Source organism: Callithrix jacchus, chromosome 15, assembly GCF_049354715.1.
Source record: "Callithrix jacchus isolate 240 chromosome 15, calJac240_pri, whole genome shotgun sequence".
NCBI classification, from domain to species: Eukaryota; Metazoa; Chordata; class Mammalia; order Primates; family Cebidae; genus Callithrix; species Callithrix jacchus.
This window is the reverse complement of record NC_133516.1, coordinates 5,253,661-5,324,182: the sequence shown is the minus strand read 5'-3', so window position 1 is coordinate 5,324,182 and position 70,522 is coordinate 5,253,661. Positions and strand designations below refer to the sequence as shown.

General features: G+C 48.0%; 1 protein-coding gene, 2 long non-coding RNA genes and 1 pseudogene across 10 annotated transcripts; 3 read left to right on the top strand and 1 right to left on the bottom strand.

Moving 5' to 3' along the window:
- The first annotated feature begins 16,823 nt into the window (after positions 1-16,823).
- Positions 16,824-39,404, top strand: LOC100403691 (uncharacterized). Of its 7 annotated transcripts, none has more exons than XR_013526863.1 (5): positions 16,824-16,992; positions 21,666-21,751; positions 36,663-36,831; positions 36,953-37,057; positions 37,894-39,404. It is a non-coding gene; the product is annotated as an uncharacterized LOC100403691 (long non-coding RNA). The 7 variants fall into 7 exon arrangements; XR_013526859.1 differs by having other exon boundaries at positions 21,663-21,751; XR_013526858.1 differs by having other exon boundaries at positions 21,089-21,751.
- On the bottom strand, positions 33,296-33,993 carry LOC144579647 (uncharacterized; annotated as a pseudogene).
- Positions 39,405-41,360: 1,956 nt separating the features above from the next.
- Positions 41,361-48,457, top strand: LOC100385242 (putative inactive beta-glucuronidase protein GUSBP11). The gene is made up of 5 exons (XM_078350184.1): positions 41,361-41,469; positions 43,909-44,300; positions 45,019-45,205; positions 45,908-46,034; positions 46,686-48,457. Exons 1-5 carry the CDS (start codon positions 41,361-41,363, stop codon positions 46,708-46,710), a joined length of 840 nt encoding a protein of 279 aa, XP_078206310.1. The 3' UTR covers positions 46,711-48,457.
- A 454-nt stretch (positions 48,458-48,911) lies between these two features.
- On the top strand, positions 48,912-52,370 carry LOC128930931 (uncharacterized). Of its 2 annotated transcripts, XR_008479214.2 has the most exons (4): positions 48,912-49,189; positions 50,036-50,113; positions 51,712-51,918; positions 52,240-52,370. It is a non-coding gene; the product is annotated as an uncharacterized LOC128930931 (long non-coding RNA). The 2 variants fall into 2 exon arrangements; XR_013526857.1 differs by lacking the exon at positions 48,912-49,189 and having other exon boundaries at positions 49,245-50,113.
- The last annotated feature ends 18,152 nt before the right edge of the window (positions 52,371-70,522 follow it).

Here is a 70,522-nt window from a genome sequence, read left to right as displayed (position 1 = left end):
AATGGACTTGCCCTACCTTTATCCTGTGTGACCCCGGTCTTGTCCTGCCCTGTCCCGGTGGTGACTTGGCCTTGCCATGGTCTGGTCCTCCCATTGCCCTGCCTATCCCTTCCCTGGTTGTGCCCTGGACCTGTCCTGATCCTGACCCCTCCCTGTTCATGTCTTCGATCTGACCCTGGCTCAGCTATGGACCTTCCGATATCCTTCCTCAGCCCTTGCACTCGGAGCTGTCATTCAGCCCTGGTACTATCTGGTCCTTCCTTGGGACTTTCCCTGCCCCATGGTCTGGTTCTGGTACTTCCCTGCCTTGCCCTGAGCTGGCCCTGGACCTATGATATTCCTGGCCCTGGCCCTGGCCCTGGCCCTGACCCTGACCCTGGTCCTATCCTTATCCTGTCCCTGATCTACATGACCCTGCCCCTGCAAGCTCTGACCTTCCCCTTCCCCTGAAATTGTCCTGCGCTTCCCTGGCTCTGTCTTGGCTCTGGCCCTGCCTTCTTATCAGACTTGCCCTCACCCTGCTCTGGGATGACAACCCCAGGCCTACTCTGTCCATGGTATAGTCTGGCCCTGCACTGCCCTCCTCTGCCCTGACCCTGCCATGCCCAGAGCCCAGTGTTTTCCCTGGCCCTACTCCTAGTCCTCCCCTGCCATGGTCCTCCCCTGCATTTGGCCAGGCTGTGTGCTACCTTGGTCCTGCTTTGCTCTGGTCCTACCCTTAACCATACTTTGCCCTGGACCTGCCTTTGTCATTTCCTGGTTCTGCACTGGCTCTATCCATGCTCTAGACCTTTCCTGAACCTGGACTTGGACTGGCCCTGTCCTTGATGCAGCCATGCCCTGTCACTGAATCTACCTTATGGCTGACTTGGTCCTGGTCTATCTTGGTCCCGTCTTGTCCCTGGACCTTCCCTGGTTATGGTATGGCACTGATCCTGCCTTGTTCAAGCCATGGACCTGACCATGCCCTGGCGATGGCATGGCTTTGCCCTTCACTGGCCCTGTCTTAAACCTGTGCTCTCCTAGTCCTGTGTTAGCTTTGACCTTGCCCTGGCCCTACTCTGGTATGCTGTGGCCCTCCCTTCCCTTTGTCTTGCCCTGGCCCTGACTCTGGTTCTCACATAGCCCTGTCCTTACCTTAGCTCCTCCGTGGCCCTACCTTTTCCTTGGCCCTTCAGTGACCTTGCCCTTGTCCTGGCTCCTTTCTGGCCCTGTCTTGTTGTGGGCCCTGCCGGGTCCATGTTCTCAGCATGGCCTTCTGTGACCACACTCTGACATCCTCTTGCTGCATTCTTGCTCTACACTGGCCCTATCCTGCCTTTGCTCTGTACTACCCTATCCCTGCCCTGCCTTGTATTGGTCCTGAACCTGCCCTGGCCTAAGCCCTGGCCGTGCCATGTTCCTGGCTATTTCTGGTTCTGCCCTGTTTCTACTCAGCCCTGGCCCTCATCTTTGTCCTTTCATGTCCCTGGCTCTTACCCTGCCCCTGAATTTTTCCTGGCCATGACCCAACCCTCTTCCTACCCTGGGTCTTGCCCTGCCACAGTTCTGGTCCTATCCAAGCTCTGCTCCTGCCGTAGCACAGTCCTGACTGGGCAATGCCATTTTCCTTGCCCTGCACTGCCAATACGAGGGTGCTAACCCAGCTCTGGTTCTGTCATGGCCCTCATGTGGCCATGGTCCTGATCTTACCCATTCCTCCAGCCATCCTCCTGTCATTCTCTATCCTGGCCCTGTACTGGCCACACCATACCCTGGCCCAGTGTTTGCCCTTGCCCTGATCCTCATCCTTCCCCTACTATGGTCCTACCCTGCATTTGGCCAGGCTGTGCTACCTTAGTCCTACTCTGCCCTAGCCCTACCCTACCTTGGCCCTACCTTTGGTTTCTCCTGGTCCTGGTTCTGCTCTGGATCGGCTCTTGCCCTGTACCCTAACTGGTCCTGCCCTGATCTGGCCCTGTCCCTCACCCAACCTTGACCTGTCCCTAAACTGGCCCTGGCAACGTACACGCCCTGCAATTACTGTGCATTGACACTAGACCCACCCTATGTCTGCTTTAACCCTGGCCCCTCCTTGGCTCTGCATTTACCTGCCCTGCCCATAGCAATGTGCTGACGCTGCCCATGCCATTGAATTGACCCTGACCTGGCCCTGTCATTCTGTGGTTCTGTCCTGGCACTAGCCCTGCCTTAGTCCTGTGCTATTTTAGTCCTAACTTGTCCCTAACCTTGCCCTAGCCCTACCCTGGCTTGATGTGTCCCTCCCTACTCTGGTCTTCCTCAGTCCTGGCCCTGCCTTTGGCCTCCTCTGACTCAGGTTCTGAACTGGCCATTCTTGCCTTCAACCCTCCCTGGCTTGCTTTTTCTCTGGCACTTCTTTTGCCTTTTCCTTACCCTTGGCCTTCCCTGTCCCTGCCTCTACTCTGACCCCTATCTGCCCTGCCCTTTCCTTGTCCCTGTACTACACTGGCCCTAGCAGGCCCTACCCCTTACCTGGACCTGGGCCGGCCATGCCTTCACTGTGACCCTGCCTTTTGTCCTGACCTTGGTCCTGACATGACCCCAGGCTTGCCAGTGCTCATGATCCTTGTCCTGTTCTAGCTGTGACCTGTACTTGGACATGCCATGGGCCTGATTTGTCCCATCCTTGCCTTGGTCCTTCCCTGCTCTGTCTCCACCACATCCTTGCCTGTTCTGCTCTCTCCCAAGACTGACCTGGCCATGCCATGGTCCAGTAGTGTCATTGCCCTGGCCTATCCTACCATGGTTGTGCCCTGGACCTCATCCCTGCTGGACCTGTCCTCACCCTACCTTGACTTTTTCTCTACTCTGTATGGACTGGCTCTGGATCTGCCCTACCATGGTCCTTCCCTGTCCCTGCCATATCCCTGACCATAACCCTGCTCTTATCCAGGCCTGACCCTGACCCTTCCTGGTCCATGCCAAGGACCTGGTCCTGCTCTGTACTGGTATAGCCCTTGTCTTGACCCACCCTTCCCTGCTGTGCCCTGGCTGTGTCTTCACCCTGCCCTAGCTCTGCCCTTGACCTACTCTGGCTTAGACCCTGACCTGGCCCTACCTTGGCCCTTAACCTAGCTTTGACTAGGCCCCACACGGGACCTGGCCCTAGCCCAGACCTGGTCCTACACTTTGGCTTGCAATAACCCTGAATCTGCCATGGTCCTGTACTGGACTTGGAGGTATCCTGGCCCTGAATTGACCTGGACCAGCCTTGGCTTGTCCCTACTTTGGCCCTACCATCGTCCTTCCCTGTTCTGCCCTGTCTTGGCACTGAAATGACACTGCAACATCCAAGTCGTACCAATGCCCTGACCTACCCTGCCTTGCCTGTGCGTGGCCCTGGTCCCACACTTGATTTTCACTGTCCTTTCCTCAGCCCTGGCCCTACCTTAGCACTGTCCCTGCCTTCTCTATGAACCAGCTCTGGCCATGCCCTGCCATGACCCTACCTTGTCACAGTCCTGGCCCTTCCCCCACCCTGGTCCTGATCCTTAACCTACTCAGGACCTTCCTTAGACTTGCCCCTCTGTTACGGCCCCACCCTGGCAATAACCTACATCCTGGTCCTGGTCCTGCCCTGCTTGAGGTCTTACCCTGGTTCTTCCCTGGTCCTGATCCTGTCTGACCCTGAAATGTCTGGCATTACCCTGGCCTTGCACTGCTCTGGGCCTGACTCTGGCACTGTTACTGCCCTAGCTGCAGCCCAGTTGCTGGTGATGCTATGGTCCTGACCCTGTCCCCAGACCCTGGCCATGCCATGAACCAGCCCTATCCTTGCCCCTGTCCTGTCCCTACTCTGGCCATTCCCTGTCCTTTCCTTGGTCTTGGTACCATCCTGGTCCTGCCTCTGCCTTGGTCCTACCCTAGGTTTGACCCTACCCTGGCCATCACTCAAGAGTTGGCTGGGCCCTGTCATGGACCTGACCACAGCACAGACCCAGCACTTTGGGATGCTGATGCAGACGGATCACTTGAGGTCACAAATTCATGACCAGCCTGATCAATGCTGTGAAACTCTATCTTTACTGAAAATATAAAATGTAGCTGGGCGTGGTGGCAGGCACCTGTAATCCCAGCTACTCAGGAGGCTAGCACAAGAAAACTGCTTGAACCCAGGAGGCAGAGGTTGCAGTGAGCCCAGATTTTAACGGGCAAAATAGTTCCAGGTTTCTAAAGCTGAGTGTTCTGAGCAGTAAGCTTTGAATCCTGAAAAATTTACTTACCAGAACATTCTTCAGTGATGTCCAAGAAGTGAGGTGTGTCTGCTCTGCAGAGATGAGTCAAGAGTAGTCAAGAAGCAGGTGGCTTGTCAACTCTGCCACACCAGAAATGATGCTCAGCAGGGCTTAGCAACAGCAGTCTCCCCTCTGAACCCAAAAGGTAAAGTCTAGGAGGAAACGAGAGGGGAGTTAGCCATGTTACAGAGGAACTCCTGAGGTTGGGAGGCCCCACAGGAAGGAAAATGCCAGGGAGACAGAAGCTTCTGACCAGTGTTCTCAAGTGGATTGTAATTAAAAAGTAGCTTTGGCAGCCATCCCAGAGCAAGCTCATGAGAGATGGGGTGACACAGCTGCCTGGCAGTTCTGGAGTTAAGCCCAGCCCTGGAGAAGCTGAAGTCCAGGGTGCCACCTGCATCTGCATGGCTGGAATCAACTCCATCACTTATTCTCCTCTTCCCTCCAAACTGTCACTGTAAGATCCTGCTCTGCCACTTACTAGCTGTGTGACCTTAGGCAAGTTACTTAATGTTTCTGCACCTCTGTAAATGGCAGCTAATATTATTGTTTATTGTTATCAAAAATGGTTACATTTTTATAGGGTCACACATGGCCATTATCAGTTAGAACTGGGAAAGGCAAACATTTCTTCTGACGCATTAGATGATAAATATTTAGACACTGTAAGCCAACAAGCATTACATATATACATGTATATAGTTCATACATACACAGCTACAAGTACTCAGACACGGGCTCTTTCGCCAATGGCAATGACTTTCTGGCCAAGACTGGATTGATCAGTGGTCCTTCTCATGCGACATTTTCATGTGAAGTGTCAAAGGCTGCTACCTTCTCTGCCCTGTCATTACACAACACTGAGTGAGCCCACTCTGGTCCCACTCCTGAAACCTCAGGACTGGGATCAGGAAGTGAGAGGCCAGGGGCCTCTCTTGCCCTGAAGTTCTAGCTACAGCCCCAGCTCTGGGCTCACCCAGGGGTCGTGTTTGTGCACTCCCAGGCCAGTGTGGGTTACACTGTGCCCCCCCACTTAGAACACCCAGGGATGCCGAAATGAACCAAATGTGTCAGTGGCCAGAGAGAAAGGCAACAGCTAGTGTGGCCACTCGCTGGGGACTCCCCTGCATCCCTGGGCCAGTGTGGATAGAATGATAGAAAGATAAGAAACCTGAATAGACCAGTTATGGGTAATGCAATTTACATAGTAATGAAAAGTCTCCTGTCAAAGAAAAACACAAGAATCATGGTTTTACTGATGAATTCAATGAAACATTTTTAAAAGAGCTAATACCAATTTTATTCAAAATATTTCCCCAAAAATGAAGAGGAAGAAATATGTCAAAAACTTGTTTTATGACGCCAGCACTATTCTGGTACAAAAATCAGACCAAAACAAGACACAAAAAAGAAAAAGGCAAATAAACCTGATGAACACAGATACAAAAAATCCTCAACAAAATACATGAAAACTGCATTTGACAAGACAATAAAAGGATCATCTGCCATGATGAAGTACGATTCATCTGAGAAACAGGAGAATGATTGAATAAACACAGATACATAAATATGCTACATCACATTCAGCAAATCAAAAAAACCATATAATCATTTCAGTAGATGCTGAAAAACGTAAAATTCAACAGTCCTTCATAATAAAAATTCAAAAAGCTATTTCACTGCTGCTGCCACCAACAAAAGATACCTAGGGATAACCGGAAAGTTGGAAGATCCCACAACAAAAGCTATAAATCAGATGAAAGTATTAAAGCAGGCACATGTAAATGGAAATATATCCCATGTCCAAGCACTATGAAGAATGTATACATTACCCAGTGAGATCTACAGAATCAATGCAATCCACATGAAATTACAAAAGGTATTCTTCATAGAAATAGAAAAAAAAAGCATCCTAAAATTCACAGACATCCAAAATACTTCAGATAGACAAAAGAATCATGAATATAAAGAAAAAAGCTAGAAGCATCAAAATACGTGATTTCAAAATATATTACAAATCTATAGTAACAAATACAGCATAATACTGGCCAAAAAAGGTGCAAGTGAGAGACAGAGAGAGACAGACAGACATAGAAGAATGACAGACAGACATACACAAATGAAACAGAATAGAGAACTCAGAAATAAATTAATGCCTTTACAGGAAACTCATTTTTAACAAAGGCACCAAGAACACACCTTTGGAAAAGACAATCTCTTCAATAAACTACTAGGAAAACACAACACCCACATGTACAAGAATAAATCTAGAACGTTATCTTACCAAATACAAAAACCTACTCAAAATAAAGATTTAAATGTAGGACCTGAAACTATGAAACTACTAGAGAAGGAAACAGCTTAAGTGCTTCATGAAATTCGTTAGGACAAGGGATTTTCAAATAGACATCAAAAGCACAAGCAACAAAAGCAAAAAGAACCGAATGCAATTACATTCAAATTAGAAACTTCTGTGAAGTAGAGGAAGCAATCAGAAGAATGAGGAAACAATCCAGAATATGGAAGTATCTGCAAACTATGCCTCAGGAAAGCGGTTAATACACAAAACAAAGAACTCAAACTACTGAGTTTGAGTTCCTAATACCTACTGTCCTTCTAGTATTTGCTGTATGTGAAGCTGCAGTAGGCATAGCCCTACTAGTCACAATTTCCAACACATACGGCCTAAGCCGTGTGCAGAACTTAAACTACAGGTGCACACCACCATGCCTGGCTAATTGTTAAATGTATTGTAGAGGTGGGATCTCACTATGTTACGCAGGCTGGTCTCAACCTCCTGGGCTCAAGCAATCCTTCACCCTTAGCCTTCCAAAGAGCTGAGATTACAGATGTGAGCCATTTCACCATTTCACTAATCTTTAGACTAATTAAATTCATTTCCAAAAAAATACATGTTTATTGTAAAAACAAATTAGGCAATGTGGAAAGATGTAAAACAAAATCTTTTTCCTTCTTCTCTTCGTCTTATGCCCTGGGTGTGAACTCTGCTAATATTTGGTTTATCTTTCTCACATCCTCTATCTCTTATATAGCTGGGATAATATGTGAGGTTTCACCAATTATGGTGATAAAGTTTGGGGATGCAGATAAAGTTTGGGGATGCAGGTGCAGAAGCGGCAGTGACACACTTCCACCTGGAGGTCTGGGGAGCAGACACCTCTCCCTGAGACTGAGATATAAAGTATATCCCCAAGCCTAGGAGCCAGGCTAAGGAAAAAGAACAATTCTTAATTAACTAAGCTTAAATGTAAAATGCCTGAATTTACCAAGAAATGACCATGACTAATTTTCTGCCACTATGAGAATTGGAGATTCCAAAGAAAGGTAAAATTGTATAATGGAACAATAAGAAAAGTTATATTCTGTACACCCTAAAAAATAATTTAAAAATATAAAAAATATTATCCCCAAAATTTGGGATATCATACTACTACCAGCAACATAACTTTTAAAAAATAACAATCTGAATCAACACAGCCACCCATAGCTTATTTATTAGCCTCTTTGCACTATTACGCTTTTGCCAACCCAACAACCCACACAGCCTCTCACTGACTTTCCTTTCAGACCCATTAACATCCCCTCTTCTAATTTTAACAGCTGATTACTACCCCTTATAATTCTAGCTACTCAACATCACATAGCCACTGATTCTTTCCCACAAATAGCTCTATATTTCCACACTAATTCTTCTACAAATTTTTCTAATTATAGCATTCACAACCACAGACCTAATTATATTTTATATTCTATTTGAAGCTACATTAATCCCCATTCTAATCATCACTACCCGCTGAGGGTATCAGCCAGAATGTCTTAATGGAAGCTCATATTTCTTATTTCATATACTAGGGGATCCCTCCCCTTACTTATTACATTCCTATATATCCAAAACATCTCATCACTAAATATACTAAACAATAACAAATATAACCCAAGAATTATTATGTTCTTGAACTAATAACACCACATTGTTGTCATATATGATGGCTTCCATAGTCAAAATATGTCTATACAGACTTCACCCATGACTTCCCAAAGGCCATGTAGAAGCCCCTATTGCTGGCTCAATAGTACTTGTGGCAGTATTACTAAAATTAGGGGGCTATAGCAAAATACAAATCACCCCGAACCCTCTTTATCCCTGCATTGTCCCTGGACCTTCCCTGGCTACAGTACGGAGCTGACCCTGCTCTGTTTATGCCATAGACCTGACCCTGATCTGGCCCTGCCATACCGTGGTTCGAACCTGGCAATGTCCAGGCTCTACCCTTCCCAGGACCTGCCTTTGCCTTGTCCTAGTCCTGCCTCAGCCATGGCCTTTTCCCTGGCCCTCCCCACCCGTTGCCTTCACCTTTCCATGGCCCTGCCTTTTTCTTGGCCATTCTCTGCCCTTGCCCTTGTCATGGCCCCTTTCTGGCCCTGACTTGTTGTGGGTCCTCTCCTGTCCATTTCCCAACCCTGGTATTCCCTGTCCCTGCCCTGTCATCCCTGGGCACTGTCTTTGCTTTATACTGATTTTGCCTTCTCTTGGCTCTGCACTACCCTAGTTCTGCCCTGACCTGGCCCCCAGTTCATCCTGACCTTATCCTGTGCCAAGCCCTGGTACTGCCACGTTCCTGCCTTGGCCTTGATTCTGCACTGCTTTTGGCCCTAATCTTGGTCCTATCATGTCCCTGGCTGTGACCCTGTCCCTGGTTTTTCCCTGACCATGACCCACCCAGGTCCTGCCCTAGCACAGCCAACTGGGCACTGTACTCCCTAGTGCCCTGCCCTACAATTCCCATGCCAGGGTGCTGCTCTAACCCTAATACTGTTTGGGCCCTGACTTGCCCATGGTCCTCGCCCTGCCATAGCCCTGACTCTAACTTGGCCTGGTCCTGCCCTTTCATTCATTCATGCCTGTCATTCTTACTTTGCTTCTGGCCCTGCCCTGGCCACTACCTGCCCTAGCCTTTCCTTGTCTCTCTGCTATGCTGGCCCTGCCATTTCCTGGTTCTGCCTGGGCCCTGCCCTTCTCTGACCTTACCTTGGTCCTGTGCTATCCTAGTCTTGCCTCAACCCTGACATTGCCCTTAGCCTATCCTAGCCTGACATGGGCCTCCATACACTGGCCATATCCAGCCCTGGTCTTACACTACCCTGGCTGTAATTCTGACCTGGCCCTGCCCTTGTCTTAGCCCCTCCCTGACACTGCCTTGCTGTGGGCCCTGCTGTCCATGTACCAGCCCTGGGTATCTCTGTCGCTGCCCTGCCATACCCTGACACTGTCCTCACCCTACACTGTCTGCCTTGCTTTGCTTCTGTGCTACCTTAGCCCTGGCTTGTCTAGGCCCTGAGCTTGTCTAACCTTACCTTTTCTCAAGGTCTGACCCTGCCATGTCCCCGGCATTGCTCTGGTTTTTCCCCATGTCTTGACCTCTCCTGGCCCCATCGTGTCCCTAGCTATGACCCTGCCCTTGTTTATTCCCTAGCCATGACCCAGCCCCAGTTTACCCTCGTCCAGTCCTGACTAGGCATTGCTGTACCCACTTCCCTGGCCCTACCCTATCCTTGTCTTGGCCATGTGCTACCCTGTACCTTCCCTGGACTTGTGCTTGCCATGGTTTGATTCTGGCCCTGCTGCTCCTGCTGACTCTGGTCCTGTCATGGCACCCAGCCTGCCAGTGGTCACTGTCCTGGTCCTGTTCTGGCCCTGACCTGGACGTGGACATGTCCTGAGCCTGATTTGTCCCAGCCATTCCTGGACCTGTCTCTGCCCTAGTCTATCAGGTCCCTGCATATACTGCCCTTTCCTGGCACTGCCATGGCCCAGTCATGGCATTACCCAGTCTTACCCTACACTGGTTGTGCCCTGTTTCTGGCCTGCCCTAGCCCCTTCCTGGATTTGCCCTGACCCTGACTTGGCTTTTGCCCTGCCCTCTCTATGGTCAGGCTCTAGCCCTGTCTTGCCCTTCCCTGCAATGGTGCTACTCTGTCCTTATCCAGATCCTGAGCCTGCCCTGGTCTGGACCCTGGCCCTTCCCTTGCTCTTCCTTGCCCCACCATGTCCTGGTCTTGCCCTCACCCTACACTGACCCTTCATCGGCCCTCTCTGCATTGGCCTGACCCTGGCCCTGAGTGTGCCTTCTCCCTGGCCTTGCCTTGGCTCTACTCTGTCATCCTCTAACCTGGGCCTGTATTTGCCCCACCATACCCTGGCCCTGTTCCTAGGCCTGCCCCTGCTATGACCATGCCCTGCTTTTGGCAATACCCTGTGCTACCTTACTACTGCTCTGCCCAGGCCCTATCCTGCCCTGACCCAACTCTGACTGGGCACTGCACTACTCTGGCCCTGCCCTGCCCAACCCCATCCATGTCTAGGACCTGTTCTGGCCCTGTCTCTGGTCCTACCATGGCTCTGACCCTGCCACCAGTCCTGCCATAGCCCTGACCCTGACTTGTCCCTGTCCTACCCTGGCCTTTCTTTGGCCCTGTGCTACACTGGCCCAGCCCCAGCATGCACTGCCTCTTCCCTGGACCTGGGCTGGCCGTGCCTTCATCTGACCCTGATTTTTGTCCCAACCTTGGTCCTGACATGACCCCAGGCTGTCAGAGGTCATAGTCCTGGTCCTGTTCTGACCATGACCTAGACTTGGACATGTCATGTGCCTGATGGGTCCTGTCATTGCCATGGCCCATCCCTGCCCTGTCCCCACCATGGCCTTGCCTGCTCTGCTCTCTCCCAGGACTGACCTGGCCCTGCATTAGCCTAGTCATGTAATTTTCCTGGCCTACCCATCCCTGGTTATGTCCTGGCCCTGGTCCCTCCCTATACCTGCCCTAACCCTGCCTTGGCTTTTCTCTACCCTCTCTACGGACTTCCTCTGGACCTGCCCCACCATGGTTCTGCCCCGTCATTGCCATATCCCTGACCCTATCACTGCCCTTATCCTGACCTTGACCCTTCCCTGGTCTCTGGTCCTTCCAAGGACCTGTCATGACTCTGCCAAGGCCCTAGGCCTGGTTTGTACTAGTATAGCCCTTGTCTTAAACCGCCCTTCCCTGACATGTCCTGTCTCTGTCCTCAGCCCCCAGACCCTGCCATTGTCCCTTAACCTAGCCTTAACTAGGCCCTGCTCTGGACCTGACCATAGTCCTATACTTTGGCCTGGTATTACCCTGGACCTGCCCTGTCATGAACTGGACTTGGAGGTATCCAGGCACTGAAGTGACCTGGTTCAGCCTTGGATTGTCCCTGTCCCGGCTCTACCATCATCCTGCCCTGTTCTGCCCTGTCTTGGCACTGAAATGGCCCTGCAACAGCCAAGTTATGCCAATGCCCTGCCCTACACTTTCCTGGCTCTTCCCTGGTCCTGGTCCTGCCCTCGATATGCCTTGACCCTTCTCAGCCCTGGTACTAGCTGGCACTAGCCTGGCTCTACCTTGACATTGGTCCTGTCCTGTCTATGAACCAGCTCTGTCCCTGCTGCACCATGACCCTGCTCTGTCACAGCCCTGGCCCTGGCCCTTATCCTGCTCAGGTCCTTCCCTAGCCTTGCCCCTCTGTTATGGCCCTGACCTGACCGTAACCTAGACCCATCCCTGGCCTTTCCCTGCTTAAGGCATTACTTGGTTCTGTACTGGTCCTGATCCTGTCCTGACCCTGAAATGCCTGGAATTACCCTGGTCTTGCACTACTCTGGCCCTGACCCTGGCTGTCACTGTCCTAGACCGAGCCCTGTTGCCAGTGCTGCTATGGCCCTGATCATTTCCCTGGACTCTTGCCATGCCATGAAGCTGCACTGTCCTTACCCTTGTTCTGGCACTGCCCTGGCCATTCTCTGTCCTTTCCCTTGCCTTGGCATCACCCTGCCCTGGCTGTCACCCTAGACTTGGTTGGGTCCTGTCTTGGACCTGGCCATAGCACAGACCCAGCAATTTGGGAAGCTGAGGCAGGTGGATCACCTGAGCTCAGGAGTTCAAGACCAGCCTGACCAACATGGTGAAACTCTGTCTTTACAGAAAATGTAAAACTTAGCTGGGTGTGGTGGCAGGCACCTGTAATCCCAGCTACTCAGGAGGCTAGCACAAGAAAATTGCCTGAAGCCGGGAGGCAGAGGTTGCAGTGAGCTGAGATTGTGCCACTGCACTCCAGCCTTGGCAGTAAGAGTAAGACTCCATCTTTTACAAAAAAAAAAAGATTTAATGTGCAAAATAATTCCAAATTTCTAAAGTTGAGTGTTCTGAGCACTAAGCTTTGATTCCTGAGAAACGTACTTACCAGAACATTCTTCAGTGATGCCCAAAAAGTGAGGTGTGTCTGCTCTGCAGAGATGAGTCAGGAGTAGTGAAGAAGCAGGTGGCTTGTCAACTCTGCCCACCAGAAATGACGCTCAGCAGGGTTTAGCAACAGTAGTCTCCCCTGTGAACCCACAAGGTAAAGTCTAGGAGGAAACCAGAAAGGAGTTAGCCAAGTTACAAAAGAACGGCTGAGGTTGGGCGGCCCCACGGGAAGGAAAATGCCAGAAACATAGAAGCTCTGGTCACAGTGTTCTCATGAGGATTTTTATTAAAAAGAAGCTTTGGCAGCCATCCCAGAGCAACCTCAAGAGGAGATATTGGGGTCACAGAGCTGCCTGGCAGTTTTGGAGTTATGCACAGACCTGGAGAAGCTGAAGTCCAGGGGGCCACCTGCATCTGCATGGCAGTAATCAAGTCTATCACTTATTCTCCTCTCCCTCCAAACTGTCACTGCAAGATCCCACTATGCCACTTACTAGCTGTGTGACCTTAGGCAAGTTACTAAACATTTCTGAGCCTCAGTAAACGGTAGCTAATATTGTTTACTGTTATTAAAAGTGGTTAAATCTTTACAGGGTCATGCACAACCATAAGCAGGTAGCACTGGGAGAGGCAAACATTTCTTATGACACATTAGATGGTAAATATTTTAGACACCGTAAGCCAAACAGCATTATATATATGTATATATTTCATACATACATAGCTACAGGCACTCAGACAGTGGCTCTCTCAACAATGGCAATGCCTTTCTGACCAAGACTGGATTGATGAGTGGTTCTTATGCCACATTTTCATGTGAAGTGTTGAAGGCTGCTGTCTTCTCTGTCCTGTTATTACACAACATTGAGTGGGCCCACTCTGGCCACACTCCTGGAACCTCACCACCAGAACCAGGAAGTAAGAGGTCAGGGTCCTCTCCTTCCCTGAAGTTCTAGCTGCAGCCCCAACTCTGGGTTCACCCTGGAGCCCTGTGTTGGTGCATTCCTAGGTCAGGGAAGGCTACACTCTGCCCCCCACATGACACCTGGGGATAGTGAGATAAACCAGATGTGTCAGTGGCCAGAGAGAAGGGCAGCAGCTAGTGTGGCCACTTGCTGGGGCCTCCGCTGCTTCCCTTGGCTGGTGTGGAGAGAATGATAGAAAAATAAGAAACAGAACAGACTAATTATGGGTAATGCAATTAAACTAGTAATAAAAAGTCTCCCATCAAAAAAAAGCACAAGAATCATGGTTTTACTACTGAATTCAATGAAACATTTTTAAAAGAGCTAATACCAAATATACTCAAAATATTCCCCCAAAAATAAAGAGGAAGGAACACTTCCAAACTTGTCCTATGAGGCCAGCCCTGGTACAAAAACCAGACCAAAACACAACACAAAAAAGCAAACCACAGGCAAATATCCCTGATAAACACAGATGCAAAAAATCCTCAACCAACTATTTGAAAACTGCATTGGACAAGACAATAAGCAGATCATCTGCCACGATTTAGAGGGATTCATCTGAGAAATATGAGGGCAATTCAATAAACCCAAATAAGTAAATGTGCCACATCACATTCAGCAAATCAAGAAAAAATATATCATCATTTCAGTAATGCTGAAAAAAATAAAATTCAACGTTCCTTCGTAATTCAAGAAAGCTGTTTCATTACTTCTACCACCCAAAAAAGATACCTAAACACAACAAAAAATTTGGAAGATCCCACAATGAAAATGATAAAAGAGACAAGATATCAAAACAGACACGATGAAAAGATCGCCCATGTCCAAGCACTAGAACATTAAAATATCTATCACCCAATGTGATCTGCAGAATCAATGCAATTCATATGAAATTACAAAAGACATTCTTCATGGAAACAGAAAAAAAATCCTAAAATTCACATAGAAATGCAAAATATCTCAGATAGATAAAAGAATCATGAACAAAAAGAAAAAAACTGGAAACATCACAATACCTGATTTTAAAATGTATTATAAATCTTTAGTAACAAAAACAGCATGGTACTGGCCATAAAAGTGGCAAGGGAGAGACAGACAGACACACAGACATAGAGAACTCGGAAATAAATTCATGCATTTAAAGTCAACTCATTTTTAGCAAAGGCACCAAAAACACACCTTTGGAACGGACAGTCTCTTCAATAAACTGTGCTAGGACAACACAACACATACATAATAAACGGTCAAGAATAAATCTAGACCGTTATCTTACCAAATACAAAAATCTACTCAAAATAAAGATTTAAATGTAGGACCTGCGACTATGAAACTACTAGAGAAGAAAACAGTATAAATCCTTCATGAAATTGGTTAGGACAAGGGATTTTCAAATACACATCAAAAGCCACAGCAACAAAAGCAAAAAGCGTCAAATGCAATTGCATTAAACACAGAAGCTTCTGCAAAGTAGAGGAAGCAATCAGAATGAAGAAAATTCAGAATATGGAAGAATTTGCAAACTATGCCATCAGGCAAGCAGCTAATACAGAAAACATATAAAGAATTCAAACTTCTCCAAAGCAAAAAATACAAATAACCTTATTTAAAAATCAGAAAAAGATCTACCCAAACCCTCTGTCCGTCCCCCAGCATTATTTTTCCATCTTCTTTTCCCAACAGCCTTTGGCCCTTCCCTCTCGCCAGCCTTTTTCTTTCTCCATCTACCCCAAAGCTTTTTCCACATTTTCCCCCACTGTCATTTCACAAAGACTTCTCTACTCTCTTGCTCACTACAGTTTTCCCCACTCATCTACCCCAAAACTTTTATACACCGTTTTCCCCCACTGTGTTTTCTTCCTCTTTCCTACCCTCTTTCCTGCCTCACTCTCATCCCGTTTGCTCCTCTATCTACACAAAAACATTTTCCCCATCTTTTACCAAAGCCTTCTCACCACTCCTGCTCAGCACCCTCTTTTCCCCCTTCATCTCCCCAAAACTGTTTGCCCCATCGTCTTTTTCCCCTTTCCTTCTTGCCACCCTCTTTCCCTTCTCCATCTATCCCAAAACATTTCCTCACCATCTTTTTTGCAAAGCCTTCCCCGCTTCCCACTCACCCTCTTCTTCCCCTTATCCTGCTTGCCACGTCTTTGCCCTCTACGCTATTTTTCCCATCTTCTTTTTCCCATCCCTCTTTCTGCACTCCCTCTGGCCACCCCCTCTTTTCTCTTCCCACTTGCCACCCTCTTCCCCCTCCATCTATCCACTTTATCCACTGTCTTTTCTTTCTGCAGTCTTTCTTTCCTGCCCATCGTCTATTTGCAAAACCTTTTCTCCTCCCCACTCGCCACCCTCTTTTCTCTCTTCATCTACGTAAAAAATTTTATCCCCTTCTTTTCGCAAAACCTTCTCTCCCTCCTGCTTGCCCACTTTCTCTTCTCCCTCCCTCTTTGCATCACCTTTCCTTCTCCCACTTGTCCCCCTCTTCCCTTCTGCATCTGCCCAAAATCTTTTTACACACTGTCTTCTTTCCTCCCGTATTTTTTCAGACCTTCTCTCCCTCCTGCTCACCCCCTGGTTCTCCCCTCACCATCCTCTCATTCCTCCTGTCACTTGCCACTCTATTTTCCCCTTCCATCTACCCAAAAACGTTTCCCCACCATCTTTTCACAAAAGCTTCTCTCCCTCTTCCTCGCCCCCTGCTTCCCCCCTCACCATCCTCTCATTCCTCCTCTCACTTGCCACTCCATTTTCCCCTTCCATCTACCCCAAAATAGTTTTCCCACCATCTTTTCCTCACCGTCTTTTTTTAACATCTTATCCTGTTCGCCATCCTCTTTGTCCCTTTGGCAATAACCACCCTCCTTAGCCCTCCCACCTCACCCCAAACTCGTTTCCCCTCCTACCGCTCCAGGGGCATGCGTCCGTGGCTACCGCCAACCACAGTGAGGTGAGCTGCAGCAAGGCGAACCGAACCGCAGTACTGCAGACTCCAGCTTCCAGCAGGCGGCAGCTGGCTCTCCCGTCTTCTACTCCTCTAAGCCCAGCACCGAGGAGCACAGCCGACAGACACAGAAAAGCCTAGAATGGAGTGCCTGCCCAACAGAGCCATTTATATACTGAGGTTATGCACAGAGGTTCCTGAACTACACAGTCTCATTGGATGAAAACAAGTCTGAGGCCAGCCAATCAGAGCATGAAAATAAAACCCAATCAGAGTAGGCCTAAAGGTTTCCTCTCATCCAATCAGAACATGTAGTCCAGGAACCATGGGCAAAACCTCAGTATATAAGGCATGCTGAGGCTGCCTCACGCTGTTCCAGGCTCTTGTGTATCTTCTAGCGGAGCCACTGTGTTCACGGCTTAGAGGAACAGGAGAAGGGGCGGCAGAGCCACCTACTGCACGCTGGAGGCTGCAGCCTGCTGTACCGCGGCTGGCCTCGCTGCAGTGGGTGGTGGTGACGGAAACTGCAGCGGCTGGAGCGGTAGGAGGGCGTAGGGGAGCAGGCTGTAGTGGTAGGAGGGCGGCCGGAGCGGTAGGGGAGCGGGCTGGAGCGGTAGGAGAGCGGCCGGAGTGTTAGGGGAGCGGGCTGGAGCAGTAGGAGGGCGGCCGGAGCATTAGGAGGGCGGTTGGAGTTGTAGCGGAGCGGGTTGGAGCGGTAGGAGTGCAGCCGGAGTGGTAGGGGAGCGGGCTGGAGCGGTAGGAAGGCAGCCGGCCGGAGTGATAGGAGGGTGGCCGGAGTCGAAGGGGAGAGAGCTGGAGCGGTAGGAGGGTGGCCGGAGCGGTAGGGGAGCGGGTTGGAGCGGTAGGAGGGCGGTTGGAGCGGTAGGGGGCGGCTGGAGCAGTAGGGGAGCAGGTTGGCGTGGTAGGAGTGCAGCCGGAGCGGTAGGGGAGCGAGCTGGAGGGGTAGGAGGGTGGCCGGAGTGGTAGGAGGGCGGCCGGCGTCATAGGGGAGCAGGCTGGAGTGGCAGGAGGGAGGCCAGAGTCATAGGGGAGCGGACTGGAGCAGTAGGAAGGAGGCCGGAGTGGTAGGGGAACCGGCTAGAGCAGGAGGAGGGCGGCAGGAGTCGTAGGGGAGCTGCCTGGAGCGGTAGGAGGGCGGCCGGAGTTCTAAAGTAGCGGGCTAGAGGTAGGAGGGCGGCCGGAGTCATAGGTGAGCGGGCTGGAGCGGTAGGAGGGCGGCTGGAGTCATAGGCGAGCGGATTGGAGCGGTAGGAGGGCAGCTGGAGAGGTAGGAGGGCGGTCGGAGTGATAGGCAAGCTGGCTGGAGCGGTAGGAGGGCGGCTGGAGAGGTAGGAGGGCGGCCAGAGTCATAGGTGAGCGGGCTGGAGCGGTAGGAGGGCAGCTGGAGTCATAGGCGAGCGGGCTGGAGTGGTAGGAGGGCGGCTGGAGTCATAGGCGAGCAGGCTGGAGCGGTAGGAGGGCGGCTGGAGAGGTAGGAGGGCGGCCAGAGTCATAGGCGAGCGGGCTGGAGCGGTAGGAGGGCGGCTGGAGAGGTAGGAGGGCGGCCAGAGTCATAGGCGAGCGGGCTGGAGCGGTAGGAGGGCGGCTGGAGTCATAGGCGAGCGGGCTGGAGCGGTAGGAGGGCGGCTGGAGTCATAGGCGAGCGGGCTGGAGCGGTAGGAGGGCGGCTGGAGAGGTAGGAGGGCAGCCAGAGTCATAGGCAAGCTGGCTGGAGCAGTAGGAGGGCGGCTGGAGAGGTAGGAGGGCGGCCGGAGTCATAGGCGAGCGGGCTGGAGCGGCAGGAGGGCGGCTGGAGCGGTAGGGGAGCGGGCTGGAGTGGTAGGGGAGCGGACTGGAGCGGTAGGAGGGCGGCCGGAGCGGTAGGGGAGCGGGCTGGAGGGGTAGGAGGGCGGTCAGATAGGTAGGGGAGCGGGCTGGAGCAGTAGGATGGCAGCCTGAGTGGTAGGAGGGCGGTCGGAGTGGTAGGAGGGCGGCTGGAGCGGTAGGGGAGCGGCTGGAGAGGTAGGAGGGCGGCCGGAGTCATAGGCAAGCTGGCTGGAGCAGTAGGAGGGCTGCTGGAGAGGTAGGAGGGCGGCCGGAGTCATAGGTGAGCGGGCTGGAGCGGTAGGAGGGCAGCTGGAGTCATAGGCGGGCGGGCTGGAGCTGTAGGAGGGCGGCTGGAGTCATAGGCGAGCAGGCTGGAGCGGTAGGAGGGCGGCTGGAGAGGTAGGAGGGCGGCCGGAGTCATAGGCAAGCTGGCTGGAGCGGTAGGAGGGCAGCTGGAGTCATAGGCGAGCGGGGTGGAGCGGTAGGAGGGCGGGCAGAGCGGTAGGAGGGCGGCTGGAGCGGTAGGGGAGCGGGCTGGAGCTGTAGGAGGGTGGCCAGAGCGGTAGGGGAGCGGGTTGGAGTGGTAGGAGGGCGGCTGGAGCGGTAGGGGAGCGGGTTGGAGTGGTAGGAGGGCGGCTGGAGCGGTAGGAGGGCGGGCAGAGCGGTAGGAGGGCGGCCGGAGCGGTAGGGGAGCGGGTTGGAGTGGTAGGAGGGCGGCCGGAGCGGTAGGGGAGCATGCTGGAGCGGTAGGAGGGCGGCCGGAGCGGTAGGGGAGCGGTCTGGAGCTGTAGGAGGGCGGCTGGAGCGGTAGGGGAGCTGGCTGGAGTGGTAGGAGGGCGGCTGGAGCGGTAGGGGAGCGGGCTGGAGCTGTAGGAGGGTGGCCGGAGCGGTAGGGGAGCTGGCTGGAGTGGTAGGAGTGCAGCTAGAGCTGCAGGGAAGCGGGCTGGAGCAGTAGGAGGGCGGCAGGAGCGGTAGGGGAGCAAGCTGGAGTCGTAGGGGAGCGGGCTGGAGCGGTAGGAGGGTGGCCGGAGTCGTAGGGGAGTGAGCTGGAGCCGTAGGAGAGCGGCCGGAGTCATAGGGGAGCGGGCTGGAGCGCTGGAACGTGGCCGGAGTTGTAGGGGAGCGGGCTGGAGCGGTAGGAGGGCGGCTGGAGTCGTAGGGGAGCGGGCTGGAGCGGGCTGGAGCGGGCTGGAGCGGTAGGAGGGCGGCGGAGTCGTAGGGGAGCGGGCTGGAGCGGTGGGAGGGTCGCCGGAGCGGTAGGGGAGCGGGCTGGAGCGGTGGGAGGGTCGCCGGAGTGGTAGGGGAGCCGGCTGGAGCGGTAGGAGGGCGGTTGGAGCGGTAGGAGGGCGGTTGGAGCGGTAGGGGTGCAGGTTGGCGCGGTAGGAGTGCAGCTGGAGCGGTAGGAGTGCAGCTGGAGCGGTAGGGGAGCGGGCTGGAGCGGTAGGAGGGCGGCCGGAGTCGTAGGGAGGGTCTGGAGCGGTAGGAGGGTGGCCGGAGAGGTAGGGGAGCGGGCTGGAGGGTTAGGAGGGCGGCCGGAGTTGTAGGGGAGCAGGCTGGAGTGGTAGAAGGGAGGCCAGAGTCAGACGGGAGTGGGCTGGAGGGGTAGGAGAGCGGTTGGAGTCATAGGGGAGCGGGCTGGAGGGGTAGGAGGGCAGCGGGAGTCGTAGGGGAGTGGGTTGGATCAGTAGGAGGGCGGCCGGAGGGTAGGAAGACAGCTGGAGCGGTAGGAAAGCGGGCTGGAGTGGTAGGAGGGCGACCGGAGTGGTGGGGGAGCAGGCTGGAGCGATAGCTCCAAGGTGAAGGGTTTTCAGAACAGGATTTCTGGGAGCAGCCCCTCCATGAATATGGGGCAGGGGTTACTCTTATCACTTGTAGGGCACTTGGACCGGGTACCTGATGCCCAAGGCTTCCCCTGTGGGTGAGAGGCAGGGTCCTGCTGGTCGGCAGTGAGAGCCAGTGTGGGGCGTGTGTACATAGGATTTCACGCATGTGATGGAAAGGCATCCATGCAGAAGAGTGAACGATGCGAAAGTGTTGTAGCACCGTGGAAACGTATAGGCATTACATTCTGAGCTATTTGATCAGAAAATAAAACAATAGGCCAGCAGGGTGACTCATGCCTGTAATCCCAGCATTTTGGGAGGCCAAGGCGGGAGGACCACTTGAGTCTAAGAGTTTGAGTTCAGCCTGGGAGACATAGCAAGACCCTGTCTCTCCTAAGAATTTCTTTTAAAAAGCTGGGCATGGTGGTGCATGCCTGTGGTTCCAGCCACTTGGGAGGCTGAGGATTGCTTGAGCCCAGGAGTTTGATGCTATAGTGAACCATGATCACACCACTGCACTCGAGCATGGGTGACAGAGAGACTGTCTGAAAGGAAAAAAGAAAGAAGAAGCCACACCAACATGCTACCATGTCCTATGCTCCTCTTTTTTTTTAAAGACAGTTTCATTCTGTTGCCCAGGCTAAAGTGCAGTAGGGCGATCTCAACTCACTGCAACCTCTGCCTACCAGGTTCAAACGATTTTCCTGCCTCAGCCTCCTGAGTAGCTGGGATTACAGGTGGCCACCACGACACTCAGCTAATTTTTTGTATTTTTAGTAAAGAGGGAGTTTCATTAAGTTGACCAGGCTGGTCTTGAACTCCTGATCTCATGATCTGCCCACCTCAGCCTCCAAAAGTGCTGGGATTGTAGGTGTGAGCCACCAAGCCCAGGCTTTTTTTGTTTTTTTTTTTGGATAGTTTCACTTCTGTTGCTCAGGCTGGAGTGCAATGGTGTGATCTCAGTTCACTGCAACCTCTACTTCCCAGGCTCAAGCAATTCTCCTGCCTCACCCTCCTGAGTATCTGGGACCACAGGAGTGCACCACCACACCTGGCTAATATATTTGTATTTTTGGTTGAGACGGGGTTTTGCCATGTTGCCCAGGTGCAAGGCTCATGAGTACAGTTCCTGTTTCATTCACCGCAGTATCCCCAGTGCCTGAGACATGCCTGGCATTTGGTAAGTCCTCAAGAAATATGTGTAAGGGAGTGAATAGTTTCGGCTGGAAGTGGGAAGCCTCCCACTTCTCTGTCCACAGTGTCTGCGTGTCCCTCCACCGGGGGTGTTCCACTGCTCACTGTATTTCCTATTGAAAATGTCCTGGACCTGCTCCCTCAGTGTATGGGTGATGTGGATCTGGGAGAGCCTCATGTTGTAACTTTCTGCAAAGCATAAAACGACTATGGGTTTGGGCTGTTCAGTGAAAAGGCACTTAGGGAATTTTAAAGAATATGATTTTCTAATTATGGGAAACTCCTTCTCTGGCAATTAATGGATCTTTAGAGTGGGCCCCTCAGGTCCTTCAGCACCAAGGTGTTGATGGAGACATGTTTTTTCCAGAAGGACATGCACTGTCGTCACAACGGTGATGAGCTGGAAATTAATTGCTGACATTTGAAAACCACCAAACCAATACATAAGTCCCAGAGGTGAGGGACACTGTGAAGAGTGGATTCTTGTGCCCCAGGCTGGTGGGTAGGGAACGGGGGCTTCATGAAGTCCCTAGAGAGCTGGAGAAAAGGGAAAGAACACAAGCTCAGCTAACTCAGCAGGTGGTGGGGGACGGGCAGTCCCCACAGACACGGGGTGGGCCTGGCAGCTCCCAGTGGGCACTCACTCACCCAGAGGGTGGGTGTTCATTAAAGACCACCAAGTATGGCCAGGAACAGTGGCCTATACCTGTAATCCCAGCGCTTGGGGAGGCCACGGTAGGAGGATCACCTGAGGTCAGGAGTTGGAGACCAGCCTGGCCAACGTGGTGAAACTAGAAATACAAAAATTAGCTGGGCATGGTGCTGTGAACCTGTAATCCCAGCTACTAGGGAGGCTGAGCCAAGACAATTGCTTGAACCTAGGAGGTGGAGGGTGTAGTGAGCCAGGATCATACCCCACATGCCAGCCTGGGCAACAGAGTGAGACTCTATCTCAGGAAAAACAAAAACAAAAGCTGGGCGCAGTGGCTCACACCTGTAATCTCAGCACTTTGGGAGGTGGATCATCTGAAGTCAGGAGTTCAAGACCAACCTGTCCAGCATGGTGAAACCCTGGCTCTACTAAAAAAATATAAAAAATTATCCGGGCTTGGTGGCTCACACCTGTTGTTTCAGCACATTGAGAGGCTGAGGCAGTAGGATCACGAGGTCAGGAGTTCGAGACAAGTCTGACCAACATGGTGAAACCCTGTCTCTACAAAGAGTACAAAAATTAGCCGGGTGTGGTGGTGGGTACCTGTAATCCCAGCTACTTAGGAGGCTGAAGCAGGAGAGTTGCTTGAATGCTTGAACCTAGAAGGCAGAGGTTGCAATGAGCCAAGATTTTGCCTCCAAACTCCAGCCTGGTCAACAAGAGTGAAACTCTGTCTCAAAAAAAGGCAAGTGCCAGCATGTACTGGGGGATCCCAGACCGCCATGAGCCCGACTGCAGGGCAGGGAGGAAGGAGGGGAGGAGGGAGTGACTCTGGGCACTTGGGCCAGGCTTGTAGTGAGGGTCTCAGTCTGCTAAGGGGGCTGGGTATGAGGAGCTGTGGTGAGGAGAGTCATGAACTCCCCCAGTCATGGAATGTCCCAGAACAGCTGTGCAGAAAAGAGTATGAGAGACCAGAGGCAGAGAGCAGCTGCTCTCTGGGCCTTGGGCCCCTCTCTCTGGGCTCCCCCACCCCCAGTGACTCTTCCCACCACCAGTCTTGTCAACCCCTTTCTCCTCAGTACTAGAGGGTGGCCACACAGTCACCCTCTACTACTCACTTGCAGCCACACCCTGGCTCCTCAGAGCAGCCCCAACATGGGGGCTCCACAGGGCATCACCTGTCTCCCAGCTCAGACCCTGGCACCTTCCTGCTGCTCGATCCTCCTCTTGCCTTTCCTCAAGTGTCTCCCTGCTTCCATTCCTCTCCTTCCTTGCTTACTTCCACCTCCTGGCTCCCAGCCCAGCCCCAACCTTTTCCACCTGACCTTGGTGACACACCCCTCCATCCCTCCCTCCTTTCCTTTCCTCCCTCCCTCCCTCCCTTCCCCTACTTCTCTCCTCTTTCTTTCTTTCCTTATTTCCTTTTTCCTTTCTTCCTTCGTTCCTTTCTTTCTCTTTCTTTTTTCTTCCTCCCTTCCCTTCCCCTTCCACTTCCGCTTTTTCCTTCCTTCCTTCTTTCCTTCCCTCCTTCCTTTTTCCCTTCCTCCCTCCCTTCCTTTCCCCACTTCTCTCCTTTCTTTTTCTTTCCTTCCTTTCTTCCTTTCTTCTTTTTTCTTCTTTCTTTCTCTTTCTTCCTTTCTTTCTTCCTCCCTTCCCTTTGCACTTACACTTCCCTTTCTCCTTCCTGCCCTCCTCCTTCCTTTCCTCCCTTCCTTCATTCCCCAACTTCTTTCCTCTTCCTTCCTTCTTTCCTTTCTTTCTCTTCTTCCTTTCTTTCTTTATGTCTTTCTGTCTATCCTTCCTTCCTTCCTTTCTCTTTCATTCTTTCCTCTTTCTCTCTTTTCTTCCTTTCTCTTTCCATCTTTCTCTCTTGTTCTTTCTTCCTCTCTTCCCTTCCCCTTACACTTCCACCTCCCTTTCTTCTTCTTTCCTTCTTTTCCTTCCTCCTTTCATTCCCCCACTTCTTTCCCTTTCCTTCCTTCCTTGCTTTCCCCTCTTTCTTTCTCTCTTCTTTTCTTTATGTCTCTTTCTTTCCTTCCTTTCTCTCTTTCTCTCTTTTTTTCATTCACTCTTTCCTCTCTTTCCTTCTCTTTTTTCCTTTCTTTCTTGGGAGGTCAAGGTTGATGGCTCTCCTGAAGTAATGAGTTTGAGCCCAGCTTGGCCAACATGGTTAAACCCCATCTCTAAAAATACAAAAAAATTAGCTGGGCATGGTGGCAGATGCTGGTAATTCCAGCTACATGGGAGGCTGAAGCAGGATAATTAGTTTAATCTAAGAGGCAGAGGTTGCAGTGAGCCAGAATTACACCATTGCACTCCAGCCTGGGTGACAAGAGCAAGACACCGAATTAAAAAATAAAATGAATAAGGAGGAGGAGGAAAGGGGTGGAAGAGGAGGAGGAGGAGGAGAAAAAACAGCCAGAAGAGGGGGAGGAGGAACAGCCAGGCATGGTGGCTCACACCTGTAATTTGAGGAGGAGAAACAGCCAGATGAGGTGGCTCATGCCTGTAATAGGAGGAGGAGGAACAACCAGGTGGGGTGGCTGATGCATATAATCTGAGGAGAAGGAGGAAGAGAAGGAAAAGGGGAGGAGAAAAAGGATCAGGAAGAGGAGGAACAGCCAGGTGAGGTGGCTCATGCCTATAATCTGAAGAGAAGGAAAATTGGAGGAGGAGGAGGAACAGCAGGCGCAGTGGCTCATGCCTGTAATCCCAGCTTTTAGGGAGGCTGAGGCAGGTAGTTTACAAGGTCAGGAGTTTGAGACCAGCCTGACCAACATGGTGACACCCTGTCTTTGCTAACAATAAAAAAATTAACCGGGCATGGTGGTCCCGCTTGTAATCCCAGCTACTCGGGAGGCTGAAGCAGGAGAATTGCTTGAAGGCAGCAAGTGGAAGTTGCAATGAGCCATGATTGTGCCACTGCACTCCAGCCTGACAACAGAACTAGACTCCATTATAAAATACAAAATAAAATAATAAAATACTAGACAACATGGCTTCCATCTGGTAAAAAACCATCTGCATAATAAAAGATTAGGGTGGAGTGACCAGCTTCTTTCACAGGCTTTACAAATAGCATCCCTGGTCCAACCAGTCTTTTGCACCCTATGTAAATCAGATACCACCTCCTCAAGCTCCTCTGTAAAACCTGTAAATCCAGCACTTTGAAAGGCTGAGGCCACTTGGGGTCAGAAGTTAGAGACCAGTCTGGCCATTATGGTGAAACCCATCTCTACTAAAAATACAAAAATAAGCAGAGGATATGGCAGGTGCCTGTAATCCCAGCTACTCGAGAGGCTGAGACAGGAGAATTGTTTGAACCAGGGAGGCAGAGGTTGCAGTGAGCCAAGATAGCACCACTGCACTTCATCCTGGGAGACAGAGTGAGACTCTACCTAAAATTAAAACAAAAAACCTTCTTCATTCACCGTGGAAGTCGCAACCCATTTTTTCCAGGACTCCTCTCTGCACAGAGAGCTCTTCTCTTTCTTTGTCTGTTACACTTCCACTCTTAATTTCACTCTGGAGTGTCTGCATTCAGTTTTCCGTGGTCTTGGGACAATGAACCTGAGATTTTACCCCATACAAAAACACGGCTTCACAAATACAACTTCAAAACCCGTTTTTGGCCAGACACGGTGGCTCATGCTTGTAATCTCAGCACTTTGGGAGGCCAAGGGGGGGGCATATCACCTGAGCTGGCAGTTCGACACCAGCCTGACCAACATGGAGAAACCCCACCCCTACTGAAAATACAGGATTAGCTGGGCATTGGCAGGTGCAGGTTTCCAAAGGCAGAGATAAATTCAGGAAAGCAGAAGCTACAGGTAAAATCGTGAAGCTGGCCAGGCATGGTGGGTCATGCCTGTAATCCCAGCACTTTGGGAGGCTGAAGTGGGAGGATCCCTTGGGGCCAGGAGTTCCAGACCAGCCTGGCAACAAAGCAAGACCCCCATCTCTACAAAAAAACTACAAAAATTGGCTGGGCATGGTGGTGCTCACCTGTAGTCCCAGTTACTCGGGAGGCTGAGGTGGGAGGATTGCTTCAGCCCAGGAATTGGAGGCTGCAGTGAGCTATGATCATGCTAAAAACAAGGGTATCAGAAAAATATTGGATGGCTGGTTGGATGCAATGGCTCTCTCCTGTAATCCCAGCACTTTGAGAGGCCAAGGTGGAAGGAGCACCTGAGGTCAGGAGTTTAAGACCAGCCTGGCCAGTATGGTCAAACCTCGTCTCTATTAAAATACAAAAATTATCTAAGCATGGTGGTGTGTGCCTATACTCCCCAGCTACTCAGGAGGCTGAGGCAGGAGAATTGCCTGAACCTGAGAAATGGACGTAGCAGTGAGCTGAGATGCTATCACTGCTCTCTAGCCTGGGCAATAGGGCGAGGCTCCATCTCAAAACAAAAAAAAAAAGGAAAGAAAAATGTTGGATAGCATCTACATCTCTGAAAAAGGAAAAGATCAGCAGGCTGATGAATAAGATCTAAGAGTCTATGAGTAAGACCTACAGAAATGAGAAGATGCCAAATGTTTCCTGAGACCTCTTCATGATATTTTTTAAATGCAGTGAAATACGTCTCTCGTGTTGACCAAAAGGTACAATATTTGAGTTAGATGGGAGGAGTGGGTTTTTGAGATATATTGCCCAGCAAGAGTATTATTCATTACGAACTATAGTTACTAATAATGTATATTTCAAAATTAAAAAGTAGATTTGGGTTGGGCCCAGTGGCTCATGCCCGTAATCCCAGCTGTTTGAGAGGCTGAAGAGGGCAGATCACTTGAGGCCAGGTGAATCAGTTGAACCTAGGAGGCAGAGGTTGCAGTGAGCTGAGATTGTGCCATTGCACTCCAGCATGGGTGAGAAAGCCACACTCCATCTCAAAAAAAAGGTACATTTTATTTTATTTTATTTATTTATTTTTGAGACAGAGTCATTCTCTGTTGCTGAGGCTGCAATGCAATGGTGCGATGTCGGCTCACTGCAACCTCCGCCTCCATGGTTCAAGTGATTTCCCTGCTTCAGCCTCCTGAGTAGCTAGGATTACAGGTGTGTGCCACCTTGGCCAGCTAATTTTTGTATTTTTAGAAGTGGGGTTTCACGATGTTGACCCAGCTGGTCTTGAACTCTGCCTCAGATGATTCGCCTGCACCAGCTTCCCAAACTGTTGGCATTACAGGCATAAGCCACTGTGACTGGAAATATTAGACTTTAAATGTTCTCACAACAGAAAAATGGTACATGTGTGAGATGGTGGATGTGTTAATTACCTTCATATAATCATTCCACAATGTATACATAGATCAAAACATCACACTAAGCTTACAAACATACACATTATTATATTTATTAAAATAATTAAGTTTATCTCTTCAAAATCATTAATAAGAAGTCCCAGCCAGGCTTGGTGGCTTACACCTGTAATCCCAACCCTTTGGGAGACTGAGGTGAGTGGATCACAAGGTCAGGAGTTGAAGACTATGCTGACCAACATGGTGAAGGCTTGTCTCTACTAAAAATATGAAAATTAGCCAGGCATGGTTGCATGCACCTGTAATCCTAGCTACACAGGAGGCTGAGGCAGGAGAATTCCCTGAACTCAGGAGGCAGAGGTTGGAGTGAGCCAAGATCATGCCACTGTACTCCAGCTTGGCTCCAGCTTGGACATCAGAGCAAACTCCATCTAAAGAAAAATAAAAAAGATATTTCAAACTTGTAATTTTACCTCTTGGAGCCTCAACTTCTCAAATTTGAGATGAGGTTTCAACGTGTGGGTCAGGCCAGTCTGAAGTCATGACCTCAGGTGATCCCACCCGCCTTGACTTCCCAAAATACTGGGATTTCAGGCCTGAGCCACCGCTGCTGGCTATCCATCACTTATGCCTTTGCCTAGCTCAGGGAATCTGCATTTTTCCAGCAGAGGAAGCAATCAGATATGCACTTGTCTCAGGTGAGCACAAGGATGACTTATAGTTCAGTATAGTTCTTGGTGCTCACAAGGAATTTCCTAGCAGGCAAATTGGGTGAGAAATACATAGCTCTTTTTCTGAGTTGGAGTCCCACTCTGTTGCTTAGGCTGGAGTGCAGTGGCACTATCTTGGCTCACTGCAAACTCCACCTCCTGGGTTGAAGCAGTTCTCCTGTCAGCCTCCCAAGTAGCTGGCATTACAAGAAGCTGCCACCATGCCCAGCGAATTTTTTGTACTTTTAGCAGAGACAGGGTTTCACCATGTGGACCAGGCTGGTCTTGAACTCCTGCCCTCAGGTGATCTACCTGCTTTGGCCTCCCAAAGTTATGGGATTACAGGCGTGAGCCACTACAGCCAGAACTCACAGTTTCCCAGGATGGTCTCTGAATGCCATGAAACTTTTTTATTTTTTGTTAAAAAAATTTTTTTGACACAGGGTCTCACTCTGTTGCTCAGGCTAAAGTGCTGTGGCACAATCATAGCTCACTGTAGCCTCTAACTCCTAGGCTCAAGCAATCCTACTGCCTCAGTCTCCCAAGTAGTTGGACCACAGGTGCCAGCCACCACACCTGGCTAATTTGTTTATTTTTTACTTATTTTTTAATAGAGATGGGGTCTTGCTCTGTTGCCCACACTGGTCTTGAACTCCTGGCCTCAAGCAATCTTCCTCCCTTGGCCAACCAAAGTGCTGGGATTACAAGCAAAACCACTGTGCACAGCTGAGATTTTTTTGACTTAATCTTTTTGTACATGTGATATTTTATTCATAGAATCCATAAATGGTAGGGAAATTTCTGGGTTGAGGGAAATATATATGATACAAAACTTGATATGTAGACTAGAGTTTCCTAGCTCAACTGGAGGGGCTAGTTTTAGGTAATCCATGGACTTCCTGAAATTGGGGACACCACTGGAAATATGTGTGAGCTCATGGACAGTTTCCTATGATTTTCAGTCCTCAGAATGTCTCTTGGACTCAAAGATGCCTTAGGGCAGAGGATGCATGTACCCCTGATACAGAATCTCAGACAGTGAATGTCAGGAAACATTCAGCAGAAAAGCTTTGCCAAATTGAGTGCTTTGATGTAACTTTTTCATCAAGTCAGTGAACCTGGGATCTCTTGTACATATTAGTCTCACTCTTGTAAGGTTTCATCATTTCTACTTTCCCTACTTTTCTTTGCCACCCTGCTCCCTCTCCTACCAGATGGGACTCTGAAATGTGCATGTCCAGATGAGACCCCAGCATGCTTCAGGCTTTGAGTAGAGAGGACACAGCCTCTGCTGGTACAGGATGCGAGGGATGTGGAAACCCTGAAGATGCTTTAGGACAATGGTCTGAGGTTGGGATGGTGGCAAAAGATGCCATGCACTTCAGATCTCCAGGACAGGAGCTCAGGCTGGCAGTTAAATGTGTTTTTCTTCAAACTGGTTGCCAGGTTGGAATGACCAATGACATCAGAGATTCCACCATTCCTGATTGGAGGGATTGAACTCCGTGGGGACTTTGAAACTCAGGTGGACAACAGTATCTTCTCAGAGCTGTTCTCCACTCCTGACTTCTTCCCAGCCTTCAGAATAGATAGCACATTCTTCTGGTTCCTAATAGAGTGTGGAGGAAGGCTTTGGCCACAAGAGGAACTAGGTTCCCTGGGAGGGAACAGAGTTTGGGGGAGATCATGGCCATCCAGCAATGGCAACCCCAGGTTGAGGAGCAGAGCCCCCAGCCTAGCACCTCAGAGTACTCCCTCCCAGAGGTGGTGAACAATGAAATGCCAGGACCATCAGGAGAGGGGACTAGAGGAAGAAGAGATGAGAGAGGATTGACTAAGAACCAGGAGGGAACAAGGGTAGGGGTTGGGGGTTGGCTCACACCTGTAATCCCAGCACTTTGGAAGGCTGAGGTGGGTGGTTCACCTGAGGTCAGCAGTTTGAGATAGCCTGCCCAACATGGTGAAACCCCATCTCTACTAAAAATACAATATTAGCTGGGTGGTAGTGGTACGTGCCTGTAACCCCAGCTACTCGAGACACTGAGGCAGGAAAATTGCTTAAGCCTGGGAGGACAAGGTTGCAGTGAGCCGATTCTTCCACTGCACTCCAGCCTGGGTGACAGAGCAAAACCCCATCTCAGAAGAAGAAAAAACAAAGCCGGGTGTGGTAGCTCATACCTGTAATCCCAGCACTTTGGGAGGTTAAGGTGGGTGGATCAACTGAGGTCAGGAGTTTGAGACCAGCCTGACCAACATGGTGAAAACCCATTTCTACCAAAAATACAAAAGTTAGCCAGGTTATATGCCTGTAATCCCAGCTACTAGGGAGGCTGAGGTAGGAGAATCTCTTGAACCTGGGAGGCAAAGGTTGCAGTGAGCTGAGATGGAGTCACTGCACTCTAGGGGAGAGAATGAGACCCTGTCTCAAAAGAGAAAGAGAGAGAGAGAAGAAGGGAAGGAGAGGGGAGGGGGGGAAGGGAGGGAAGACCAACCCAGTAATCAGGAAGGAGCACTGAGGGAGTGTGTGGGGGAAGCAAAGAGGGAACTCAGGCCAGGTGCAGTGGCTCACACCTGTAACCCCAGGTCTTTGGGAGGCCAAGGCAGGAGGGTCGCTTGAGGCCCGAAGTATGAGACCAGCCTGGCCAACATGGTAAAACCTTGTCTCTAAAGTACGACAATGAGCTGGGTGTTATGGTGGGCACCTGTAATCCCAGCTACTTGGGAGGCTGAGGCAGGAGAATCACTGGAACATGGGAGATGGAGGTTGCAGTGATAGGAGCTTGCACCACTGCACTCCAGCCTGGGCAGTAAAGTAAAACAAGAAATGTGACTCAGAAAGCTGGGACCAGAAAAGGAAATGATGCATTCTGTGGACAGAGAGATGGAAGAATGGGGAAGAGAAGAAGAGGCACATGGGGTTTACAAAGAAGAAAGACAGAAAGATGGCTTGCAGAAGCCAACAGTCTGCAGGGCTGGGGAGGATGGAGAGTGTTTTGTGGTTTGGGATCGGGGTTTAAGGTGATCAGTTACTGAAGCATTACGTGGTGGCCTGTGTTTTTACTCAACCCGTTGGGTAGATTGCAATCCCCCCCCACCGCCCACTTAGGTTTCTGTGCTGGAAACGGAAGAGGGAGTGGTCAGACGAATCAGGAGGAGCCAGAGAAGGTGCTCCCTGAGCCTGAGGAGACCTGGGTGATGGAGACCTTGTGTGGTCTGAAGGTGAAGCTGAAGCTACGGCGAGTGTTGCCCATGCTCCCTGAGCACTATGAGGTCTTCAACAGGCCCCTTGGTAGAAGGACACCCAGAGAGCACCTCCAGTCCTAAAGGGAAACTTCCCATTACCATACTTTTCCCATGGGAAAAATATGCCCCCCCATTGGGTGAGCTCTCCATACAGGAGGACTCAGAAGTGATCACTCATGAGGGATGCTTAGGAGGCTATAGAGGATTCAGCTAGACTTGATGAAGGTCTGCGATTGGGATAAAAAAAACTTGCTTGGTTTCAGGCCAGGCGCCATGGCTCATGCCTGAGATCCCAGCACTTTTGCAGGCTGAGGCAAGAGGATTGCTTGAACTCGGGACTTTGAGACTGCAGTAAGCTGTGATTCTACCACTGCACTCCAGCCTGGGTGACAGAACCAAACCCTATCTCAGAAGAAAAACCAAGGCCAGGTGTGGTAGATCATGCCTATAATCTGAGCACTTTGGGAGGCTGAGGTGGATGGGTGAATCACCTGAGGTCAGGAGTTTGAGACCAGCCTGACCAACACGGTGAAACCCCCTCTCTACTAAAAATACAAAAAATAGCTGGGAGTGGCTGTGCATACCTGTAATCCCTGCTACTCAGGAAGCTGAGACAGGAGAATTGCTTGCTTGGGAGGTGGAGGTTGCAAGTGAGCTGAGATCATGCCATTGCATTCCAGCCTGGGCAACAGAGTGAGACTCTGTCTCCAATCAATCAATCAATTGAAATAAAAACAAAATCAAAGAAAGGTTTCAGCTGTGCCCTCTGAAACTTAATGTTTCTTGCTGACTTTGTTTTTTTGAGACAAAGTTTCACCCTGTTGTCCAGGCTGGAGTGCAGTGGCATGATCTCGGCTCACTGCAGCCTCCTCTACCTCCCTAGTTCAAGCGATTCTCCTGCCCCAGCCTCCCGAATAGCTGGAATTACAGCCGCACACCATCACACCCAGCTAATTTTTTGTATCTTTAGTAGAGATGGGGTTTCACCATGTTGGCCAGGCTGGTCCCAAACTCCTGACCTTGTGATTTACCCGCCTCTGCCTCCCAAAGTACTGGGATTACTGGCATGAGTCAACGTGCCCGGCCTCTTGCTGACTTTCTAAACTTAACTGTCTCCATCCCTAGAGGGAGATACCAAAGCCATGGTCACACCCTGATGTGACTGTCTCATGAGGAAATGACGGGAATTACTTTATGACTCTGCAGTGATCCCTGTGTGTCTGCGGGGAGGGCATCCTGGCTTCTTCCCAGCTCTCTGTCCTATAGATTTGAACACTCAGGACCTTCTTCGGCCACTTCTCAGGGCAGCCTCACAGCGGAAGCCTCTCCCTTGCCCAGTGAAAGTCATTCTCTCCTGTCCCATCCACCTCACCTGAGACACCATCCTGAGGGCTTTCCCCAGGGCGGTGCACTTCTCCTCACTACCCTATTGCTCCCAGGGAAACCGTTCTGCTTCTCACAGTAGCATGCTCTCTGATCACAGAGGATCTTGTCGTTAAAAGATTCCTGGCCTGGGACAAAGATCTGAGGGTGTCAGACAAGGCAAGGTTGTTCTCCAGGTAACTGTGTTCCTGCTCCAACACACAGCCTCGGGGAGGTCACAGCCTCCACACCCACAGTTCCCCTCTCTCTCCCTTTACCATCTCCCACCTGATGCTCCCCCTCCACAGCTTTGTTTTTTTCCTGAGATAGAATATTGCTCTGTTTCCCAGGCTGGAGGGCAGTGTCATGAAATTGACTCACTGCAGCCTCCACCTCCAGGGTTGAAATGATTCTCTGTCTCAGCTTCCAGAGTAGCTGGGATTACAGGTGTGTGCACTACCACACCTGGCTAATTTTTGTGTTTTTAGTAGAGAGAGGGTTTTGCTATGTTGGCCAGGCTGGTCTTGAACAACTGACCTCAGGTGATCCGCCCGCCTTGTCCTCCCAAAGTGCTGGGATTACAGATGTGAGCCACTGTGCCCAGCCAGCTCCCAAGGTCTTCAGTTTTGGTGCCCACCATTTTCTTTTTTTGAGACTGAGTCTAGCTTTTTTCCTCAGGATAGAGTACAGTGGTATGATTGCAGCTCATGGCAGGCTCTAATTTCCTGGGCTCAAGCAGTCCTCCTGCCTCAACCTCCTGAGTAGCTGGGACTACAGGCACAGGCCACCTTGCTCCACTAATTTCTGTAATTTTTGTAGAAAGAGGGCCTTGCTGTGGTTGTTCTTGAACTGTTGGGCTCACGTGATCCTCCTGTCTCTGCCTGTCAAAGAACTGGGGTCACAGAATACTCCTGGCTCTTCTTGGTCTTTTTATAATTTGTCAGCATTTTCCTTGGGACTCTGCTGGTCTGTTTCAGAGTGACTGAGTGGCCCCTCCCTCTCCTACTGGTCCTTTGATATCTGAACCCTGGGCCACAGTCCAGCCACAGCCCTGAAGCTCCTGGCCTCTCTACTCCTAGCACTTTCAGAAAGTTCACTGCCTGGCACAGAAAAGACCCTCCTGATGCCAGCCAATGTAGACACACTCCCTGCAAAGATCCCACTGGAGCTCACCATGCTGGGCGCATCACCCACATCCCTTCCTCTGGCTCCTCAGACTTGCATCCCACCATCAAATACCCCTCCACCCCACAGATTCCAAATAAGCACAGTCACCCCAACACTGAGGTCCCTTCTCTGATGGGCAGCCCCTCCCCAGCTCCCTATTGCCCCATCTCCAGGATCTTTCTCTTCCAAGATGTGACTTTTCTCTCTGTGTGTTCCTTTCTCTCCATCAGTACCTGCTAGCTATGGTCATAGCATATTTTAGCCATGCCGGCTTCTTCTCCTGGCAATACTGATGCATTCATTTCTTCCTGGCCCTGTGAGTGGCTTGCTTCCTCCTATTCATCAATGTCCAACACCTTGGGACAGTGGGGGGAAGTGGGATTCCAATCTTTCATTTATTCTTTCACCTACTTGTCCTCTTTACTCTGTGTATTGAAAAGATAGCATTATGCCATGATGTTTTTAGACTGCTTTATCTAAAAACAAACTCAAGCCAGGTGCAGACTCAAGCCTATAATCCCAGCACTTTGGGAGGCTGAGGTGGACACATCACCTGAGGTCAGGAGATCGAGACGAGCCTGGCCAACATGTTGAAACCCTGTCTCTACTAAAAAAGTACAAAAATTAGCCAGGCACAGTGATGTGCACCTGTAATCCCAGCTGCTCAGGACACCAAGGCAAGAGAACTACTTTAACCCAGGAGGGAAAGGTTGTAGTAAGCTAAGATTGAGCCACTGCACTCCAGCGTGGGCAACAGACTGAGACTTTTTCTCAAAAACAAACAAAGCCAAAAAAAACACCCAAGCTCAAACATCAGTTTACAAATAAAAGAATAAATCAAAAAGAATTGTAACCAGCCCCCAAGGGGAGAGGAAATGTAGTGGACATGACACTTCCCCCAGCAAGCAGCCATTTCTGGTTCCTCTGTCTCTCTCCTTCCCACATCAACCCCAAATGCAAGGGTACATTGTCCTCCGGGTTCCCATGACAGAGGCCACAGTTCAGGCCCCTGTCATCACTCGAATCCACTGTTAAATCCTCCCTGCTGTGGTCTCCTGGAGCCTCTCCCCAAGCCAGGGGGCTTCCTAGTGCACCCTGAACATCTCTCCAAAGCCCAGGTCTGACCCCCTACTGCCCACCTGAACAGCTTCCTTAGCTGATGTCCTTAGGAATCGAGGCCAGGGTCAATTCCACCCTCTCTGCAATGTCTCTAAAGCCAAACTGGCTCATCCTCTTGGTGTTTCCTGGCTTGGTTTCACTGCTCCTTCCAAATGCCCGCCACTCGACTTTGTGTTTTCTGTCTGGTGTCCTGTACACGTGTTTTGAGGAGAATGACACATTTCTTAAAGTCAGTTCACCCCACGCCTCTACGATGCCTGCCCTTATCTTCCCACCGCTGCACACCCACAGCACTCCAGTTACATCCTGTTATAATGTGACATTGGGGTTAGGTGATCTTCCCTGATTTCTTCCAGTCCCATTACACTAGATGCCTGTAGAAGGCAGAGTTTTATAAAATATCAGTGTATCCTATTTTTTTTGAGACAGAGACTAGCTCTGTCCCCCAAGCTGGAGTGCAGTGGTGAGGTCATAGCTCACAGCAGCCTCCACCTCCTGGGCTTAAGCAATCCTCCCAACTCAGCCTCCTGATTAGCTCAGACTAAAGGGCTGTGCCCCTACACCAGGACAGTTATTTATTTATTTATTATTTTATTTTATTTTATTTTATTTTTTTGAGATAAAGTCTTGTTCTGTTGCCCAGGCTGGAGTGCAATGGTGTGATCTCAGTTCACCACAACCTCCACTTCCTGGGTTCAATGAATTCTCCTACCTCAGCCTTCCAAGTAGCTGGGACTACAAGTGTGTGTCAGCATGCTCAGTTAATTTTTTTTTTTGTATTTTTAGTAGAGATGGGGTTTCACCATGTTAACCAGAATGGTCTCAATCTCCTGACTTCATGATACACCCACCTCAGCCTCCCAAAGTGCTGGGATTATAGGTGTGAGCCACAGTGCCCAGCCTACTAATTATTATTATTTTTTGAGATAGAATCTCACTCTGTTGCCTAGGCTTGAGTGCAGTGTCATGATTTTTGACTCTGCAACTTCCACTTCCTGGGTTAAAGTTCTCTGCCTCAGCCTCCCGAGCAGCTGGAATTATAGGAACCTGCCACCACGCCCAGCTGATTTTTGTATTTTTAGTAGAGACAGGGTTTCACCATCTTGGTCAGGCTGGTCTTGAACTCCTGACCTTGTGATTCACTCACCTCAGCCTCCCAAAGTGCTGGGATTACAGGCATGAGCCACCATGCCTAGCCTCAGCCTACTTAATTCTTGAGACAGAGTCCTGTTTCCCAGGCTGGAATGCAGTGGCCTGATTTTGGCTTACTGCAACATTCATTTCCTGGGTTCATGCAATTCTTGCACCTCAGCTCTGTGAGTAGCTAGGAATAAGGTGTGTGTCACCATGCCAGGCTGATATTTGTATTTTTAGTAGAGATGGGGTTCTCCACATTGATCAGGCTGGTTTCAAACACCTGGCCTCAAGCAGTCCACCTGCTTCAGCCTCCCAAAGTGCTGGGATTCCAGGCGTGAACCACCATGCATGGCCGAGAGATTTTTTCTATTTTTAATAGAGACAAGGGTCTTGCTATGTTGTCCAGACTTGTCTCAAACTCCTGGCCTCAAGCAATCTTTCTGCCTTGGCCTCCCAAAGTGGGGGGATTGCTGGCGTAAGCCACCATTCTTGGCCACCAGTTGGGTTTTTGTTTCTCTCTATCCTGAAGGTGTGAGAGAAATCTTTCAGCAGGTCCCTGCCCAGCAGGTTCCTCCTGAGGAAAGCATGGCTCTCTGCAGGGTGGGTAGTAGTCCTGAGCTGAGGACAGTCACCTGCCCTTCTCTCTGGAAGTTGACCTCAGCCGGAGGTCTCTCCTGGCAGTGTCCCTCAGCAGCAACCTGATTTCTGCCCCCAGGTACCTGGCCAATGACGTGGAGGAGGTTGATGAGGCCCCCAAACAAGCCATCTTCCACTTCCTGTATGGGAAAAACCGCTTCCAGTGACCCTTGTTCCAGAAGCTTCGGTTCCAGTTCTTCTGTTCCATGCACTGGAGAGCTTGTGTTTCCCCAGAGGAGTTGGAGAAGGTGAGTGGGGTGTGGGGAGGTGGAGGAGGTGGGGAGGAGTCAAGTGGATTGGAGGCTGGATGAAGGGAAGGAGGGGCATCTGAGGAGTCCCCGTCTTCTCAAGGACCATTTTCTTATCCAGATCCAGGCTTATGACCCAGAGAACTGGGTGTGGGTATGAGACCACGCCCTCCTTTCCTAGAGCTCCAGGGACCATGGAGGCCTGAGGTCATCAGCCTGAGGGAAGGTACATTTGTGTCCCCTAGAGTCAAGGCAGAATATTATGGTCTATTTAGGAAATCTGAGGAACCCAATTGCTTGAACCAGCTTCAAACCTGGGCAACATGGCGAGATCCCTTTTCCACAAAAATACACAAATTAACTGGGTGATGTGGGAGGCATCTCTATTCCCAGCTACTCAGGAGGCTGAAGAGGGAGGATCTCTGGAGCTTGGGAGGTTGGGGCTGCAGGGAGCCCTGATCCTGCCACTGCACTCCGGTCTGAGACCCCATATCAAAAATCATCATAAATACTGAGTTCCAGGAGGTTGATTACGATTGACACACTTGAGTTACCGATGTGGGTCTAGGATTCAGTGAAGATTCGGTTTATGTCTTGTGCAGCTAACCACGTTGAGGACCCAGCATGAGACTTAACCATTAGGAAGTGAGATTACGGATCAGGCTTCTGGATTGGTGGTTAGTGATGATGTCACATTAGAAACACAGCTAGCATGGTTACAAGTTTAGATCTTAAGTTACACCAAAGGCCCCAGGTGTGATGAAGTCCAAAGCCACATTCTCTGAGGGTGCTCTACTCCCTGAGCAGACCCACCCAAAGTCCTGGCTATGAAGCAGATCGCTGGGGCTGGCCTTGGGTGTATTAAGTGAGATTTGGAGTCAGGTTCGCCAAAGTGTGAATATCACAATTGAACATGATGGTTCAGAAGCAGGGTAGAGAATGAAGGTCAGGAGATAAAATTGGATTGGTCAATTGCTAGTTAGAATTGAAGTGGGATGTGAGTAACTTTCCTGTCTAGAGAACTGCCTCCTTGAAATGTGACCTCCTCTCTTTCACTTCCAGAACACTGGACCCAGGGAAGATGTGGATTTTCAGCAGGAAGTTTATTCCAATGTTAATGGCAGACACCAGGAAGGAAGAGAGGAACCATTTGTGCAGATCATCTGGAAGAACCTAGAAGAACCTGGACTGTTCTAGAAGGAGCCGAATAGAGTGATTATGCTGCCCTCCTAGGAGTGGTGGGTAGGGGGTACTTCTGGGCATCCTTGGAGGACAGTGAGAAACCAGCGGTGTTTCTTGTTCCACCCCTTCCTGCAGCACCACCTCCCTTTTTAGATTGCTGAATTCTACCTCCCTGGGGTGGAACCTTAAGGTCCTGCTTCCTATGGACTTGGTTGCCACAGTCCGGGAGCATTTGAAGGCACAGTGCAGGTGCTCAGATTGGCACAGAATTATTTGTAAAATATGAGTGCCACAGGATTGTAACAGATAGCTTCATGCATACTATGCATTTTGTTGGTTTGTTTGGAAAACGTCGGCCATTGAATTATTAGTACATTTATTTCAGATAGTTTGGAAATTTTTATACTTTTGAAGACATGCTGCTCCTGTAGAGATTTTTGATGACAGTTATAGCTGTTACATATACATAAATATAATTTTCTTTCCATTTTTAAGAAGGTATTTTGTTTATCCTAAATCTTTTATTATCTGTTATTATATGTGCTCCTGAAGTGAACACTCTTTTTATCTATGATGCTTATGTAATCTATTATATCATATCTATGTGGTAGTTCTCGTAAATTCTTGTACTAGGAATTTTTATTTGCTGTTTCATGTTTGTTACTGAATTGTGAGAATCCAGTTGTGATTTTTAACATATCTTAGGTATATGTTAATAGGTCTAATATATACTATACATTTTATTGGTTTATTTTGAAAAAGGTGGGCATAGAATTCTTTTTTTTTTTTTTTTTTTTTTTGAGATGGAGTTTCGCTCTGGTTACCCAAGCTGGAGTGCAATGGTGCGATCTCGGCTCACTGCAACCTCCACCTCCTGGGTTCAGGCAATTCTCCTGCCTCAGCCTCCCGAGTAGCCGGGATTACAGGCACATGCCACCATGCCCAGCTAATTTTTTGTATTTTTAGTAGAGATGGGGTTTCACCATGTTGACCAGGATGGTCTCGATCTCCTGACCTCGTGATCCACCCACCTTGGCCTCCCAAAGTGCTGGGATTATAGGCTTGAGCCACTGCACCCAGCCCCTAGAATTCTTACTGTATTTATTTTAAATAGTTTGGAAATCCTGGTATTTTGAAAAGACATTGTTCCTATAGAGTTGTGTGATGAGTGTTATAGCTGTTATATACACATAAATATAATTTTGTTTTTCTTTTAAGAGAGGATTATTTTTATCCTAAGTATTTTATCTTTAAATCTTTGTATGTATTATTACATGTGGTGGTGAAGGGATGACACTTTTTTTCTCTGATACTTACTTAGTATATTACCTTTATAGCTACATGGTAGTTCCCCTAAATTCCTGTAAAAATAAATTTTTATTTGATGTTAAATGTAGGTTTTTGAAATGTGAGAATTCAGACATGATTTTTTACCTCATATTGACATGTTTGTATGTTAAAGAGGATGTATGTTTTAAAGGAGGACATGCACTGTGTGTTTTCAAGAGAACAGAGCAGTGCATGTATTGGGGAAATGTAATAAAGATGAAGTTTTTTCACCTTTATAGAGTGCAATCATATTGCTCTGGATTGCTTATTTCCTATCAAGTGACATTTTTCCTTAATGTTATTTGGAAAAATGTCCAAATATTTGGTTATTTGAACATATTTATTAGCTCTGGAAGATAATCCCGTTATTTTTCATGTAGAAAAAAACAAAGCTGTGCTCAATGCTCACATGTATAATCCCAGCACTTTTAAAGTCATGGCAGGAGGATCACTTGACACCAGGAGTTTGAGACCAACCTGGGCAACATAGCATCTACATCTGTTTTTTAAAAAGAAAAAAAATAGAGAAGGCCAATCCCAAGCTTAGAGATTTTTGTTTATTTTGTTTTTTTGAGACAGAGTCTCGCTCTGTCGCTCAGGATCAAGTACAGTAGTGCAGTCTTGGCTTACTGCAACCTCCACCTCCTGTGTTCTAACCATTCTTCTGCCACAGCATCCCAAGAAGCTGGGACTACAGGTGTGTGCCACCACGGTGAGGTGTAATGTTTGTATTTTAATAGAGACAGGGTTGCACCACATTAGCCAGGCTGAACTCAAACTCTTGACCTCAAGTGATCCGCCCACCCTGGCCTTTCAAATTGCTGGGATTACAGGCATGAGCTACCATGCCCAGCCCCTAAGCTAGAGATTTAAAGCAGGAAATGAGAGAAAGACATTGAGAGAAGAAAACCAGGTGGTAAAAATACTCTAAAGGTTTTTATTTTCTAGCGTTTCTAAAGTGGCTCACACCTGGGATCCCAGCAGGAGTTCCAGACCAGCCTGGCCAACATGGTGAAAGCCCATCTCCACTAAAAACACAAAAATTAGCCAGGAATGGTGGTGGCCACCTGCAATCCTAGCTATTCGGGAGGCCAAGGCAGGAGAAATCACTTGACCCTGGAAATTGGAGGTAGCAGTGAGCAGAGATTGTGCCTCTGCACTCCAGCCTGGGTGTCAGAGCGAGACTCTGCTTTCCAAAGAAAAAAAAAAGTTTCTGCAACATTTGAGCCATTAAAGACAGGCACTGTGCCATGCAATTTTTTTTATTTTTGGAGTTGGGGTCTTGCTCTGTCACCTATGCTGGGCTGCAGTGGTGTGGTAGCTCACTGTAGCCCCAGACTCAAGTTCAAGTGATCCTCTTACTTTGCTTCCCGAAGTTCTGGGATTACAAGCATGAGCCATCACAGCTGTCCTGTATGACACAATTCTGATGTCAACTCCCTGATGTTAACATCAAATGCCACAAGTTAAGGCCACAAACCCCCACTAGGCTGCCTTCACATTAGATGCAAGCTGCAAGTTTGGGTGTGCTCAGATCACATGTACTTCTCACCAACTGGCTACAAATTCAGAGGTTCCCACAGTGTCCTCCGGTTTGATAATTTATAACAACTCAAAGAACTCAGAAAAGCAAGATACTTTTTTGTTAGATGAAGTCTCACTGTTAAGCAAAAGTACAATGGCACAATCTCAGCTTACTGCAACCTCTGACTCCCAGGTTCAAATGATTCTCTTTGCCTCAGTCTCCCTAGTAGCTGGGATTACAGGTGAGTGCCATCATACCTGGCTAATTTTTGTATTTTTGGTAGGGTTTCGCTGTGTTGGCCAGGTTGGTCTTGAACTCCCAAACACAAGTGATCTGCCTGCCTCAACTTTCCAAAGTGCTGGGATACAGGCATGAGCTTCTGTGCCCAGCTGAGCATGATATTTCCATTACAATTTTATATAAGAAAAACTGACAAAAGTAACACCAGTCAAAAGCAGAGACACGTAGTATAAACTCCGAGAGAGTCCTGAAGATGACATTTCTGTGTCCTCAGGATGCATCATCCTCTCAGCATACTGATGTGTATCTCAAACCAGGGAAGATCACCTTAGCTTCCACGTCCAGGGGTTTTATCACAGCAGGTGGGTTGATGCAATCATTGGCCAGGCAATTGAGTCCATCTCCAGCCCCCCAGTTCCTTTCTGGAGGTCGGGCTGACATTATGTGGCTCAACATCACAACCTTCAAATCACATGGTTGGTCTTTCTGGTGTGGTTGCCCCCTGGCCAAGTCATCTGGTTAGCATGCACTCAGTTGTGACCCTGGGGTGGCCACTATGAGTAACAGACACACCTGTCATTCAAGAAATTCCATGGATTTAGAGGCTGGCTACCTCCAGGAATCAGAGACAAGACCAGAACCAACAGGGAAAAGAAGACCAGGGAAGTGTCAGAACAGCAAAGAAATAAATTCCTTTTTTTAAAAATTTTGTGTAAATGAGTTTATTGACAAAGACACAAGGTCACACTTCCCCCAACCCCCACCCTCCCCCAAAACAGGACCCTACAAGAACAGAGGAATGAGAAGCATTCTCATGGCAACATTTTTGCCACCCCGCCCCCCTTCCGATTTCTTTCCAAAGACTCAAGCTTCACAACACAGACACACAGAGCAGGCTTGGGTGAGGACAGACACTCAGGGAATCTCTGACCAGCAAAAGAGTTCTGGGTGTTTGCTTCTCCTGCCCTTTGTGTGATGCCAGCTGATGTTACAAAAACACACTTAGGCAGAGGAGGGGGCATGCAGAGCAACCTCCACTCACTTCCCTAATTTGGCCAAGCTTGGAATGAGCCAAGAGAGAAGTTGTGGTGGAGGCAACAGTTTCTGCCTCTCAGGAGAGGACCTTCCCATAATAAATTCTACTTCCCATAATAAATTCCTTTTTATATGTGTATATATAATGTATATAAAATATATATTTAATGAATTAATGTATTAAATATGTAGATTGTTTTATAAATAGAAATGTCATATTTTCATATAACATAAACATTATACATATATAAATATATGTTTCTCCCTTTATTTACTTATGAGTTGAGTTGGAGTCTCACTCTGTCGCCCAGGCTGGAGTGCAGTGGCATGATCTCAGCTCACTGCAACCTCTGCCTCTTGAGTTCAAGTGATTCTCCTGCTTCAGCCTCCCCTGTTGCTGGGATTACTTTTGTTAAATTTGGCCTAAACCTGCCTCATAAACAGTGAAATGTATCCTAATTTAAGTGTGTAAACCTTTTGCTAAGGTAATGTAAAAGTAAAATTAAAGAAAATAAGGAAAAAAGAGCATAAACCTTTGTGAAAAAGCCTTTAGGCCTTGTCAGTTCCTAGAATGTATTTATTTCACTACACTGGGGACTCCATTTCCAGTGTTAAGGTCCATTTTCAGAAGACTGGGCAAGCATCAGACAGGGGGTGGGGAGGAATTATACAAACAATTGAGTCCAGGTGGTGGTCCTAGGACCCAAGGGGCCCCTCTGTATGGCAGGTGCACCCAACAGCCGTAACTGATGTGTTCCCTGAGAATGACTTTATGGTCTAAGAAGAACGTGTGTTCTCAGCCCCAAGCTAAGGAATCAGGAGTGGCAAGACCCCAGAAGGATGCCAGCTTATGAAACCCCAAGTCAAGAGGTCTAGCAGGGCACTTGGTTTCTCAGGTCACACACTTGGCCCTCTTCCAAGTTGTACTATCCTTCTTTCCTTTCCTTTCCTTCCTGTTCTAAAGGTTTTCAGTAAACTTTTTTTTGAGATGGCATCTCACTCTATCACCCAGACTGGTGCACAGTGGCACCATCTCAGTTCATGGCAATGGCCGCCTCTCAGGTTCAAGCAATTCTCCTGCCTCAGCCTTCTGAGTAGCTGGTCTGAGACCACTACCACACCTGGCTAATTTTTGTATTTTTAGTGGGAATAGGGTTTCTCCATGTTGACCAGGTTGGTCTCAAACTCCTGACCTCAAGTGATCTGCCCACTTCAATCTCCCAAACTGCTGGTATTACAGGCTTGAGCCGCGGCCCTGGCCTTTTTGTGTGTGTGTGTGTGTGTGTGTGTGTGTGTGTGTGATAAGTCTCCGGCCAGGCTGGAGTGCAATGGCATGATCTTGGCTCACTGCAACCTTCGCCTCCCAGGTTCAAGCGATTCTCCAGCCTCAGCCTCTCTACTAGCTGGGATTACAGGTGCCCGCCAGGACACCCAGCTATTTATTGATTTTTTTTAGTAGAGATCGGTTTTCGCCATGTTGGCCAGACTGGCCTCAAGTGATCCACCAACCTCTGCCTCCCAGAGTTCTGGGATTACAGGCGAGGGCCACCGATGCACCTGGCAGGCATGGAAGAGGTTCCCTTGGGTCCTGCTCAGAGGAGTTACGCTGGGGAAAGCAAGTTGAGGTGCTCCTTGAAGAAAATAGGGAATCTCACATCTCAGGGGTTCTGTCCTGGCCTGCCGCCCTGGATCGTCCAGCCTGGGTCGGGGTGGAAGACCTTGCCCTTCTTGACTGGGTTTGAGTGTGAGTGTCCCATTTCGCCAAGGCCTAGCCCGCGGTTCCCAGTCCCTGGCACCACCCAGCAGCTCCCGGCTCCCCCTCCCCTCCAGACCTGGCACTCGCCCTCAACCAAAATGGCGCCGACGGCCTCAGTACGTCAAGCGACGTGCCCGCCGGCCTCCTCCCGCGCTTCTTTTATCCCCGCAGCCGGAAGCCGAGCAGCAGAGCAGAAAGCCTGACTTTGGGGTCCGCGGTGGTTTAGGCAGCGCCAGGGCTGTTGTGTGGCTGCACGGTGGTGCTGCAGGGCGGGATGCTGTACCCCCGGGAGAGCCCGTCATGGAAGTGCAAGGAGCTGGACAGCCCCTGGAGCTTCCGCGCCGACTTCTCCAACGACCGGCGCCGGGGCTTCCAGGAGCGGTGGTAGCGGCCGCTGCTGCGGTACTTAGGGCAGGGCCGGGAGGCACACAGAAGCCGGGCGGAGGGAGTAGGGGAGCCCGGGCCGCCTCGCAGGCTCCTTTCCCTTGTCGCCCGGGGGTTGGGGGCCCAGAGGAGGTTAAAGGTCAGTGGGCTTGGGAGCGCTGGGTTGGAGGAGTGGGGCAGGGAGGGGACCCAGGAGGACTGCTGCTGCGGAGGAGGAAGCGCCCCTGCCGAGCCCCCTCCCGAGGCGAAGGCTGAGCCCGGGCAGTGTCCTTTTTTTTAATGTTTGTTTTTAATTTTTAAAATATTTTTTGAGACTGGGCTTGGCCCTGTTGCCCAGGCTGGAGCGCAGTGGCGCAATTCTAACTTCTGAGCTCAAGCGATCCTCCTGCCGCAGCCTTGCAAGTTAGCTAGGGGGCTCCACGCCTGGCTAATTAAAAAAATTTTTTCTTTTAGATATAGGGTCTCACTACTTTGCCCAGGCTGGTTTCGAACTCCTGGCCTCAAGCCATCGTTTTATGTTGACCTTCCAAAGCACTGATTACCGGCATGAGCCACCCAAACACTCCTCCCAGTAGTCGGGCCAGAGCCTCTTGGGCTGCACAGAGCTGGACCTGAGGATGGGGAGGAGGAGACAGTTTAAACATCCTGAGGTCAGCTCTGCAAAGAAGCCAGGAATGTAACTTGGTCCAGATCTGTTTGGGGGCCTAGGAGCTGAGCTCCACCCTTCTCTCCACAGTTTGGCCCCACCCTGGACATGCAGGTTCTCTCCAGCTTCAAGAACATCTGCCAGGACTCGCGGCTATGGCATTTTTGTCAGCTGGGTGTGGCACAAATGGGATGTGACCTTGCCAGAGTGGTGGACCCAGGACCTGCAGAGAAGAGTGGTGCTGAGGATTGGCAGTGCCCACTCCTATGCCATTCTGGTGAGTGCAGCCAGGAGCACGTAGGGCAGGTGGGTGGGTGTGGCTGCTGAACAGCATGGGAGTCCCAGGTGCCACCCACAGCCTGTCTCCTGGGTTGGAACGGTGAGGGGCCCTTCCTTGCTCTGCCCTGGAGGCTGTTCCCTGTGTAGGGGGATAGGTGACCTAGTCTACCCCATTGGGATGCCATTCTTCCCATCTGGCTGGCAGGCCTCAGCTCTATGCTGCAAGTTATGAGGGAGTGCCCAATAACATGGCCCCTCCTCATGCACTGACCTGCCACCCCCTCCCCATATCTCCAGTGTCTGTGATGGGTGAACGGGGTCGATGTGCTAGAGCATGGGGGTTTACCTCCCCTTCAAGGCCAACATCAGCAGCCTGGTCCAGGTGGGGCCCCTGCCCTCCCACCTCCCCATCACTATTGCCATCAACGACACACTCCCTCCATCCAGCCACCAGGGATCATCTGCTACATGACCGACACCTGCAAGTGGCTACCATCCTGCCTCCACCACATGCCCCACCTCCCCACCCCACCCCATAGTCTTCCTGCTAGGGACAGATTTGCCTTCACAGAATGGACGGGCCTGGATCTGGGGAGGCCACAGACATGTGAGCTGAGGTGAAACAACCCACAGCAGGGGTCCAGCAAACCACAGTTCTACCACCCTGAATATCCCAAGGGTTACTTTGTCCACAACACAGACTTTGACTTCAGCTCGGCGGGACTGCAGTGGTCTGTGCTTCTGTTCACGACACTCACCACCTGCATTGATGACATCACCATCACCATCACCACCAGCGTGGAGCAAGACAGTGGCGAGAGCTTCCAGTAGGATCCTTTCTCAGCGGGGCCCAGGGTGGCTCTGTTTGTTCCCTGTTTGGAAAGCTCTCCCAGGAAAAAGGTTCTCCCAGCATCTCTAAACCCTCCCAGGTTCCCATCCACCTACAAAGCTCAAATCCAGACTGTCTGAGCGGGCACCGGCTCCCAAAATCACCTGTGTGGTTGACCTCATTTGGAGAAGAGGGGTCTTCTTGCCTATGGTCACACAGCTCAGGGTGGCAATCCTGTCCCTTTCCCATGGAGCTACCCTCACTCCAGCTCCCCTTGGTACACATTGTGCTCAAGGAACAGGCAGCTTACCAGGTACTCCCTGTGGCCCGAGGCCCCTCCCTGTGGCCCCAGGCTCCCACCAAATCCCTGAGCAAATAGTGCACTGTTGCCAGTCTGTGGTTTCATGTTGAACTAATTAAATGCTCAAGTGCTGTTTAACTGTGTGCCTTGATGAGTGCCTCTCTCCATCCTTTAACAACCCCGATGCCCACATGGCTCATGAGTGAAGGTGTCCCCACCCGAGATGCCCCGTCCCAGGGTGTGCTTTCAGGAGTCAGCTCCTAGACAGGGACAGTCAGCCATTAGGGATAGGGTGGGACCAGGGCAGGGGCTCTCCTGACTCCTGATACCTGTTCGCCTGCCCCCCAGCGTTACTGCCACCTGCTATAGGTGACTGAGAAGTGGGCCTAGGGCACCTTCAGACTCAACCCCAATGATGAGGACATCCACACAGCCAGCGAGCACCACCTGAAGGTAAGATCCCTGCAGCCCCACTGCTTTCCTGGCCTCCCGTCTTCACCTGGCCCTGGGCCACTTGGAGCATTAGCACCATTGTTCCATTTACTTCACCATTGGCAGACAGCAGTGACGATCTCAGGACATGGCCAGTTGCAGTGGCTCATGCCTATAATCCTAGCACTTTGGGAGGCTCTGGTGGAAGGATCACTTGAGGCCAAGAGTTTGCATGGGCAACATAACAAGGTTTCATAACTACAAAAAATTGAAAGAAAAAAATGAACAACAGGGCTAAGAATTGGTGAGAGATTTGGGCAAGACCTGGGGCCCTTGGGTAGGGAGGGAGGTTGGCAGGGCTGATGAAAGCTGCCCTGCCTGGATTGACTCCTCTGGGCATCTAGACTGTGACTCTGGGCCTCCCTTCACTTCCAAGAGCTCATTAGCAAAACTGCTGGGAAGCTGCACACGGGATGCAGCTGGAATGACCAGGTGCCTCTAGCCCCTCCAACCCCCTGCTTTTTGCTGTCCCAATGTTGGGGAGCCCAGGGGGCAGTTAGAGCTCAGCAGGGTCCTGGCTCCCCAGGGAAGCAGCTCATCAGCCTCCCTGAGCATCACCTCCTGCTTGCACAGGTGGTCATGGAGCTTAGACTATGGATGTGGCAGACCTGCTCGATGCTCTCCGGCCTCTTGTGGGAGCCCATCAGGACCATGGTGGATCCCACAGAGGTGTGAGTCCCAAGGCACACCCAGGGGTTAGAGAGAGGTGTGATGGCATCCTGAACAGCAGACTAGGTGGCAGGGACAAACAGGGTGGAGATGCCAGGCCCTGGGGGACGGGTATTACAGAACGCCGAGATTGAGGCAGAACAGCCAGGAGTGGGGCATTTCCTGCAGTCCCCAATACTCCCAGTGCAGTCTAGCTCAGCAGGCAGGGAAGAGTCACCCTTTGTGGGGCCTGGTGTGGTGGCTCATGACTGTAATTCCAGCACTTTGGGAGGCAGAGGCTGGTGGATCACCTGAGGTCAGGAGTTCACGACCAGCCTGGCTAACATGGTGAAACCCTGTCTCTAATAAAAATACAAAAATTAGCCAGACATGGTGGTGTGCACCTGTAATCACAGCTACTTGGGAGGCTGAGGCAGGAGAATCCCTTGAACCCAAAAGGCGGAGATTGCAGTGAGCTGTGATTGCATCACTGCACTTCGGCCTAGGAGACAGAGTGAGACTCCACCTCAAAAACTAAAAAATAAAAAGGAAGAGAACTCATCCTTTGCAGATTTGAGGGAAGGAAACTAAGGCACTAGCTTGGCTGTGCCTGGAGCAGCAAGAGTCTCTCCCCACTCTGCCTGTGTCCCACGTCTCCCGCATTATGTGTCCCCACCCAGCCCATCTGGTGAAAGGCAGAGGCAAAGGCTGCCTCCTGCTGGCCTCATCCCAGGCTTTGGCTTCTGGGACCTGGTGTCTTTGGGTCTGGATTTGTTCCTTGCAGACCTGGAGGAGGAGCTGCTGGGGAGTCTCCACGTGTTGTCAGAGACCCCTCCTCTTGGTCAGCTCCCTGTGACCCCTGTTTCTCAGACTGGGAGGGAAATAAGGGCACACAATTGTGACCATGGAGGTGGCGCAAGGCTGCTAGGAGGAACGGAGTGTCTGCTACAGAACTCAGGGTTTCTTTCATTTACTTTTTTTTTTTTGAGACAGGGTCTTGCTCTGTCACCTAGTCTGGAGTGCAGTGGTGGGATCTCTCCTACCTGCAAACTTTGCCTCCCTGGGTCAAGTGATTCTCCTACCTCAGCCTCCCAAGTAGCTGGGATTACAGGTATGTGCACCACATGCAGCTAATTTTTGTATTTTTTTCAGTAGAGATGGATTTTACCATGTTGGCCAGGCTGATCTCTTGAACTCCTGAGCTCAGGTGATCTGCCCACCTCAGCCTGCCAGAGTGCTGGGATTATAGGCATAAGCCACTGCATCCAGCCTAATTTTAAAATTTTTAACTTTTTTTTTTTTTGAGATAGAGTTTTGCTCTTGTCACCCAGGCTGAAGTGCAATGGCCCTCGGCTCAGTGCAACCTCTGCCTCCCAGATTCAAGCAATTCTCCTGCCTCAGTCTCCACAGTAGCTGGAACTACAGGTATGTGCCACACCCAGCTAATTTTTGTATTTTTTAGTAGAGACAGGGTATTACCATGTGGCCAGGATGTTCTCAATCTCCTGATCTTGTGGTCCATCCACGTTGACCTCCCAAAGTGCTGGCATTACAGGCGTGAGCAACCACACCCGGCCAAATTTTCTCTGTTTGTCTTTAGAGATGAGCTCTTGCTCTGTCACCTAGGCTGGAGTGCAGTGGCTCAGTAATAGTTCACTGCAGCCTTAAACTCCTGGACTCAAATGATCTTCCCACCTCAGCTTTCTGAGTAGGTAAGACCACAGGTGTGCACCACACCCTGCAATGTTTCTACATTTTTTTTTGTAGTAACGGGTTTTCACTATGTGGCGTGGTCTGGTTGAACTCCCAGCCTCAAGTGATCCTACCATCTTGGCCTCCCAAAGTGCTGGAATTACAGGCTTGAGCCACCGTACCTGGCCTTGAGTACAGAATTTCCTTAGGGGGTGACGAAAATGCTCTAAAATCGGTGATGGATGTGCACTAAAGTGTGAGTGATATCTCAGCAAAGTTGGTTTATTTAAAACAACAACAGGCTGGACGAAGTGGTTCATGCCTGTAATCCCAGCACTTTGGGAGGCCAAGGTGGGTGGATCATCTGAGGTCAGGAGCTTGAGGCCAGCCTGGCCAACATGATGAACCCCTGTTTCTATTAAAAGTATGAAAAATTAGTAACTTGAATGAGGGGCAGGGTATCCCACCTGCTCCGAGTAGCACTTTATGAGCCCCAGTTATTTCTGGGGTCCTCAAATGAAACCTCCCAAGTCATACCCAAGTCATACCCAACATGTGCCTCCTCCCCTTTTCTAGCCCCGGCTGGGAGATGCTGAGTGATAGAGGCTCAGGCTTTGGGTGTTCCTGGCAAAGCCTCACCCCAGGAGCCCCACAGCTCAGGCCCAGTCCATGGTTCACATGGCCCCATTTCGTCCTCTTTTTCCCTTGAGAGCAATTTGTCCCTGGGAGATCCTGGATCCCTCATTCAGGTGCAGTGCTGTAGGGCAACACTTCTTCCTGGGGTGACCCAGGCCTGCAGTGTCCCAGTGTCACTGGCAGGCCTTGACCTGGCCTCCACCTAAGCCCCTGCTCCTCCTCTCCCACAGGGAACATGACATCCTCTTCCTAGGTTACACCCACCTGCAGAGGGCCCAGCCCCATCACTGGAGCCACTGGATTCTGAGGTGAGCTGGGTGAGTTGCTGGGGCTGTACTGGATGGGAGGACCCTGGCTGTCCTGACCCTCCTGCCCCTGGCTTTCCACAATGGTGCCATGGTGCTGACCCTAGACTCTGAGCAGCTGCTGGAGGTTCGGAAGCTGATTGGTGTCCTGCCCCTGGGGAGGTGGGTGAAACTCCAGTGCCCTAAGGGCCTGGTGGGTGTGGCTGCTGCATAGCCCAGGGATTCACACATGAGCTGGGAAGGGCAGAGAGAGTTAGAAAATCAGGTTATCTGCTCAGAGGGGGACCCTGCATGGATTCCCAGGTCTTGCTAAGGTGGGGACGTCCAAGCCAGTGAATGTGTCTGAGCAGGGCTGGCCTTAGCGTAACACACTTAGCGTAATCCAAACTATGGGGAAATGACCTGATTTATTCAATAAATGGACTACAAGGGACAGCACAGAGATCAAAGTGGGAAGTTGGTCAGGATCAAGAAAATCCTAAGAGGTGAATCAAACAATCCCAAGGAGAGACTTTATTTGGATCCTGATTCACACAATAAATACATGAAATGACTGGAAATTTGGAGCTAGAAGGAGAGTTGACAGTGATAAAGAGCAATGGTGTGAGATGGTTGATGATGGTATTGGGATTATTATATTTTTTAAAGAGTTCTTGTCTCCGGGCACGGCGCTTCACACCTATAATCTCAGTAGTGTCGGAGGTCAAGATGGGAAGATCCTTTGAATCCAGGAATTCTAGACCAGCCTGGGCAACATAGCAAGACCCTGTGTCTACTAAAATACAAATTAAAAAATTAGGTTGGCATGGTGGTGTGAGTCTGTAGTTGCAGCTACTCAGGAAGCTGAGGCAGGAGAGGCCACAGTGAACCAAGATCATGCCACTGAACTCCAGCCTGGTTGAGAGAGACCTTGTCTTGAAAGAACAAGAATCATATCTTTTACAGACATATACCAAGAGAGTCAGGGAGGAAATTATATGATGTGTGGGATTTGCTATAAAATCCTGAGAGGGGGAGGAGAAGCATGTAGGAGTATACATGTAACGAGATTGGCCATCAGATAACAAGTATCTGAATCTGCTGCCGAGTAGGTGAAAGTCACCACACTAGCCTCTTGTTCCAAAAAGCTCGAATAGAAAGTTTGTGTAAAAATCCACTTCATGGATTTGTAACAAGCATTGAATAAGATCGTGTATACAGAGTGTTTTATCACCATGGCTTGCAGGTAGTCAGCACACAAACATTGTTTTTAGTTTTGTATAGTCCCTGTCCATTAATCACACCCACAAAAGATATGTTGTTCACACCAAGAGCTCTGGCCCATGGACCTTTGTCCACTTGGTGGTAATTTATTGGAATTTGAGGTTTAGAATGAGGAAATACCAGCCTTCAAAGCCCCAAGCCTACTATGAAATAGCAAAGCCAATGGTTCCAGATGCCTTCGTAGCACACCTAGTAAGTAGGACCATTTTTCTCTCACCTTGTAGGCACACTTGAGTTCATTCACTCATTTTTCATTCATTTCTTATATGCCATGTATTGGGTACTAGGGATCCGTAATACAGTTGGCCCCTAATTGAATGGAAGCATCACTTTCAAAGCATCATTGCAGGATGAGTATTTTGTGTCAAGTGGATTCAAGGGACAGTGCGAAGGATCCATGGCCTCAGTCATGAAGACTCTCCCAAGAGCCAACCGTCCTGGGCACATATAAATGAGTGGAGACATGGAACTCACCCTTACAAGGCCTAGAACCTGACAGAGCATACAAGACTGAAGCCCAAATAACCAAGAACAGGAAGCTGAAGGTGAGAGGTGGGCCCCAAAGGATTCTGTGAAAATGCTGTGTGTTTGTGGATTTATCATGCCGAATGAAACCTTTGTTTTTATTCACAGGTTAGATACACTCTATATATAGAATCTATGAAGGGACATTTCTGGGTTTTTTGAGGCCTATGGTGAAAAATGGAGTATCTCAGGCCACTCAGGATGAATAATGCAGTCACGGAGAGGGGCAGGGTGGCCACAGATGGCCAGCAGCAGGGATGGGCATTGTGAGCCTTTGGGTGGGGTTGTGGGAAGTGGCATTGTGAGCCACTGGCCTGACTTTGTTGTTTCCTGGTAACCAGGTGACATAGGAGGCTTTGTGGGTAACAGGCATCAGCCAGGGCCAGCAGCCTTCAGTCAGAAGCTGATGGAGGAGGAGGAGCTCCGACTATTCTCACGGAAGTATTTGTGCCCTTGTGGCTTGCTCTGTTGCAGCACTTTGGGAGGTCAAAGCAGGTGGACCGCTTGAGTCCAGGAGTTAGAGACCAGCCTGGACAACATGTTGAAACCCCATCTCTACAAAAAAAATACAAATTAGGCACAGTGGTGGATGCATAATTCCAGTTACTCAGGAGGCTGAAGTAAGAAGATGGCTTTAGTGTGGGACGTGAAGATTGCAGAAAGCTGACATCACAACACTGCACTTCAGTCTTGGCAACAGAGTGAGACTCTATCTGAAAAAAATTGTATACTTTATTGAATCATTTATATATGATTGTTATTTTTGATTACATATTGTTTAGTTCACTACTTTAAAGCCTGCTTTATTATTTCTTAATTTTATTGACTCATTTGTGCCTTAGTCTGTTTCATTACAAATTATTGTTTAGTCACTACCTTGGAGCCTGTTTTCTTTTTTAAAAAATTTTATTACACTTTAAGTTATGGGGTACGTGTGCAAATGTTGCAGGATTGTTGCATAGGTACACACATGCCATGGTGGTTTGATGCCTCCATGTCCCCATTACCTACATCAGGAATTTCTCTTAATGTTATACCTTCCCAACCTCTCCACCCCCAACTATCCCTTCCTTAGTCCCACACCCCCCAACAGACCCCAGTGTGTGATGTTCCCCTCTCTTGTGTTCATGTGTTCTCATTCTTCAACACCTACTTAGGACAGAACATGTGGTGGTTGGTTTTCTTTCCTTGTGTCAATTTGCCGAGAATGATGGTTTCCAGATTCATCCATGTCCCTGCAAAGGACATGAACTCACCCTTTCTTAAGACTGCATACTATCCCATAGTGTATATGTGCCACATATTCTTTATTCAGTCTATTATTATTAATCGGCATTTGGGTTGGTTCCAAGTCTTTGCTATTGTAAACAGTGCTGCAACAAACATATGTGTACATGTGTCTTTGCACTAGTCCTCTCGTGTAACTCTCCAGGTCCGGCTCCTGCCTGTGGTAGACACCTTTCCAGGCCAAGCATTGGCTTTTTGGCTTCCTATTTCAGCTCAGAACATTTTCAAGTCAGCCTCTCTGGTCTCAGCTCTTCCTCCTGGCTGCATCTACAGGCCCAACTCCTGCCTCACAACAACATTTGGCCCAGCTCCTGCTCAGCTTCTAGCAGTCTGTGTAGGCTCCAGCCTTCCTCAAGTTGGGCTTTCCAGGCCCACCTTTGGCCTCCCAGTGGCCTGGACAGACCCACCTCCTGCCTACCAACAGGTAGGCCCAGCTCTTACCCTTGATGTTGGCCTCCCCAGGCCATTTCTGCCTGCCTGCGTGCCTGCCTCATGGCAGCTCCTGGCTCTCTGATGGCCTCTTTAGGCACATGTCCTGCCTCACCATGGCCTCCCCAGGCTGATGGAGGCTCCTGTTTTTCGGCATCCTCTGCAGGCCCAGCTTGTTCCTCGCTAGACCATTCAGGCCTGCACGCCCGCTACTCGGAAGCTTTTGGTGGCCTCTCCAAGCCCAGCTCATAAGCTCATTCCTTTGTGGCCTCTCCAGGCCCAGGTACTGCTTTCTGGAATCCATTCTGGGCAAGCTTTTCCTCATGGCTTCATCTACAGGCCCCCCACCTGCCCTGCAACAACCTCTGTGAACTTGGCTCCTTGTGGCATTTGTAGACCTGAAAGGTCCTGAAATCAAGCTCTCCAGGCCCACACAGCTCATGCCTCATAATGGCATCTCCAAGATCAGCTCCTGCCCTCTGAATGCATCTCGAGGACCCAAATATGCTCAAGTCAGCTTCTATTCGCCTGGCTCCAGCTTCCTCCTGGTGGCCTCAGAGGTTTACATGTTCCTAAAGTTGGCCAATTTTGGCCCAGGTCCTGCCATCCTGGTGGCCTCTCTGGTTGCAAAACCTCCTCACTTTGGCCCCTCCAGGGTGAGCTTCTGTCTCTCAATGACCTCATTGGGCCCAGCTCCTGCCTCCCAACATCCTTTGTGGACTCAGCTCCTGCCCAGCTTCTGATGTCCTCCATAGGCCTGAAAGGCTCATGGTTGCCTCCCCAGGCTCAGCTCCTGCTCTCTGTCAGCATCTACAGGCCCCAAACTTCCACAAGTTGGCTTCTCTTGGCTTGGCTCCAGCCTTTCTCCAGTGGCCTGGGCAGGCCCAAATGGTCCTGAAGTCGGCCTCTCCAGGCCCAGCTCCTGCCTGACAGTGGCCTCTCCAGGCCCAAAGCCTCCTCTTGTGGGTTTGTCCAGGCCTGGCTCCTGCCTGTGGTAGGCCCTTCCAGGACCAGCCTCTGCTTCCTAGTGGATACAGGCATGCAATGTGTAATAATCACATCAGGGTAAATCGGATACTCCTCATCTTAAGCATTTATTTTACTTCTTTATTTAACAAGCAATTCAGTTATGTTCTTTTCCTTTTTTCTTTTTCTTTCTTTCTTTCTTTTTTTTTTTTTTTTTTTTTTTTTTTTTTGCACTGGAGTGTAGCTCTTTCTCCCTGGCTGGAGTGCAGTGTTCCAATCTCATCGCACTGCAATGTCTGTCCCCAGGGTTGAAATTATTCTCCTGCCTCAGCCTCCTGAGTAGCTGAGACTAATTTTTGTATTTTAAGTAGAGACAGGGTTTTGCTATGTTAGGCTGGTTTCAAACTCCTGGCAGGTGATCCTCCTGCCTTGGCCTTCCAAAGTTCTGGGATTGCAAGCATAAGCCACCACACCTGGTCCCTTTTAGCTATTTTTAAATAAGTAAATTATTGTTTACCATTGTCACTCTTTTGTACTACCAAGTACTACATCTTATTCATTCTAACTGTATTTTTGTATTTATTAATTATTTCTGTGAACCCCCTCCAGCCCACTATTCTTTCCAGCCTCTGGTAACCTTCATCCTACTCTCTATCTTTATGAGTTCAATTGTTTTAATTTTTAGCACCCACAAATGACTGCGAACATGCAAAATTTGTCTCTCTGACTTATTTTAGTTAATAAAATAATCTCCAGTTCTACTCATGGTGTTGCAAGTAACAGGATTCTATTATTATCATGGCTGAATAATATTCCATTGTGTATATGTACCACATTTTCCTTATCCATTCACCTGTTTTTTTTGTTTGTTTGTTTGAGACCGAGTTTTGCTCTTGTTACCCAGGCTGGAGTGCAATGGCGCGATCTCGGCTCACCGCAACCTCTGCCTCCTGGGTTCAGGCAATTCTTTTGCCTCAGCCTCCTGAGTAGCTGGTATTACAGGCACGTCCCACCATGCCCAGCTAATTTTTTGTATTTTTAGTAGAGATGGCGTTTCACCATGTTGACCAGGGTGGTCTCAATATTTTGACCTTGTGATCCACCCACCTCGGCTTCCCAAAGTGCTGGGATTACAGGCATGAGCCACTGCGCCTGGCCCCATTCACCTGTTAATGGACACTTAGATTGCCTCCAAATCTTGACTATTGTGAATAATGTTGCAGCAAATGTAAAAATGTAGATATTTCTTTCATATACTGATTTATTTTCTTTTGGGTATATACCCAGCAGTAGAATTACTGTGTCATAAAGTAGCTCTTTTTAGTTTTTTGAGGACTGTCCAAACCATTCTCCATAGTGGTTGCACTAATTTACTATCTCACCAAAAGTGTACCAGGGTTCCCTTTTCTCCACATCCTCATTAGCATTCGTTACTGCCTGTCATTTGGATATAAGCCATTTTAACTGGGATTGCATGATAGTTCATTGTAGTTTCTATCAGTGATGTTGAGCATCTTTTTATAAAGATGCCATTTGTATGTTTTCTGTTGAGAAATGTCTATTTTGATCGTTTGGCCATTTTAAATCAGATTATTTGCTTTTTGTTCTATTTTTGTTTTTACCTAAGCTCCTTATATACTCTAATTATTAATCCCTTGTCAGATGGATTCAGAATTGTGTTTTGTCTTTATTTTACACTCAATTCTAAACCATTGAATGGTATCAAGTGGAGAATTGACATATTAGTATTGGAAGATGACTTTGTGTATTTGCTACCTATTGCTGTGTAACATACTGGTCAGGTGCGGTGGCTCACACCTGTAATCCCAGCACTTTGGGAGGCCAAGGCAGGCAGATCACGAGGTCAGGATTTCAAGACAAGCCTGGTCAAAATAATGAACCCTTTCTTTACTAAAAATACAAAAATTAACCAAGTGGTAGCTCACACTTATAATCCTAGCTACTCAGGAGGCTGAGGCAGGAGAATCACTTTAACCTAGGAAGTGTACGTTGCAGTGAGCTGAGATTGTGTCACTGCACTCCAGCCTGGGAGACAGAGTGAGACTCCATCTGAGAAAACAAACAAACAAACAAAAAATACCACCCCAAATTATACAGTTACAATGATACTCATTAGTCTTCTCATAATTCTGGAGGCTGACTAGACTCACCTAGGCAGTTCTGGCTCAGGATGTGGTTGCCTTTAAACAGTATGGAGTTAGAATACTGTCAAAGGTTTTCTTGCTCAAGTAACTCCTGGTTAATGTGGGCTGTCAGCCAGGGAATCAGCTGGGGCTATCTGGTGGAATACCCACACGTAACCTCCCTACATGATCTGGGCTGTCTGACAAAATGATGAATGGGTTTTAAGCACACCCACCCCAGGAGGGAGAGCCAAGTGGAAACAGTATCATCTTTTATGACCTAACTTTGTCAGGTCATGAGCAACAATTCACTTTATTCTGCTTACAGAAGCAGGGGACTATGGTCATTTTCAAGGGAAGAGAAACTAAATTCTATCTTTTGATAACAAGTGTAAAAAAAATTGAGGACAACTATTCACAATAGTGGAGAGATGGAATCAACCTAAGTTTTCTTCCCTTGATGGAAAAAAGAATAAAGAAAATGTGGCAGCCAGGCACAATGGCTTACACCTGTAATACCAGCACCTTTGGAGGCCAAGGTGGGCAGATCATCTGAGGTCAGGAGTTTGACACCAGCCTGGCAAACATGGCAAAACCCCTTCTCTACTGAAAATACAAAAAGCCAGGTGTGGTGGTGCATACCTGTAATCCCAGCTGCTTTGGGAAGCTGAGGCAGGAGAATCACTTGAGCTTGGGAGGCAAAGATTGCAGTGAGCTGATATTGCACCACTGCATTCCAGCCAGGGTGAGAGAGTGAGACTCCATCTCAAAAAAAAAAAGTGCAACATGCAGAAAATGCTTTATGTAATCAAAATAAATCAGAGGATAAAAGAAGTATATTAACGCAACTGAAAAAAGCTGTGGAGATTAGAGATAGTAGTCTAACACTGGGTTGTCAATTGACCCTGAGTTAAAGAACCTTAAAAAAAAAAAAACGGCTGGGCACGGTGGCTCATGCCCATAATTCCAGTGCTTTAGGAGGCTGAGGTGGGAGAAAAGCTTGAGGCCAGGAGTTTGAGAAAAAGCCTGGGCAACACACCAAAACCCTATCTTTACAAAAGTAACAAAACTTAGCCAGGTGTGGTGGTGCACACCTGTAGTCCCAGCTACTCGGGAGGCTGAAGCGGGAAGATTTTTTGAGCCCACGAGTTTGAAGCTGCAGTGAACTATGATGACACCACTGTGTTCTAGAACCTCGGTGACAGAGCAAAGTTCTATAGAAAAAAAGAAAAAGAGAGAGAGAGGAAGAAAGCAAGGAAGGAAGGAAGAAAGAAAAAGAAGAAAAAAGGAAAGAAAAGAAAGAAGGGAGGGAGAAAGAGAGGAAGGGAGGGAGGGACAGAAGGAGGGAGGGAGAGTGAAAAAGAAAAAAGGAAGAAATGAAGAGATAAGTAGGCAGTCAAAGGCACCCTGTATACCTGGAAAAACTAATACAGAATTACTGGCCTAGAGCCAACCCTGGCTAAGCTACTGAACTTCAATGATAAAGAAAGTACTCTACTAGCCTTTCAGCAGGAGAACATGAGGCACATGTTAGAAGAACCTCCAGCCAGCCTCAGGTCTTCCCATTGCCCCAGCCAGAACCAGATAATAATAGAGTCAGAACTTGGAGGAAGAACTGAAGAAAGTGAAAATGAATTAAGGATATTCTTCCAAGAAAGATGTCATCCAAGTATGCATGCATTATACAGAAACTCTCAAACCAATTTTAAAAATACAACAGCTGTGGGTGAAAATAGAAACTGCAGATTAAATAGATTCGTGACACTTTTTTCTTTTATCATAATTTTAATGAATGTTGAATGAAGATACCACTTACACATAGGCATTTATACGAAGTTCAGAAATTCTCCCACCTTACCTTAGTTTCTTGACACAGTCTCACTCTGTTGTCCAGGCTGAAGTGGAATGGTGAAATCTCGGCTCACTGTAATTTTCACCTCCCAGGCTCAAGCAATTCTCATGCCTCAGCCTCTCAAGTAGTTGGGATTACAGGTACCCACCATGACTCCCAGCTAATTTTTGAATTTTTTGTAGAGACAAGTTGGCCAGGCTGATCTCAAGCTCATGACTTCAAGTGATCCCACCCACGTTGGCCTTCCAAAGTGCTGGGCTTGCAAGTGTGAGATAAGGTGCCTGGCCATATCACCTAATGTTGAGTAATTTATTGGTAGTTGAAAATTTTATGATTTGTTTCTTGCTTCTCTGTTTTCTCTATCCTTTTTCTTTCTCTGGCAGGGTCTCATTCTGTTGCCCAGGCTGCTGCCTCAACCTTCTGGGTTCTGGCAAGCCACCTGCTCAGCCTCTAAAGTAGCTGGGACTACAGGTGTGCATTACAATAATTTTTTTTTTTTTTTACTTTCTATAGAGACGGAATCTTGCTATGTCACTCATGCTGGTCTCAAACTCCTGACCTTGATCAATCCTCCTACCCTGCCTTTGCAAAGTGCTGGGATTACAGGTGTGAGCTATGGCACCTGGCCTTCTTCGTACTTTTCTATAGGATTTAGATTTTATGTAATAACAAACAATTTTTACAAAAGTAGTATTCTATTTTTAAAATTAAGCAGTGATTAAGAACGAGCTACAGAAAGTGGTATTTATTCAGCACCTGTTTTATACTAGATATTTGGCATATAGTGGACCACCTCATCAATGAATCAAGGGAGGAATTATAATCTTTAATTTTCAAAAGAGGAAACTGATGCTTACAATTATTTCTTAGTGCTGGAGTTACACACCTGCTGTCAAAACAAGTGCCTGCTCCCAGCAGCCTGCCCCCTGCTAGTTTTATCAGCCCCCTACTTCCACCCCCTCATCTGTGCACAACAATGTTCACACATACACACACACACACACACACACACACACAAACTTCTGCAATATTCCATCTGCCTAGGCCAGGAACTTGTCCTGACAAACCAAATGCATTAACTATTTCCTGCCCAAAGCTGTTATTCAATCTCTCTATGATTTGGGAAACAGTTTCTGATTTCACACTGATGAGGATTACACTGAGGTCTGAAGAGAAGTAATAATTACAAAGCATTCTAATCTATGTCAAAGAATATGATGATCGGATATATCCAGCCCTTTGAGATGCTGTGCTGTAAGGTGGTTGAGATGCAAAGTACTATTGGCTCATTGTCATATTGGTCCATGGTCATTCATAATGATACTTTGTACTTCTTTCATGTTTGTGCTAAGGGTCATTTCACAAACTGGAAGAAGCTTATCAATTTCTAGGTATTCAAATATCTCTTTCACAGTGTGTGCGCGCGCATGCGTGCATGCGCGCTATGAAAATATATACACCCGGCTGGGCGCGGTGGCTCAAGCCTATAATCCCAGCACTTTGGGAGGCCGAGACGGGTGGATCATGAAGTCAAGAGATCGAGACCATCCTGGTCTACATGGTGAAACCCTGTCTCTACTAAAAATACAAAAATTAGCTGGGCATGGTGGCACATGCCTGTAATCCCAGCTACTCGGGAGGCTGAGGCAGGAGAATTGCCTGAACCCAGGAGGCAGAGGTTGTGGTGAGCTGAGATCGTGCCATTGCACTCCAGCCTGGGTAACAAGAGCGAAACTCCGTCTCACAAATAAATATATACACTTATATATTCACATATGAACATACACACATGTATATACAAATATATATTTATAGTATGCTAATTAAAAATTAAACTCTTAATGATCCATGAAAAGAGAATAGCAGGCCAGATGTAGTGGCTCACACTTGTAATCCCAGCACAGAGGTATGTTGAGGGGGGAAGATCACTTGAATCCAGAAATTTTAAACTGGCCTGGGAAAAATGGTGAGACTCTGTCTTTACAATAAATATAAAAATAAGATGGGCATGATGGCTCATACTTGGGGTCCCAGCTATTCAGGAAGCTAAGGTGGGAGGATCACTTAAGCCAAGAAGGCAGAGGTTGCGGTGTGCTGAGATCACACCAGTGCACTTCAACTCGCATGACAAAGTAATATTTGCCTCAAAATAAATTGGTATCCCAGAAAACTTTAAAATATCTACACATTCATAAATGTCACAAATGTATATAATCATCAATATATTGATCATAAAGTAAATTCTTAATACTTCGTGATGAGCAAGCGTTAGGCCAGGCATGATGGCTCAAGCTTGTAATCTCAGCATGTTGAGAGGACCCAGCAAGAGGATTTCTTGTGTCCAAAAGTTTAAGGCCAGCCATGGAGTGAGAACCAAACTCTCTAACAAGGCAGAAATTAGTCAGGGATGGTGACATGTGCCTGTAGCTACTCAAGATGCTGAGTTAGGAGGATTGATTGAAGGCAAAAGTCCAGGACCGCAGTGAGCCATGATCACATGATGACACTCCAGCCTGGTTGAAAGAATAAGAGGCTAAGAAAAAAACTAAAAAATATAAAAACAGAAGACATGAAACGAGAAGGTGCTATGTCCAGGGCAAAGACTAACAGCCCAAGCAGAGGCCCATTCCCCTCTGAACCCCCAGAAGACAAGACAAACCATTAGACAGTAAATAAAACAGACACCACTGTGAAAAACAAAGGCAGAATTTATTACAAATCTGACAGAAATGCACTGTCAAGGTTACAAGTGGAGACAGGTGTTTTGCAAACACACACTGCTGTGAAGTAAACAAATGAGAGTCCAGGGAAGCTTTAAGCTTTTGACTGCTGTTTACCATCAATGACCTAAAAAGCTGAATCTAGAAGAGACAACTGTGAGACAAGTGCAGCATCAGAAAAGGCAACCATAAGGCAGGAGATGACCTTGAGTGTTCAATAAAAGGCAGAAGATAAGCCTAGAGAGGCCATGGTGAGGCTGCAGCAGGTCTAACAAAGGCTGCCATGAAAAAGAAGCTGAATCTTGAGAGGCAAATGTGAGGCATAAGATAATCCAGAAAAAAAGCGACAGTGAGGCAAAACATAGGCCTGCAAAGTCAGCTGAAAAACATGTAGTAACTAGGCCTTAGAAGGCCCACGTGGGGCAAAAGCTGGGCCTGGAAAGGCTGTTGTCAGGCAGGAGCTAGAGCTGTCTAGGCCGCTGGGAGGCCAAAGGTGGGTGAGGCCCACGTGGGGCAAAAGCCAGACTTGAGGAAGGCTGGGGCCTACAGAGGCTGCCAGGAGATGGGCAGGAGCAGGGCAAAATGTGATTGTTGTGAGGCATGAGTTGGACCTGTAGATGCAGCCAGGAGGAAGAGCTGGGCCTGTAAAGGTTTAATTGACAACATTCTGGTCTGGGAGAAGATGCCAGAAAGCCAATTTTGAGCATGATAATGTCACCAGGGAGGCACCAGCTTGGCCTAATGAGGCCACTGGGAGGCCAGTGCTGGGCCTGTAGATACATGCTGCCAAAAACACAGGAGCTGAGCCTGATAGGAGACCATGCTGAGGCCAAGAGCTGGGCCTCCAAGTGCTGAGCCATGAGCTCCATTGTTCATTCAGAACTGCTGGGCCGGTACATTTAAGTCTGCTGCAGTAGAACTCATAAATCCCCCTTTTTTTAATCCGAGGTGCTTTGTCTTGGGGAGTTAGGGCTTTATTTGTGGGTTTCTATTGTGCTGCTGGCTTTTTTCAGGGCTGCCTTGCCCAGTGAAGAGGCAGACTAGTCACTGTCTGCCTGCAGAGGCTTTGCAGAGCTGCTGTTAACTCTGTCCAGCTGCCATGTCAACTTTTCTGCAGTCCTGTTTATACAGGTGTAGTTAGAACTGCCCCGGCAACGGTGGCCCACCTCTATAATGGCAGACTGTCTCTGTAATGGTGAACTGTCTCAGCAATGGCAAATTACCTCCATAGTGGTGGACTTCCTTAGTAATGGCAGACGCCCCTCCCCCACAGAGCTGGATCATCCCGGGTTCAGCTGTGCTTGCTGTGAAACTCAATTCAGAGCATTTCCAATTGCTGTTTCATTGTGAGGGTGGGACCAGCCAAGCCTGATCACCTGGCTCTCTGCCTCAGAGCCTTTTTTTTTTTGTCTCCCAGGTGTTCCTGTCACCTGTTGAAAAGGCGCCAGGATCTGTGCAATTTCCCCTGCAGCAATCCACTGCACAGGCTGAAACAGTCACGCTGAGATTTGTGGCGCTTTTTTGCTTGGGAATCTCCTGTCCTGGCTCCCTGTTTCAGCCCCCTTTTTAATCAGATGAATGGGTGACTCTGCCTTCCCAGAGCTCCAGTAGCCAGCTAAAACAGCTCCCGGACCAATGTATTTTTTACAGAGAACCGCCACGCCGGGGCACTGACAAAACAGCCGCACCAGCCAAACAAGCCACGCTGGCGAACCATGGGGCTCCTCCACCTGGGCATCTCCTGGTCTATGGGCAATAAAAATTCATCTGGAAATTCAGTGTTCACTCACCCTCTGTGCTTTTGCTGGGAGCTGCAATCCTGAGCTGCTCCTAATCAGCCATTTTGGATCTCATGTGTCTGTGATTTTAACTTTTCTAAACTTATTTAGACTTTTTTGAGGCCTACTATATGGTATATTTTAAAGAATTGTTCATTTGCTAATGAGAAGAATGTATATTCTGCAGTTTGGGGAAAGAATGTTTTTGAAATGCCTAAGTTTATTTATTCTAGAATGTAATTTTTTTAATGGAGTCTCATTGTCACTAGGCTGGAGTGCAGTGGTGCAATCTCAGCTCACTGAAACCTCCACTTTTTGGATTCAAGTGATTCTCCTTCCTCAGTCCCCTGAGTAGCTGGGATTACAGGTGCACAGTGTGATGCCTGGCTATTTTTTTTTTTTTTGTATTTTAGTAGAGATTGGGTTTCTTCATGTTGGCCAGAATTGCTTCAATCTCCTGACCTTGTGATCCACCTGCCTTGGCCGCCCAAAGTGCTAGGATTACAGACCTGAGCCACCACACCTGGTCTTTTTGAGTGTAATTTAAGTTCATTTCTTCTTATTTACTTTCAGCCTTGATGATTTATTTAGCGCTGTCAGTAAAGTATTGAAGTCCCCCATTATTATGGTATTGCTGTTTATCTCAGTTTTTAGGTGTAGTAAAAATCATTTTATAACTCTGGAAGCTCCAGTGTTAGATGCTTTTATATTTAGGATTCTAATATCATCTTGTTGGACTAATTATTTTATTATTTTATAATATCCTTCTTTGTCTTTTTTTTAAGACAGAGAAGGATATTAACTGACCTTCCTGTTGGATTAATTTTATATCATTATGTAGTATGTAGTATCCTTCTTTGTCTTCAGACCTTAATGCAACAGATTTTTGAGCTTTAAGGTTTGTTTTGTTTAAGAATAGCTGCTCTTGCTTGCTTTTGGTTTTCATTCTTGTGGAATATCTTTTTTCACCCTTTTACCTTAAATTTCATGAGTGCTTATGTGTTAAGTATCTGAAGATAGCAGATATGTGGTTGTTGGAATTTTATCCATTCTGTCATTCTATACTTTTTTAATGTAGAACATTTAGGCCATTTACATTTAATGTTAATGTTAAGATGTGTGGTATTCTTCAATTAATCATGTCAGTTGTTACCTACTTTGTTTTTTCATTGTTATTATATAGGTCCTGTGAGATTTATGCTTTAAGGAGGTTCTATTTTGGTGCATATCAAGCTTTTGTTTTAAAATTTAGAACTCCCTTTAGCATTTCCTGTAGTGCTGGTTCAATAGTGGCAAATTCCTTCAGCTCTTTTTTGTCTAAAAAAAGTCAATGTGAAGGAAATAATTTTAAGAGCTGTGAAACAGAGTATCAGGTAGGTAACCTATAAAAAAATCTGTCAGACTAACAGCAGATTTCTCAGCAAAAAACGTACAAACCCGGGGGATAGGGGTCCTTCTGCTTTTAGCGTGAAACAAAATAAATGTCAGCCAATAATTCTGTATTTATCAAAACTAGGATTTATAAATAAGAAAGAGATAAAATATTTTTCAAGCTTTTTTGTGCAGTTTGTGGTTTTGTTTTCTTCTTTATAATTGCCCATATACCAAATATAGAATTTTTCATTCTTTTTATTTTTAATATGCACATTTTCTATTTCATTATAAAATTCTTTTAACATCATATAATTGACCAAATCAGTAAATTTTTGCATAATTAACTTTATTTTATAGTATTCTATAAATTATATGTGCCTTTCATGCTGAGGTAGAATAATAGATGCAAAAATACTACAAAAATCTAAATAGATGTTATCCCTGCTTTTATAAAAGTTAAAGTAAAGGAAACAGGTATTATAAAATTTTACATATATTAATGTTATGTTGACCAGTAAAATGTGCTTTGACAGAATTTTAAAAGGTAACCATTGAAATTAACAGTCTAGGGCAGGCATTGCTGAAAAAGTAACACATCACCTAATAAATGCTTAAAATAATTTGTGTTGTTTTTAGTCACTCAAAATTCCTTTCATTTGTTTCCCAAATAGCATTCTCTTTTCTATCAGTGAATTCTCCTACATTTCATACCCTCTTGGCCCATGGGTGAACATGTGACCCATGCCAAGATAATAATATTTTCTCCTACACGTTTAAATTTTAAACATGTACTCTAAAGATCAGAAAATGGTCAGACCTATGTCAGTCCAATGGTAGTATAACGCACCCTATTTGTTAATTTTTATTCATATAACTCTTAAAACCAAGCTTAGTTCTGTCCTTCCAGAATTATGAGACAGACTATTGTCTGAATTCTCTATAATAAGCATAAATAGGCAATAAATTCACCTTGTTGTTTAAATTGTACAGTATTCACTTCTGTGGGTTATATAACAATCAATCCTAGCTGAAGTAATCATTATACTATAGGAAGAAAAGAAGTAAGATGCTTACAGATGAAGCTAGAAGTCAACTGGTATAGGCTTTCAGGCCATAAAGGAGTTTTAAATTTCATTCTAATGGAAAACATTTTAAGCAGAAGACAGCATAATCACAAGTATACATTCATACTAAAACAGCTTCATTGTCTGGAGTAACACCTGATGTTCATTGTCTCACAGCTATGAAAAACTAGTACATGGATACAAAGAGTGAGGTTGAGAGCAGAAGTTTAATAGACAATAGAAAGAGAATAATTCTCTGCTGCAGACAGGGGTTGAAATAAATGGACTGCTGGTCTGTGGTGAAATGCAGGGAATTTTATAGATAAGCTGGTGAGGTGGTGGTGTATGATTTACATATGGTATAAAAAACTGGTTAGACCAAGTGTGCCATTAGCGTAGACACAAATCTTTGGTAATCCCCATTCTAATATTTTATTATGCAGGCAGGATTCTCTGCCTAAGGTGTTCAGTTTGAAAGTGAGCTAGGGGCTTATATGCTAAACCAATTAAGAAGTCTCTTGGTCTAACAGAAAATTATTTGTAAGGAAAGACCATCCATATAGCATTTGAAAAGAGCACAGACCTAACTTTCAAAAGGTATTTTGTACCCACATTAAAGCAATAGAAAGAAGAGTGATGCAAACAAGGTGAGGTCCTTGGGATAGTTTTTTGAGGTATCTTTTAATGACATCATTTGTCTTCTCTACCTTTACTGAGGACTGGGGTCTCTGAGCAAAATGGAGATGACACTGTATGCCTAGTTTCTTTGAGACCCCCCGTGTGATGGCTGCCATAAATGAGGGTTCATTGTCACTTTGGAGGTATTTACATATACCAAGCAGGGAGTTATTATATTAACTAACACTTTTATCACCTCAGAGGTTTTTATCAGCATTACATTAAAATGCTTCCACCAAGTTAGTAAAATTATCTACCCATAGCCATCGCACCCACCCCCTGCCAATGGTATTTTAAAGAATATCCATTAGTGGTAAGAAAATGTCTTCTGCTTTAGGCCGGGTGCGGTGACTCAAGCCTGTAATCCCAGCACTTTGGGAGGCCAAGACGGGTGGATCACAAGGTTGAGAGATCGAGACCATCCTGGTCAACATGGTGAAACGCCATCTCTACTAAAAATACAAAAAATTAGCTGGACATGGTGGCACGTGCCTGTAATCCAAGCTACTCAGGAATCTGAGGCAGGAGAATTGTCTGAATCCAGGAGGCGGAGGTTGCAGTGAGCCTAGATCGCACCATTGCACTCCAGCCTGGGTAACAAGCGAAACTTTGTCTGAAAAAAAAAAAAGAAAGTGTCTTCTGCTTTAAATGGCAGCATGAGTATGAAGAACTAGGAAAGCATACTTAGAGTCATTGCAAAGGTTAGCTACCTTTTTCTTTGTTAATTCAAGTGCTCTTGTAAGAGCTATCAGTTCAGCTAGTTGTGCACTTGTGTGTGAAGAAAGGAATGCAGTTATAATAACACCATTTGGAGTGACCATTGCATATCCTGCTTAATACAGGGTGCTTGCTCCACAAAGAAACTTCCAGCTATGAAAAGGGTCAAGTCTGGATTTTCTAGGAAAGTTTCCCTGAGATCCTCCCTGGCTACATACATCCGTACCACAACTTCCTCACAGTCATGTTAGGTTCTGCCATTTCCTTTGGTAGGAAAGTTGTTGGGTTTAGGTGAGAACAAGTTTTCAATTAGACTGTAGAGCCCTCTAATGGAAGAGCCTGATATTTAAGGAGCTGGCTGTCTCTTGGCCAAAGGCTTCCCCTAGAGCACAGCAATCCTGTTACCTCATGTGTGATATAAACAGTTAAGCCATTTCCCAGGGTTAATTTCTTGGTCTCTGTCACCAGTAAGGTCACTGCAAAAACTGCTGAGAGGCATGCTGGCTATCCTTTAGCCACAATATCAAGTTTCTTACTCAGGTAATAAATTAAGCTGTTCAGCTGGTCCTCAGGCTTGAGGTAAAATTCCCAGTGTGGTTCCCTCCTTTATGATATATATGAGGTAATATAAGGGGCAAGCTATCTTGCCCAGCCACCCATAGTCTACAAAACCCAGTAATGCCCCCACATCCTCTTAGTTGCTTGAGGGATTTAGGTAGGGGAAAGAAGGAAATTGGCTTAATCATTTCTTCCTATAATGTTGTGGTCCTTCAGACAACACCAAACACAGGTATGTCACTGAGATTTGGCAAAGCTGGGCCTTAGATTTTGAATGCTTATATCCTCTGTCAGCTAAGAAATTAAGAAGACCTTCATTGCCTTTCTGAGAACTGTTCTCTGTTGTGACACAGAACAGTAGGTCATCTACATTGTGGACGACCCTGACCTGAGGATAGGAAAATTCAGAGAAGTCCTTTGACAGTGCCTGTCCAAAGAAGTGAAGACTGTCTTGAAGTCACTGAGGCCGCACCATCCATGTTAACTGGGCAGTTTGGCTCGAAGAATCTTCAAAGGGAAACACATATTGAGAGTTCAGATGTAATGGTATAGATAAAAAGGTATCCTTTAGTTCTAGTACTATGAATCATTTAGTTCCCTCAGGTACTTGGGTGAACAAGGCATAGAGATTATAAACTACTGGACGAATTGGCATTACAGTCTCATTAATGAAATGGAGGTCCTGAATTAGTCTTCATTTCCCAATGTGGTTTTGCATTCCTAATATTGGGGTGTTGCAGGGGTTGTTATAGGGTTTGAGTAGGCCCTGCATTTTCAGGTGTTTAATATTGGCTTCTAGGTCTTTCATAGCATCTGGCTTCAGGGAATATTGTCCTAACTATCCCCTAAACCCAAACAAAAACTAGGATGCATAAGGTGAATCTGGACTGGCCTAGTGGTTATAACTTGACCTGTTCTTCCATGAGTTGCCCACACTTCTGGATTAATATTAGCTTCCACTGTGGGGAAATAAAGGCTTTGTCCTCGGGCTATAAGAATGCTGACCCCATGTGAGTTAAAATATCTCTACCAAATAAAGGAGTGGGATTTTTAGGCATGATTAAAAAGGAATGAGTAGGGCCGGGCGCGGTGGCTCAAGCCTGTAATCCCAGCACTTTGGGAGGCCGAGGCGGGTGGATCATGAGGTCAACAGATCGAGACCATCCTGGTCAACATGGTGAAACCCCGTCTCTACTAAAAATTACAAAAAATTAGCTGGGCATGGTGGCGCATGCCTGTAATCCCAGCCACTCAGGAGGCTGAGGCAGGAGAATTGCCTGAACCCAGGGGGCGGAGGTTGCGGTGAGCCGAGATTGCGCCATTGCACTCCAGCCTGGGTAACAAGAGCGAAACTCCGTCTCAAAAAAAAAAAAAAAAAAAGGCATGAGTAAATAATAGAATCCCCAAACTACAACTAAGGGTTTTAGAATAATATCAGGTAACTGTCTTTCTTGAGATTCGTATCACAGTCATGCCACAAGAAGAGGGGAAGCTTGGATAAGAGAGAAGAAAAAGACTGGATCCAGAAGGAAGTCCACCCTTCTTCCTTCAATTTCCAGTATCACCAGGGCTCCTGAGCAATAATGGCAGTTAGAACCAATGGAGTTGGGGTCTGGGCCCTGGGACCCATCAGTCCTGTTGGACCATTGTGAAACCAGTTTTGGATCTGGTGACCTCCATCTCTGTGGGCAGTTTGATTTCCAGTGGTCACTACCATGAGCTGAATGGAGTCAAGTTGACTTCTTGCTGCCTGGGTAATCCTTCTTAAAGTGCCCTGACTTAACACATTTGTAGAAATCAGCAGGAGCACCTCTGAAATTTTGAGTTTTGCAAGCCTGCAAAGCAGCTACTACAGCCTCTGTCTTTCTTTGTGTTTCTTCTTTATATCCTGGGCCTCCTCTCGGTTCCTGTTTTAAAATGTGGAGGTGGCCACCCTCAAGAGGCTTTCTGGATGCTATCTGGTTCTGTAGCCTGCTTCTGCAGTTTCCATCTAACATAGGGAGCTCAATGTGCTATGAACATGTCCTTTTCAATTGCTTGTTCCTTGACTTTTTCAGGAGAAAGGAGGTGTGTTTTATTAGTGCCTCTTTCAGTGTTGCCATAAAGGTTGTAGGATTCTCATCTAGGTTTTTGTCTATCATGGACATTTTAGAGTAATTAAGAGGTTTGGCTCTAATTCATCATAGGCTCTCCAACATGTGCATTAAAAAGTGTTCTTTTCCATTTATATGTGTAGTTGGGGTTCTAATCAGGGTTGTCAGTAGGTATTTCCTCTCTTTCTGTTGGGAATAGTGATTCCCCTATTTTTCACCTTAGCTATTCTGTCTTTTGCTTTTTGACCTATTAGAGGAGACATATAACTCATCTTTGAATTCCTCTGTTGCCTTCAGAACTGCCTGTTTTTCTGCAGCAGTTAGAACTTGGCTTAGGAGCAACATAGCATCCCTCCATGAGAGGTCAAACAACTGAGTTAAATTTTGGAATATACCTCTCAGGGTCTCTCTTTATTTGCCTAAGATACTGAATTGAGAAGGGAACTTGAAACCTAGTGGCATCACCTGCACTGATATTTCCCATATGAGCCAGAGCAAGGAGGAGTGGGAATTTTGGGAGATGGTAGAAGTGGAGAAGCCTACAATGTGGTTGGAGGGGGGCCCTGTATAGGGAAACAGGAAGGGTTAGGAACTCTATAACTCCCTCAGATGCTTCTCTGAGAAGTTGTCTTTTTAGTTTTGGAGATTTGCTCCTTTTCAGCCTAAATGATATGATTGCCAAAAGAGCTGGGTCGATTGTGCAATGCTTCCAAAGGTCTGGGTTGTCTCATTAGTATGGTAGCCTCATCTTAATCTTTTATTATGCAAAGAAAACCTGTACATAGAAAACCTTGAACCATTTGCTCTCTCATCTACACAAATAATCTAATTTTTGGATAGTATTAAAATTGAGGCTTTCCTGAAAAACGGTTAGTTCAAGATGATAAGAAGGCCATACCATCTTGCAAAAGAAAATGAGCCACTTTTTCTTCAAAGTCTTGGGGTCATAGGAGTCCCATTGCTT

Coding starts and splice junctions, on each gene's coding strand:
- LOC100385242 (XM_078350184.1), top strand. CDS start 41,361: ATGACATTTCTGTGTCCTCAGGATGCATCATCCTCTCAGCATACTGAT. Junction 44,301..45,018: donor TGGTAGCGGCCGCTGCTGCG/GTACTTAGGGCA, acceptor TTCTCTCCACAG/TTTGGCCCCACCCTGGACAT. Junction 45,206..45,907: donor CCCACTCCTATGCCATTCTG/GTGAGTGCAGCC, acceptor TCCACAACACAG/ACTTTGACTTCAGCTCGGCG.